Here is a 72,089-nt window from a genome sequence, read left to right as displayed (position 1 = left end):
TGGTCAGACAAACCAGAAGTGATGACAGTTAACATTACTATTGTGATCAACCTGCATCTGCAGGCTGTGTAAAGATGCCCTTGAGACAATCCAGCACATAACAGCAGGGTGCAAGATGTTAGCAGGCAGGGCATACATGGAACACCATAACCAAGTGGCCGGCATAGTATACAGGAACATCTGTGCCGAATACGGCCTGGTCAAAATGGGAGACGTCCCCAAGGGTGGTGGAGAATGACCGAGCTAAGATCTTGTGGGAATTCCAGATACAGACGGACAAAATGGTGGTGGCTAAACAAATGGATATAGTGGTGTTGGGCAAGCAAAGAAAGACGGCTGTAGTGATCGATGTAACGATACCAAATGACAGCAACATCAGGAAGAAGGAACACGAGAAGTACCAAGAGTTAAAAGAAAAACTTGAGAAGATGTGGAGGGTGAAGGTAACAGTGGTCCCAGTGGTAATCGGAGCGCTCGGTGCAGTGACTCCAGCAGATCCCAGGAACAACATCCAAGATCTCTGTCCAGAAGAGCGCAGTCCTAGGAACAGCTAAGATGTTGCGCTGGACCCTCAAAACTCCCTAATGAAATGTTATCTTTGTTTCTGCAATGTATGCTTTCCTTTTGGCCAGATCTTTCATGAGAAAAACATTTTTAATCTCAGTAAACATTTATACCTGGTTAAATGAAGGATAGAAAAAAAGGCACTTTGCCAAAACTGATTGCAGCTTCTACCTTGTGACAGAAATGTTCTTCCATCTCAAAATGACTCGATACCATTCATGACAGATATGTTTGGCAGACTATAGGACAACAAGCCATTTACAATGGTTTAAATACCCATTCAGGTCTGCAGTAGTCTTTAATCTTTTTTTATTCTTTTATTATGCATTTGTTTTTCACATTTAGCTTATGTTACAGAGCCTTTATGTGTCTGTAAACAATAAGTGTTGCTAGTCAACCCAGCATGCCACAGTAGTTGTTTTGATTCCTAATGACCACTTGGTGGTTTTAGTGTTAAACATTTTATTAGTAAATTTACATTTCAAAATGTTGTAACATTTTCATTTGTGGGCTCTGAATCTTAGACTGAAGACACAGCTGCTTAAAACACTATTTACTGCTTTTGTAGTGGAGCTGCAATCAATGAGTTGTGTGAATCATTTCTGCTATATCATCATTCTATAGAATCTGCAGAAATAATTCTACAGAATTATAATAACTAAATTAAATAATACAACATATAACAGAGTTACAAAATAAAAGAAATAGATCTAACATATACAAATAGTTCAATCATAAATATCCAGAATATCACAGAGATTAAATATATGTCATAGACATTTTGCTCTAAACTGTAAAACTTTATTTTCACTGTAGAGCTCGTGCAAAATGGTTCAGTTATTGCACTGTTTACTGTGGATTAGATGGAGGAGTCGTACACGGACAGAGCGACAGGCAGGAATAATTTCCTGTGTTGTTCAATGGTGCATTTTGGGTCATCTCAGTCTGTCACTTAACATGCTCCTTAGACTTAGTCATTATCTTGGACAACATCCGCCTCTCTGACTGTTTATTGCAGCTGATCACTAGATGTCACTGATAGGATTGTCTTTGAATCGTTTTTTGTACAATCAGGAAGAAACCTCACAAAAGCGCCACAAGGCTTCATCCGCTCATATCTCTGGAAATGTACTTGGACTCTAAGCTTGTCATAATATGTGTGGAATTTGGACCCAAAATGCTTCAAGACAGATTCTAATAAACAGAAACAAACCTTTTATCTAATGAGGCAGCAGGTACAGATGGCTAAAGATGGACCGTTTGAAGCTGAAGCTCTGATACATGTCAAAGAAACACCAAAACAGAGGCATTGTGTTGAGGTTTGGTCCGTCTGGCCAGGGTCACGTGATCAGTGACGTCCGAAGCTTTATTCAGTGTATCACAGCTTCAGCACCTGATTCAATTATTTATAAGGAAGTGAATAATTAGCAAAAAAATTTTCACAGTGATTTTGTGCAAAAAAAAACCCCAAACCAGCACGAGATGCAAGAGAGGATGCGCTGTCATTCCTAAGTAAAAACCAAATAGAATAACCATAATAACAATAAATGTGCTGTTTCTATTTTAGTAGTTCACAAGCAATTCTACCCCAAAACATAAATAAAATATACACTATATGTATAAGTTTTTATATATTATATATAAATGTACCAGTCCAACCTCACAGCACACCCCCAACTTATTATACGATTGTGTTGTATATTATTATTTATATTGTCATTTTTATTGAATGTGTTTACAAACATTAAGATGTCACAGGCAAAAGGAGACCGCGGCACATGCTTAAACAAAACGATTATTTATTCAAATAGATATACTGACACAAACAAACAAACAAACAAACAAACAAACAAACAAACAAACAAACAAACAAACAAACAAACAAACAAACAACACAAAAAATGAAAAACAAAGCACAACAACAGTGTAGCCCAATCACACAGAACTGTCAGTTGATACTATCATGGCTCAAGAGTTGGGTGTTCGTCTTGTAATCGGAAGGTTGCTGGTTTGAGCCCCGGCTCGGACATTGTGTCCTTGGGCAAGACACTTCACCCGTTGCCTACTGGCTATGCAAATACAGGCCATTTACTAAACAACTGAGCTCGGTATCGAAGCAGTGATCTACGTCAGCGGTCTCCAACCTTTTTTGTGCCACGGACCGGTTTATGCCCGACAGTATTTTCATGGACCGGCCTTTAAGGTGTCGCGGATAAATGCAAAAAAAAAAAACTAGTACCGGTACTGAAAAAAAGAAAATTTATTCATAACACACGTGAAAAGACCCAGGAAAACCGAGTTAACGATAAAAACGATAACAAAATAACGCTGAAAACCGATAAAAACCCTGAAAACTATACATTTCACACCTGAGCCTCAACTCTCGCGGCCCGGTACCAAACGACTCACGGACCGGTACCGGTCCAAGGCCCGGGGGTTGGGGACCGCTGATCTACGTCACTTAGGGACCTGATTGTGTGGTTTATAAGAAAGTGAATCACTGGTGGGATTTGTGTTGTGATAAATAGCAGACCGGTGTGCGACACAATGACAGACATTGAACCAGTGAGGAAGAGAGGAAGTTCAGACAGAATAACATAATGTGTTATGTTTTTATTTCACCAGTTCATAAGCAATTTTACCCACAGGTCCAAAACATAAATAAGAAATAGACTATACATGTAAATGTACCTGTCACTGGTCATTTACAAAGCCATGTGGAGGCAGAGACATTACAGCACAAGCATACTCCCAACCTATTATTTATTAATCAATAACATCATTTTTTCACCCCCCCCAAATGCAAGTTCAAAGCACCAAAATGGGAGCTCAGTATCACACAGAACTGTTGTGCCACTATTCTGAGCGCACGTAAAAAATTTGCAGGTGCAAGTGTTGCATTTTGAGGAGAAATTTATTTTGAGCGAAGAAAAGCTAAATTTGAGTGAAGAAAATTCATTCCTGCGTGCAAAAACTGTATTTCAGTGTTTGCTATTATCCACACACACACACACACACACACACACACACACACACTCACACCAGCAGCGCCTCTCGCTCAGTTTTTGCATTTGCGCTCGCTCACAATGTGTTGCTCGCGCTCTCAACATTTCTGCCCATGCACGTTCAACTCAACTCTCAAAAATAACGCCATACTAAACAGAAGCTATCAGTTGGCTCTGCAGACTGGGCAATCATATTGATTCAAGCTGCTCTTCATATTTTTGGCCACCAGATGTCACCAAACACATGAGAAAACATAAAGAAACCAAACCGGAAATGTGTCACAACTCAAGACTGCAAAAACGACAAAAAGAACTAATTTTAGTTCTTCTTAGAAGCATGACACAAAAACATTAAATAAGAGAAACAGAGAGTCCAAAACACCGGGTCACAGACCAAGAATCATGAAAAGCTACGTTTTACACAAGTTACTTAAACTGCCTAAAGTAAATGTACTCATTACGTAGAATGGCATTTTTCAGAATCTACATTCTATTGAATCATTGCAGATCATTATGTCTATGGTGCTGGATAGCTTTATATATAATAATGTTTACATAGACGAAACAGAGGTTTTTAACATAACTAGAATGATATACAAAGTACAATATTTTCATCCAAAATATGCCAGAAGCAACATAACACGTAACATAGAAATACTTAAAGTAGATTAAGCTTGTCCTTTAGTAAAAGTAATCTTAAATGTTCTGAGTTGTGTTCTAATCCATTTGCACTGGATACTGCAGTACTCCACCAGGAGATCCAATCATATGCTTCCTCTCAGTAGCGGTTTTTGATACGGGCGACACGGGCAGTTGCCTGGGGCGGCATCACGGGCATCGGCAAAAAAAAAATAAAAATAAAAAAAGCTTTCTGTTAGAGCGGACAAAAAGCACCACTTAGACTCTACAACTAATTAAAATGATCTTACACAAATGTAAATGGGACTGTCTACATGTGGAATGATGAATGGAATCAAATTAATGACATACCTAAGAACACATCTGTGTAATATCTATCACTCAACTTTGTGCAGCATTTAAAATAAAATAAAAACAGAACAAGAACCTAAAGATTAGTTTACAAGTTTATTTTTAGCAGTGACAATGACACTATTTTCTTTCACAGTTGCAATAAAAATAATCTTTGATGTTGTGTTGCACTTTCCAGCAGCCATGGCCATTTTGGTAATAGAAAAGCCACGCCCACTTATGAGTTGGAGGATTTCTCATAGAACAGAGTAGAAGGAAAATACAGCGTTATGCTCCCTGCCATTCCCTAACGGCCCTGACTGTTGAATGCCACGGCATCAAAGTTTGGTATGCATGTGATCTAATTATCTATATTCCATTTTACCAAAGTGATTTCAGTAATTTCCTTGGCACAGACTGAAAACAAAGACACTGGACCAGATTACACAAACACATCATGTAACATGAAATCCAGTTTTAAATGCATCTCCTTAGAAACAACTGAGGGGAAAAAAACAACTGAAAATAAACATTTATTGCACAATAACACGTGACAACATGACAAACGTATCACTTGTAACAGTCAAGATGATAATTACCTTTAGAAGTCAAGCCATAGTGGTCACTACAGTGGACAGCTATTCAAATGCTGCTGTCTTGTATTTGTGTCAGTGTTGATGGTATACTTGCACATAAATCACTACACTGATGTGTCACTCCATACTTGCCACCCACTGGTCGGCCAGTGGCCTGACTACGTGGACATTTTACATGTAAAAAACTCTTTGAAAAGTTAACAAAATGAAATTCAAAAATCGTTTTTTTCATGTCTAAAGATGAATAAAAACACTTAAGAAAAAAGTAATTAACGCATGAAAGGGTTAAAATAAAGACTCTTAAAATGCCTCAAAAACACACACAGCATAGAGTCAAGTACAAACCCTAGAAAAGAGCAGACTGTCGTGTTGGTGTAAAATCAATACTAAAATAGACTTCACAGGAGAGATATTAATGCTTAATCCAATCACATACTTTTATTTGTCACAAAGGCTGAAATCTAGCTCAGACAAAATATCATTTACACATTACAGACATTTATTTTCCATAAAGAAACTCTCCCAGTCTGTCGTCACAAACAGCATATTATCAAACTGTCAGTCCTGGGCTGTCTCCATCTCTTTGCTACTCATACAACTTCTTTCTATATCAACAGTTTTGCTTGGACTAAAAAAGAAAAGAAAAAATCAGACCTGAGTAAAATATTATGTTTCATAACGCACTGCCTGCCATAAACCTCGACCATGGAAAGACACAGACTTTATTCCTAATAAGCAAGTGTTCAGGCTTAAAATAGCACAGCACTAAAAAAGCAGGAGGGCCTGTTATGTGTGGGCCTGTTGCTATATTGAGAAGATGACATACTATACATTAATCAGCCTGTCAGATGCTCCAACACTGCATGGTACTCCTGAGACGGGAGCTGACATCTAAGAAAGTTAACGGGATCATTTTATAGTCTGTAGCGAGAAGCATGAAGGAAATAGTAGAACAGACGATTTCATCAGGTTAAGTTTTGAATCAGAATCCGGTCGTCTACAACCTGATTTCCAAAAAGGATTCAATGCAACTTCCAAAAGTAAAGATGTGGAAGGATTCAGCACTCTGTAAAAAACTGGAAGAGCAAATAGTTTCAGAATTACAGCATCGTGCAAAAGTCTTGAGTCATCCCTCTTTTTTACATATTTTTCTTCCAAGGAGCAAGACGCTGGAATTTCCAAGGTCTCAATCTACCAAACGTTTCCAAAGGCGACAGAGTATTGACTAGAATCAAATTATAATTTTATGTAAAATCTACATCAGACAAACAGTATCTGACACACAGGGCCAAACTTTGTGTCATTCACATAAGACTTTCTGATGATGCTATTTTTGTCATATGTGCTCAACAATTCAAAGTTCATTGAAAATATTTTCTTCATTTTGTTAAATAAGAATTTCATGTTAAAAAAAATATTGGACATATTTTATTCTGGATTTATGTGACATATAACTATATACCATTCAGACATTATCATTAATCTTTTGCAAAGTTAAGTTGTTTACAGGTCAGCAAGATTTTTTTTCTCCATATTTTAAATAACCAATACTTTGACCCAAATTACAGCTCCTGATTAATTCTGATGGTAAGAAACAGCAGTAAAGAGTTTTTGAGATATATATGTTCAAATATTGCCTCAAATTTCAATGTGCAGAAACCAAAAGGACTGAAAATTGCAGGATGGACCTTTGTTTGACCTTTGACAAAAAAAGATCAGGTATTTGATATATGAAGATTAAATTTCATGTCAATCTTTATATATTTTGTGCAAATTGGAGACTGTTAGAGCAGAAGGCCTATGTTCATTTCAGGTGGAATTACTCAGTGGCTCAATTTTAGCTCAGCAATGATTCAGAGCGTATGGCTGGGTCTCTCCACTGCGTTATTTATTGAAGCAGTGTGTGGTCACCTGGACAGAGAACAGAAAAAAGTCAGCCAACATCCAAAGAAGAGTTTTAAATATCCTTCGACAAACCCGAAGAACTATTTCTGATGGCTACTTTTAAAAATATTACCAAACAGCTTCTTGAAGAGAGTTCAAGCTGTGTTGGTCCTACCAAATATTGACTTTAAACCTTGTTATAATTGTGCAAACTCTACTTTTGCCTTATGGACTGTATTTTCATGTATATTGCACAGCTCAATAACACCGCACCTATTTTAGACTAGAAAAGTTTCACACAGTACTGTATATTCAAAGTGAAAAATGTACAGAAACAGGAATAAAATGTACTACACGCTGTTGCAGTACTAGTAATGTTTTATTTGCATCCCCCCCCTCCAAAGATCACTCTGAGCAGCTTTTCAGCCGACTTGTTCCTGGCACAGCTCTCCCCAAAGCAGTCCCAGCCCACTGCCTCTCGATTCTTCTGCAGCACAGCCGCAGACCACTCCTACCACATACCTCCGCCGCCCTGAGGCCGGGGAGCCATCTGGCCGAGCCTACCGAGCCAAACAGATAGGTGGCAGCACATGCAGCATGCGGACGCAGCACTTGGTCCATGAGAAGCTAGAAATTGACTGGGGCTCCAAACAAGCCGAACGGAAGTGTGACAAATTGGTACAAACCGTACTGAGTGGAGAACGCCGTATTTTTCCTTAAACTCTGGACAAAAAGAATCTGCCACTATCCCTTGGTTCAATGAGCAGTGCCTAACCGGTCCAGGAGCTTGTCGACCCAGGCCCTGGGATAAGTGACACCTCATTCACCTTACGATAGTCAGCACAGAACCACATAGACCCATCTTTGTTTTCCACACGAACTATAGGGCTACACAAAGCGCTGTAAGACTCTTCTAGTGGAGATATCATCTGAATTTCAGGAGCGGGACTACTCCTCCTTCACGCCCCCTCTGGCCTCAGGCTATAAAAGCCCCCCTTCTCCAATACCCACTGTTCTCACTTTCATGCGAACACTCGTCGTCGTCAGACGCCTCGGAAAAATCCTAAGAGCTCGATTCCTACCCACCCTTCGGCTCATCACCACGAATTCCCCGTCGCTCAGCCCATTGGACTGTTTTACGATAGTTACGGGTCAGAGTATCTGTTAAGATGTTAAGAATAACAAGTATCTCTTAAAAGGTTTCCAATAATGAAACATTTCAATATAATGTAGACAAAAACGAAAAATAAAAAGATAGTGACAGATCAGGACTCCCCGATCCTTACTGCGCATGTACAAAGTCGGACCGTACAAATCGGGTCTACCCGATCTGTACCGCGCATGTGCAGGGGTTTTCTTCTTCCTGTGTTCGTTTAATGGCAGTTTACTCCCCAGTGTACGAGGATACTGCCACCTGCTGATCGAGCGAATGAACCCTATTGTAAACTGAATTTGCGTCATTACAAACGTGTGTTAAATTTGATTTAGTGATAATCGAGTGTGTTTATGCTTGTCTGTGTGGAGAGGATTGATTGGAATAGTGATGATGATGTCCGCTATCGCTGTCAGTTGTCAGTAAACACTTCATCTGGCTGATGAATCTACACGTGACATATTACAAAGTCTGTATTATTAACTCTGTAATTAGGCGCCATTCTTCTTATTTTACGGCGCTGTTGTTCAATCGGGGAACGCTCTTTGTTGAGGAGAAAAGCATGAATTTGTTTGTATACGGATTATCCCTTGTTTAAATGTCCCGGTAGTCAAAAAGGAGGCAGAGCTGTTGAGAAATGCTAGGAGCTAACTGGGCGCTAACCGTGTCATTCAAATATATTGAATGTTGGCAAAGAGAGGAAGTGACGTAAGATTTGCGCATGCGGGGTACCGATCGGGATTCCGGTACGGATCAGGTAGTGACAAACCTCACCCAGCCAGCTACAGCCGCAGCTTGCCACCACTCCGCATGCTCCCTCCCCAGCTGCTCCTCCCACCCAGCGTGACACTCGCCTAGGGTTGCCAGTTCTGCGTGCCTCTATTCCCCCTTCGCAGCTTGCCCCACAAAACCTCTCGGCACCGAGTTGCCAAACCCTCAGCCCCGTATTCCTCCTTTGCTAAACTTTGCCTCCAACCTCGGCACCGGGATGCCAGGTTTTCAGCCACCCTTTCCTCCTCTGTTAAACACCACAGGTAACCTCAGCACCGGGATGCTAGGTTCTCAGCCATTCATTCCTCCTCCGTTAAACGCCACAGCTAACACCTGCACAGCGTTGCCGGGTCCAACATGCTACTTATTCCGTTTCTTTTAACATCTCAGCACCCCTGCGCTCATTCACTGAACTCAGTTAATTCTCTTCTGGGCACAAATGCAGCTAGCGCTTCCATGAACAACGCCTCCTTGCTCCTTTCAGCCTCACCCGACCAGCTATAGCGGCAGCTTGCCACCTCTCCGCACGCTCCCTCCTCAGCTACTCCTCCCACTCAGCGTGACATTCATCCAGGGTTGCCAGTTCTGCGTGCCCTATAAGCCCCTTCGCAGCTCGCCCCTACAAACGCTCTCAGCACAGAGTTGCCAAGCCCTCAGCCACACATTCCTCCATTGGTAAACTCTGCCACCAACCTTGGCACCGGGATGCCAGGTTTTCAGCTGCCTTCTCCTCCTCTGCTAAACACCACAGGTAACCTCAGCACCGTGATGCTAGGTTCTCAGCTACTCATTTCTCCCCCGTCAAACGCCACAGCTAACATCTGCACAGCGTTGCCGGGTCCTCTCACCTCCGCTACTTCCCACCATATTTCAGCTAACATCCCTCAAGCCAGCCGTCTGACTGCTCCTACCTCCAGTTCAGAGCTGCACCTGGCCTAGCCTTTTCGCCCAGGCCCCATTTCTCCAAGCTAACACCACCCAGTTTTTGCTGGCCACAGCAATTCTTCCTTTCAACCCACCAGCCCCAAAGCCTTCTCCTGTATCTGCTAACCTTCGCTAACTAATCACCGCCGGTAAACATGTGGATTTGACCGAGCTCATTTCTCCTCCTCTCACGCAACCTGCTCTTCCTAGGTGATCAATGGCCATGAGGGTTCCATTATTATACGTGGTGCGGCCCCTTCTCAGTTGAAAGAGCTCTCCCGGCTGAGTTTGCTCTAGCCTTCTCGTTATATAGAGACGTCCTCCGCACCGCTTTTCCCTCCCGAAGACCAGACTTCGACTCCATCTAACCATTATTCTCAACCTCGCGTTACGATTTGGCGGCACCGGATTCTGTCAGTACGTCATTCAGTTTGCTTCTCAGGCAGCTGCTCACCTTCAGCAATTTAACCAAGACACCTTCTGGGGCAGTCCCAATCAGGAAATCTACTGCTGTCTTCGCCGCCCGTCTTCTCTCTCCCGCAAGTTGTGTGGCGCTCCGTCACTTCCCGCTTCCACCTGTATAGCCTCAGCCCAAAACGATTCAGCCCTCGTGCCATCCTTCTGTTCTCTCCCGCTTGACCCCAGCTCCCATACCAGAACCTCTAAACCCGCAATCTCCACCCCAGCATGCCTTTGCCTCACGGTTCAGACAGGCGGGGCAGGCCCATCACGCACCTCGGAGGCCGCACCATTTGCCATGACTTCAACGACTCCAGCTGTTCCTTGCCTCAATGCCGCTATCTTCACTGCTGCTCCCTTTGCGGTGGCGCCCATTCCCGCCCTGCATGACCCCTCAACCCCACCAGCCTCCACCCCTGTCCACATTCTGGCACCAGAAGTTGCCTCATTTAAAAAAAAAAAAATAGGTGCTTCACCCCCTTGATGGCTCCCAGTCTTACCCCCTCCCACGTCACCACCAGCTCACGGATTATCTACTCCGAGGTCAGTCTTCTCCGAACTCGGCGCCCCTTCGTCAGAAGAGAAAATGCAGGACCTTTAACATCCCCGGAGTTCCTTGGGATAACCCTCGACACTGAACGCTTCCAGGCTCCCCTGCCCATCGAAAAGCCCAATCGCATCACCCTTCTTCCCCAAAGCTTCCTCCTTGCTCTCTCTTGCTTCAGACGACGGCTGCTCTCCCCGTTGGGATGCTTAAACTTATCCCTCACTTGCTTTCACCCGCTGCATCCAAACCGGCACTCCTCGACTCCGCCATGCTGCATAGCTCTCCCAGGGCCGAACCGCGTCTCTGGCAACTTCCCGCCAACTGGAACGGCATCACCTTCTTCTACAACGATCGGCTGCCCCGCCCCGACGACGTCCTGCTCTTCACAGATGCCGCCCCTTCTGACGGCTTTGGGGGTTATTACGGCTGGAGACATTCAGAGCCTTGGCGCCCCACGCAGAGGCAGCTCCGACCCCAGGTCCTCCATTTTCAGCCACGTCTTTCGAGATCTAAACCCCAGCATCGCAGAACTCATCAGCATCTTCCAAGAAGCGATTATAAAATAGCCTTGCAGCAAGCACATTGTCCTCCTATTGGACCGCTCGGAACACGTTCCATTCATCGCATCACAACTTCAACCTGCCCTTTCCGTCACTTGACATCACAACAGTTTCCAGCTTCATATCTCATGCCTTCCGGTTTCTGAGCATCAAAATTCCCTCCATAAAGACGTACTTCAGCGGCATCAATTTCTTCGCCGAACTGCTCACAGGTCCACCATGCCCAACCATTACGTCACCCCAGATATCACTACTCATCAACAGTCTCCAGCATCAGTCACCTGCCACGACCCTACACTGCTTACCCCTAACTTCAGATCTACAACATCGCTGCATCTCTACCCTCCAGCTGAAGCATAGCGATTACTTCCTGGCGTGCACACTCGAGGCCACGTTCCTACTCGCCTTCTTCGGCTTATGCTGTTCTGAATTCACCTCCTCATCCTCGAAGTTCCATCTCTTCACCTCTCTTCACCCGTGCATGAGTGTCATCCACCCAGCCTCCGAAGACTGCTTCATTTTCATCCTCAAACGAAGCAAACCAATCAATCGGGCAGCACCACGCCTACATACTACTTCAAAATAAACTCTCGTTTAAGACCCTTCACTAACCCTTTACCTTGACCTCAGAAAATCTCAGCACACCTTACCTTCGGATCCTCTGTTCATCACCAAATCTGGCCACGCCTCAATCAGGACATGGCTCCTCTCACACTTTCGCCAAGCGCCCTCGTCTTCCGGGATTCCTCCAAATCACATCCCTGGCCATCCCTTCCTCACCGGCGTCGCGACTTCTGCCTTCCGCAAAGGAATCCCTGACCACTTAATCAAGCTCCTGGGTCGATGGTCATCACAAGCCTACCTGGTATACATTCACAACATTCTCCAAAGCCTCTGTTATGCCCAGTCTTGCTCCTGCAGGGGATGCTGTCTTTGGGGGTTCTGCCCGGCCCGAGAGCCATCGCCAGTCCCCTTCAAGGCCTTCCCCAAACCGCAGCACTAATCACACTCCCTCATCCCTCATTGCTCATCGTTACCAAGGGAGTGGTCCCTGCTAGTGAAATACTCCCACATCGTTAGCACCTCAGCCAATTCTTTCTGAACAATTTGTCCTTCAGGTAACCTGTAGGGCTGTGAGTGCACTGTCACACCAGGACACGTTTCAAAATGGAGCTCTATCAGAGAGGTACGGCTGGGCATGGGGAGAACATCTGCAAAATGCTGTTGCAACGCAGCAACATTCACTCGCTCAGCCTGAGTGTGATCATAATGGAGGGAGGGAGGAACTGGGCACCTCTGGCCAAACTCATCTCTCTCCCTCACCAGAGAAGTGGGTTTGGCCTCTCTCCATGTTTTGAGAAGGTTAACCCTCTCGAGGCAGGCGTTGCCGATTTGCAACAGTTAAAAACTAACAACCTGATTACCTCACATACATATTTTATGAGTTTTTTTTTCACTCAGAAGTACCACTGCAGGACTTGGTTGTGCATTAGCAACAAAAAGTTTAATTTGAGCCTGAGAGTGTTAAGGTGATATACCTGTGTGGCTCCTCTCCTGTCTGACCGCACCACTGCATAGTCAACACCTATTACCCATTCACTGTGTGACCATGAAGGCTCCTTGCAACCTGCTAAGCAACTTTGAGATGAAAGAAGGGAGTAATGCAAGCACTTTGTCTCCCTCTAGCCGCTCTGCCGTACAGGCACTCCTGAAGTTCCTGAGACAACTTTCTCGTGATAACCTTCCCAGTGTGTGTCTTTGCTCTCAGGTCCAGAACATACTGAATGTCCTTCTTAGCTGGGCTTGGACCTTCCTCCCAGTTTTCCTTAATCAAGCTTCCTGCCGAACAGCAGCTCAAAGAAAGAAAATCCCATGGAGGCCTGGGGCACCTCCCGCACTGCAAGCAACAAAGGTTCTAACCAGTGATCCTGATTGCTTTCATCCCCGTGAATAAACCTATGAATCATGGGCTTCAAAGTCTTATTCCGTCGCTCCACCAGCCAGTCCAGGATTCTGGGGGAAAATCCAGAATTTTAATAAGACTTTAAATTTTCCAAGGTGGTTATGTTTGTTTGTCATGTTTGCATGTGTATGTATGTGTGTACCGTTCTGTCTGAAAATACAATAGCTAAAAAAGTGTTGAGCACATTTTGATAAAACTTTGTAGGGTCTAGAGTGGGGTCATGTTAAAGTTTGGGCTACATCCAGCCAGGTCTTCAAGGTCAACTTAATGATTTATTGGTTGAAAATTGACAAAAAAACCTCAGAACTTAGAAACCACAATGTGAAAGAGTGCATTGTCAAAAACTACCATATTTCAAATATTATGTCATATTTGACCTGTGACCTCTCCTTCAAGGTCAACAGAGTAATAACCATCAAGTGAACCACACATTTAAACTCATTACACAATAAAATGAATGGTGCATGTTTCATATCCACATAAATACAAAATAATTATACTCAAAGTTCTGTCATTTATATTAACATAGATTTTAACAAGGCAAACAAAAGCCTGCACTTTGCACTTCTTTTTACTGCACTATAAACTAAGGTTTAAAAAGAACAAAGAAAACAAATGGATACATACAAAATACAATAATATTCCTTTAAAAGTAAATATCGTCCAAAGAGTGAGCTGCTTCGGTGGAGGTTCGAGTGCATTTTCAGCTCACTGGAAGACTGATTCATTTGTCAACTAAAATATTAACATTCAACATACACAGACTGGTATTCAGCCATCATAATGATCAAAACTATAAGTGCAATAAACCAGTTTTAAATGAAATAATGTGGACAGTGAATGAAAATATCGTCTATGGTTAAGTTTTAATAAAGTAAAAAAGCAGGCACTGAGACAGAATCAGATAAAAATGGATGTGAACAGATCAATAAACAGACCAATAGAAATAGAGCCGCTCTCCTAGGAGCTGGCACAGGGAAGCAGCTTGGTGCTTCACATTCCTGCCCAGCCATTCTTACCCGCTACCATGTCACTCTGTAAAACGGTAAGGCAGCTGTTGGCTTCCATCAACTCAAAGTGCATCTCTGAACTTATCCAGCCCAACACCTGCCCATCCTCTCACACTCTCATACACAAACTGCTGAAGCACACACATATGTGATCAAATCTGTGCACAAGCTAGATCACAACAGTCTTATGAGAACTTACATGTGAGAGAAAAGGTGAGTTGTTCTTGCTGAACTGAAGTAAAAATCACTCCATGCGATACAGAGTGGGCATCAGTGCAAAGTTATCTTCTAGACAATGTATGCTTGGTGCAAAGTAAATGATGGCTAACTAACTGAACAGAAGAGCAACATAACGACTGAATGTCCGTGCTATTGTTCACTGATCATATACAAAACACATTCTTTACATCTCAGCTGGACAAGGCACAAACTTTTTATTGCAGCATTTCAAAACGTGAAAATTTACTCAGCAGTCGGACTGACTGATAAACAGGCACATACTCCAGGTTTTTATGGGCAGTCTAGATGCTAGGCCCGACACTCAAATCCACTCTGCTCCCATTGGCTCATCTCGCTGAGGGTAAAGGCCTGGTTTCCAACTAGCTACTGCCAGCTTCAGCTTTCACTGCACTCTGAAGTCACACGTCATCAACGGTCCAATCAGGCTGGACTTGGGCACCAAAGACTTTCACACAGTCCAGGGGTGGTGATGGTTTCATCTTTCTCCCTTGCCACCCCCCTCATTCCTCCATGTGTTTTTATCCTCTCCTCCACCCGGCTATTTTCAGGCCTCCGTTTTGTCTGTGTCTGCTGTCGTTTTTTAAAAAGGCCCCTCTGACTAGTCTGGATGGATCCACTGCAAGGTCACAAAAGTAGCTGTTAGAGTAAAGTCATTCAGGAGTCCGGTCACTGCTGCAGAGAACAAGTTATCAAGTTTTCTATGCAATGGATGTGAACAGATCAACAAACACACTCACTCTCCAAGGACCATAAAGAGTGTAAAGTCGCTCCTTTTTAAAAATTACATTTACCTTCAAAACACACACACATATATATGTAAATACAGTATATTAGGTTAAAAACAGAAAAAAATTCTAACAAGCTTAAAGTGACCTTTACTCAATACAGTCTGAACTCTCTGAAGCACCTTTTGTTCCAGTCTCTGTCAGTGGGATTCATAGTTTTATAATGTTGAGGTCCAGACTGTGGGGAGGCTGGATGATGTCACAGTACTTCTCTTTGCTCATAATTCCATTAATACTGACGAGATCAATGACATTAGTGACTTCAGCCCCAAACTATGGCAGAGCATCCACAATTTTTAGTTTTATAAATGTGAAACTGTTTTATATTTGGCATTTTACCAAATTTTTTCATAAATTCAACTAAAAAATTAGAAGCAAATCATGTTTGTTCCCCCCAGCAGACTGCTGGTAGCAAAGAATATTTTAAAACTGGTTCTTTGCTAAACTGTCTTATGTGTAGACACAGCACTGGTTTATACATATGTGCCTTCCTGGGTATCTCTGGACCACTTCCAGTACAAGTGCTATTTTAGATGGCTCAGAGTTCCACTGAGACCACTTTTATGTGATCTCAAATTTGTGGAAGAAGCAAATCTTCTAACGAACTGAGCATTATCACAGGAGATTCATTCACTGCAAACAACCTCTTGCATGCTCTTGTGTACACATCCATGGGACCAACACAGCCTTTGCTTACCACCCCATCGTACTCCATTCATGTTCATCCCCGTCCCCAAACAAAGTTCAAGTTAAAGTGTTGTCATCATTGTGACACACTGAATAATATACTGTTCACATCACAGTTTCATAAGCAGACAGAAAGTGGAGTGCTCTTAAAATAGCAGCAGAACCTGATGGTTAAGGTAAATCCATTATACAATAGACTCAAATGTACTTATTTTGCTTCCTGGAGCATCGACCTGCTACCAGCAAAGCTTTGTGATGTTTGTAGTTTTTATGTCTGTCTGGCTGGCGAGACAGAAGACTTCCTTCAACTGAATGCTATAATGTGTACTTGAATTAAGGTTTCCAAATGAAGCCACAAAAGAAAAGAAACCTGTCTATAAATCAGAGGGATCCCATGTCTGCTTTACAGAATCATTCTCACAACTTTCATGTGAACAATTAATTATTTCTACCAACACCTATTAGTTTATTAAAAGCACATAACAAAGCAACACCTGGTAAAGTCTCCTTTCTTTATGAACCATTTGAAAACTACAGTTTGTTTACAAACAGTTCATGAAATTAATAATATCCAAAGCTGCCCTCACAATTCTGAATACTCTAGCTGATACTAATATAGTTTGCTCTTGTGTGTCAGAAATACAGGACTGTCGGGACTTTTTACCTCACATCTTAAATTTCTCCTTAGCCTAAACCCCAAAAGGTTGATTCTGTTCATCTGGATGTAGCGTAATCACATAATTACGCTACATCCAGATGGATTTACTTACCTGGACGACTGATCGAGACCTCCTTGGCCTAAAGTTTATAGGTCATGATTGTGGGCCAAGAAGCAAGCAAAGCAGCGTAAACAGGACTGTGTCTGAACATGACAACAGATTTGGTCATCAGTAACTGTTAGACCAACTATAGAACTCATTGTTTTAAAGGAACGCCACCCAGTGGGACAGTGTTCTGTTTTATGTTCTGTAAAAACGGGAGAAAAAAGGGCTACATCACTGTTAGTAGCTGTTTATCGTCCTTTTGTAGGACAATAGTAGTAGTAACAATTAAAAAAAAAAAAGACCAGTGTTACCCTTTAAACAACCAACTAAGCTTCACTTTCCCTCAGTCTACTTAGGCACTCAGTTCCAGTTATTCACTTGGCTTTCCACAGCATCACAGTAACACTTGATGTGCAATACACTGAAACCTGAAAAAATACAATGATTAGAAAAAATTACTGAATTATTAATTTCTCTCTTCCTCGTAGTCCTTTCACCAGAGGATGAGGCAAGGATGGAGTCTCCATGGATACTCCATCGTGTCCTGTGCATCCGTCAGTGTCAAACATATATTCAAACCAGGTCCAGGGGTCAGTTTTGCTAATTGGAGCACAAACGTTCCAGGCTAACTGAAAACAGAAGAATTACCACAGCAGAACTGTAGAACCGTACCATTGTGAAGGTGCAATGCAGGGATAGAACAAAAATGTGTTAATGATACAACAGTCATGTCAGTGGAGTGAATACAGTTTTGAATGTAATCAGCAGCCATGTTTGACTCGGACTGATGACCCTTTAATCCAAAAATGTGTAAAATGCAATGCAATAATTTGCAAATATTATAAAGCCATATTTTATTCACAACAGAAAATATCATGTTTACACCAACAAATTAAAAATGTGCAAGAACTTCAGACGTCATATAGCTGGAACCACATATTAAACACTTTTAGCATTGATGATGGCGTTGCCAATTCCATAAGCACTAATGCATCCCATAGCATCAGATATGCAGACTTTTGAACTGAGCACAGGTAACAAAGCAAGATGGTCCTTCTTTAGATCGTTCGTGGAAAACATGTCTGGACTAAAGAGGGACTCATGTTCCAAAAACAAGGACCACAGTAACTCAAAGCCCCCCCACCACACTCGGATCTAATTCTGGGAACAGTTTAAAGATGTGCACCTGATGACTTGAGAGGTCTGACACTGTAGTGGAGAGGGGACAAAGCAGGGAAAAGCATTGGGACCTGTATAAAGTAATAGAAGGATTTTAAAGATAACTCCTTTTTGATTACTTGTAAAATGATAATAATTAGTATGTATTAGTAAAATGTTCCTCTTTTTAGTACCACTTACAGTTTCCAGTCTTTTATTGCCACCGTCTTAACTTTTTTATAAAGTAATATTTTCTTAAAGGGGTACATTGTCTTATTGTAAACATTTGCTACTCTTTCTGTTTTCTGTTGTGAATAAATTATAGCTTTGCAGATCACTGCACTTCTGTGTTTATATACAGTTTGTATTGAGGTTGTATTCTAAATGACCAATCTTTCCTGAGTGCATGATAAACACAACAGCAAACCAGTTTCAGTTGTGAAATACAGCTGCAAATTCTTACCCGAGCCCAGATTTGGTCAGGTGAGGAAATGGACAAAAATGATTGCTAGACCTACATTCAACAGCATCACAAGAACCACCAAGATAGAGTTAGGGCCCTGTGGAGACACACAAGAAAGCTCTTTAAGTTATTTCATTTATTTTGCAACATTATGATTACTGACGCTATCAAAATCAACAAGACAAGCAGTGGGCCTCACTGACAGCATGTCGTGTGCAACAGTGTGTAACTATTGCAGTGTTTACAGTGTATTAGGTGGAGGAGTTGTACAGGGAGATGGCAACAGAAAATAGTAGTTGTCCAAGACAGCTGTCTAGTTCAGAGTTTCCACTTTCTTCTTCTGCAGAAGGTCTTTGGTAACATTTGTTTGTCATCTTCTTATAATCCTTTTGTTGCTTAGCATTTTGATACAGCCACACACTTTACAGTATCACCTTTTGCTCTTGTAGAGACTCATATCACCCTGTGTGTGTGTGTCGTTCTTTTCTTTTTTTGCTCGTTTGCATACAACCTTTATTATACCATTTATGAATTTTGTTAATAAATCTGAACTGCTAATTTTTATTTAAATTTTGCAAGACAAATACTTGTCAAACAGGCCACCACCTACTGAAGCCAACAGAACCACATCATCTGCAAAAAGCAGAGGTGAGATTCTGAAGCCACCAAACTGGAAGCCTTCAGGCACGAGGCTATGCCTAAAATTTCTGTTCATAAAAATAATGAGCAGGATTGGTGACTGAGTCCAACACCTACTGTGAATAAGTCCAACACTGACTGCTGGCAGTGTACAACTGTAGCTCTTGCAACAGTCCTCAATCTGAGATTTGATTAACGGATAAAGTTTCCTTTCCAGTACCCTGGTACAGTCTATCTTCCCAGGGAAGCTGGGACAGCTAGTGTAGTGATACAGGCTAGCTACAGAAAGAGACGAGCAGGAATTAAATGCAATCGCATAGGGAAAAAGTGAAGAAACAAGCAGAAATGATATTAGAGACTGCAAAGCTGGGTGTCGAATCCATAAGATTAGGAGCTGCCTAAAGTGATACCCATATTTATTTGCAACCATTTTCCAGGTTTCATCATTGTCCAGGCCTTAAACCTCATGTGTGTTCTCCCCAGTAGGAGTAAATTCATTAAAAAATGAAAACACTGAATAAAAAAATGCTTCCTTGAAAAAGTCCAAAATTACAGTTCATTATTGAATATTACATAAAATATACAAAGCGTATGCAGAAATGTCTGCATGTACCAGAGAACCACGGCTCAGTTTCTGAGTGTCTAAATGAGTCTCACAGGCCTGGATGTGTTTGAAACCATTTATAATTGTTAACTTGTTTGATCTGCTGCTCACCGCAAACAAGTACAACCAGTAACTTTGGACTTTTAACTGGATTTTCACAAGTTTTACAGCATTTCCTATGGATAAAAACCTGCCGTATAGCTGTTCATACTACACAAGGTAATAAAGCAATAAACAATGAAATGACAGAAAATATGTTTTTCACTTTCTTCCATAGAAATAGGCTTTTTTACAAATACAATTAAAAAACATCTTCATCATTAAACTCGCTTGCAACTTCATGCATGTCTTTCTCCTGTAAAAACAGCCGAATTTCTTCTCTGAGCTCAAAGATTCATTATTTATCAGGATGTCCTAAAAACTCCCTGAAAAGCCTTCAGTTAATCCAAAATGCTGCAGCAAGAGTCCTGACAGGGACTAGAAAGAGAGAGCAGATTTCTCCTGTATTGGCTTCCCTTCATTGGCTCCCTGTTAAATCCAGACTCTAATTTAAAATCCATCTCATCGCACACAATATCTGGAATAATCAGATCCCACTGAAGGCTGACATGTGGGCCTCACTGCTAAACATGTCTGTCTATGTGTGTGTGCTAGGGAATGTAAATGTATAGCATTGTTATATCATTAATATCAAAATATGGCACTTTTATATGAGGTAAAAATGTATTGTGGTATTATCGTGGGCACTGTGATATGGCAACAGCCCTAATTCTGGACATATATCCATATTCAGATTATAGTTATTGTAACATTGGTGGGAAATTCTAGAAAGTATAAGTCATGTCAGTACAATCTGAACACGCACACTCACTGTGCGTTCGATTCTCCCTGATTGTTAGAATACTATATTAGAAAAATATGTGTGGCAACTCAACTCACCGATTTGTCCTCTACAATTTCAGGATCCATTTCCATACTGGCTTTCTTGGTTTCTGCAAGGCTCCTTGATTTGCTTGATTCCTTTTTTTGTGGTTCCTTGGGAGGCTCTTGTGCTTTGGTGCCATCTTTTGCTGGAACTTGTGAAGGGATAGGGGCTGGCAGGGGTTTTGGTGCTGGTGGTTGAATTTGTTTGACAGGTGATGGCAGCAAGTGTACAAGGTCAGATGGGTGAAGATCATCCACTACACCAATTGGTTCTTCAGGGGGTTGAATCTTAAGAGTTGCTTTAACATGGTAACCATGGTACTGGGAGTGAATCTGTCCATTGCTTGAGTAACTGCTGACTGTTGTGGTAACAGACTGTTTGACTGCTGGAGAAGCCTCTTGTTGCCTTACTTGCTGTCTCAGAGAAAGTTTTGACGCTGCTTTTGTTATGCCTGTACAATAAAAAAAAGACAGGAGTAATCGAGACCACAGTTAACCAAATGACTAATGCGTATACAATATACTGGTTCAGGCAACTTGAGCTCTGGAGGTAGAATTTCAAGTTTTCAGTCAAGCTTCACATCTCAGTTCAGCTTCAGAGTATCTGCGGGATGCTGTTAATTTTCAGCAAGACAATAAGCAAAAAGACCCTCCAGCTTCCTAATTGGCAAACCATGAGTCTCTATAACCTAATCCAACCTAAACCCACCAAACACAGATGGTTCAGGATGAGATGAACTACAGAGTCAAAGAACAAATAACAGCTTTCAGGAGAACTTCCTCCAGACTGTTGGGAAACCTCCTGTTGCAGTAAATATGTAGAAATTAGCTGTATTACTACTACAGCTAATATCTGATAGACAAACATTCAATAAAGTTGCTTACCTGCTGTCAAAGCCTCCGCTGCTGCATCAGAGGCAAGAGTTTTACTGCTGTAAAAAGCCTTTTTAGCAGCAGTAGGTGAAGGACTAGGGCTGGGATCTGGGCTTGCAGATGGAGACTGGGTTGGTGTTGTGCCTTTCCTGTAGAAATGTGGGCTCCCTGAAAGAGATTTCTCTTTTGTCTCCTCTCTGGGCTTCTCCGTTACATCTTGCGAGTCACTGTACTTCTGCAGTGTGTAGTCGGGTCCTAGAAACAAACACACACACAACACACACACAGAGACTTTTTGTTCTCTACACTTAGTTTGAAAGACGTGTCAGATCGGACACAGCTGCCTTAAAAAAAAACCCTAAAAAAACAAAAAATAATTACAGTTGGAACAGTTACAAATTTGGACACCATGTATTAACACCACTCTGGTGGAGGTGTGGTCTGTGGCTCTGCTGCAGAAGAGGGGTGGCACAGTGGGCTCAGAGCACAGTGCCAGAGAGGCTGGCAGTGCAGCTGGGGCCAGTCTGCTAATCAGGCTCTTCCTTTTTACTGACGCAGGGACCTGGCAGAGGGTTGTTGTTGCCAAGCTGAGACATGTCAGCTGGAAAGCTGCCACAACAAAACTCAAAGTCGTGTTTAAATAAATGCTCACTTACCTGAAAACGCTGTTTACTGGGTCTATCACAGTTGTCCCGAAAACGCAGGACGCATGTCAGATCCATAGCCTGTACAGCTGGCCCAGCTGCTGGGTCAGATGGCGGCAGAGCTCACAGCCGTGCACAAACAGTACATGGTGGTGCGTAAGGGGAAACTGAAGACACTCCTGGCCACAGCAGAGGGGTGTCAGTTGCCTATGGACGAGTGGTTGCTGCTGCTATCGAGGGAGGCTTAGATGGTGGCCCTGGGCTTGCTGCCGCCATCGCGGTGCTTTCCCAACATCTGCCGGGCCATGCTGGACCGCTGGCAATTCTGGAAAAGTGCAGTGTCGGCAGAGTATTGGCCCTTCACTCAGCAGTTCATGGGCCCAGCGGTTCTCTGATGTGGTGGCTGCAACCCGGGGCATCAGAGGGGGAAGCATGGCAGTTTGAGCTGGTGGACCTTGAACAATTCGTGGAGGGGTTCCCTGGGAAGACAGCGCAATGGGTCCACTGTCCTCGACCAGCGAGCCTGGAGGTCATGCTGGCAGAGATCCACAAGCAGCATGGCTGGAGGAGACTGAGAGACGCGGCCGCCTAGCGAGTGGGATGAGGCCAGTCTCAGCTCCGAGATGCTGGTTTCCCTTCTGTGCTGCAATCACATCTCCCTGTTCTGCCTTCCCAGGCACTGCACCAGGACCCACATGAGCTTTGGGCAGGAGTGTTGGAGGTGCAGGTGATAAGGACACATCTGCTGGGAATGTCTATGGATGGAGGTCAGACAGGTGTTCCATGTTGCAGGCCCTCCAACACCCTCTATCCATCTGAGAGGGACGTACAGCGCACCGGTAAGTTACCTAGGGGGTATACACAAGGCTATATGGTGGACTTGGGCTGCATCCAGAACCTGGTCCCCCAAACTCTGATCTAACCCAGGATTGGAGTCAGAGTGGGTGAGTATCTCTTGAAAGCGATACTGACTGACTGACTAGTGCACATCGCTCATGTCTTTCACACTGAAAGAAATGTGCAAATTATTAGAGATTCAATTTATCTGGACCAGCATCTACCACTTTCAGACAGCCAGGTTGGTGGAGCATGTGGGCTTCATAGATAATTGGCAAACCTTCTGGAGGAAACCTGGTCTTGTTAGGACAGACGGCATCCATCCCACTTTGGATGGAGCAGGTCTCATTTCTAGAAACATGGACAAATTTATTAAACCCCCCAAAATATGAGTATCCAGAGTTGGGACCAGGAAGCAGAGTTGCAGTCTAACACGCCTCTCTGCAGCTTCTCTCCTCCTGCTACCCCCCCAAAAACCCATCTCCATAGAGACTATGTCAGCTTCCAAACAGACAAAATACAAACTAAAAACCAGCAACAAACAACTTAAACATAAACAATCACAAAGAAAGAACAATACCGTATCTACATCTGAACCAAAGAGTAAAACAGTGAAATGTGGATTATTAAACATTAGGTCTCTCTCCTCCAAGTCTCTGTTAGTACATGACTTAATAATTGATCAACAAATCGATTTACTCTGCCTTACAGAAACCTGGTTGCAGCAGGATGATTATGTTAGTTTAAATGAATCAACACCCCCGAGTCATTCTAACTACCAGAAACCTCGAAGCACAGGCCGAGGGGGCGGTGTGGCAGCAATTTTTCACACCAGCCTATTAATCAACCAAAGACCCAGACAGACTTTTAATTCATTTGAAAGCCTGATGCTTAGCCTCGTCCACCCCAGCTGTAAAACTCCAGTCTTACTTGTTATCATCTATCGTCCACCTGGGCCTTACACTGAGTTTCTGTCTGATTTCTCAGACTTTTTATCTGATTTAGTTCTCAGCTCAGATAAAATAATTATTGTGTACGACTCTGGATACTGTAGCTCCTGTGAAAACTAAGGTCTCATATCAGAAGTACCTGACTCCGTGGTATAATTCTCAAACACGTAGCCTAAAGCAGATAACTTGTAAGCTGGAGAGGAAATGGCGTGTCACAAATTTAGAGGATCATCATTTAGCCTGGAGAAATAGTTTGCTGCTTTATAAGAAAGCCCTCCGCAAAGCCAGAACATCTTACTATTCATCACTGATTGAAGAAAATAAGAACAACCCCAGGTTTCTCTTCAGCACTGTAGCCAGGCTGACAAACAGTCAGAGCTCTGTTGAGCCAACCATCCCTTTAACGTTAACTAGTAATGACTTCATGAACTTCTTCACAAATAAAAGTTTAATCATTAGAGAAAAAATTACCAATAATCATCCCACAGATGTAATATTATCTACAGCTACTCTTAGTACCATTGATGTTAAGTTAGACTCTTTTTCTCCAATTGATCTTTCTGAGTTAACTTCAATAATTACTTCCTCCAAACCATCAACGTGTCTTTTAGACCCCATTCCTACAAAACTGCTCAAAGAAGTCCTGCCATTAATTAATTCTTCGATCTTAACCTCCTAGGACCTGGCGTCCACATATGTGGACATCACATTTTGGGTTATTTAGACCAAAATACTCAATTTTGCTCTACAAGGGCCTGATATCCACTTACGAGGACATTATACTGCTACTGTTCTATCAAAAATTTAAATGAATATCCTCATATGTGGCTCTCATTTTTCTCAGAAACAAAAATAAGGTAAAAAAAAAATCTGGTAAATCTTTGTTTTTACATTCATCAGGACCCAATCAGCCCAAATACCGAATATAAATTAAAAACGCATGCCGTGGAAGAGTTCGGGTCTTAGGAGGTTAAATATGATCAACCTATCTCTAATAATCAGCTATGTACCACAGGCCTTCAAGGTGGCTGTAGTTAAACATTTACTCAAAAAGCATCTCTAGACCCAGCTGTCTTAGCTAATTATAGGCCAATCTCCAACCTTCCTTTCATATCAAACATCCTTGAAAGAGTAGTTGTCAAACAGCTAACAGATCATCTGCAGAGGAATGGTTTATTTGAAGAGTTTCAGTCAGGTTTCAGAGCTCATCACAGCACAGAAACAGCTTTAGTGAAGGTTACAAATGATCTTCTTATGGCCTCTGACAGTGGACTCATCTCTGTGCTTGTCCTGCTAGACCTCAGTGCAGCGTTCGATACTGTCGACCATAATATCCTATTAGAGCGATTAGAACATGCTGTAGGTATTACAGGTACTGTGCTGCAGTGGTTTGTATCATATCTATCTAATAGACTCCAATTTGTACATGTAAATGGAGAGTCCTCTTCACACACTGAGGTTAATTATGGAGTTCCACAGGGTTCAGTGCTAGGACCAATTCAGTTTACATTATACATGCTTCCCCTAGGCAGCATCATTAGAAGACATAGCATACATTTACACTGCTATGCAGATGACACCCAGCTCTATCTGTCCATGAAGCCAGATAACACACACCAATTAGTTAAACTGCAGGAATGTCTTAAAGACATAAAGACCTGGATGGCCGCTAACTTTCTGCTTCTTAATTCAGATCAAACTGAGGTTATTGTACTCGGCCCTGAAAATCTTAGAAATATGGTATCTAACCAGATTCATACTCTGGATGGCATTACCTTGGCCTCCAGTAACACTGTGAGGAACCTTGGAGTCATTTTTGACCAGGACATGTCCTTCAACGCACATATTAAACAAATATGTAAGACTGCGTTCTTCCATTTGTGCAACATCTCTAAAGTTAGAAATATCCTGTCTCAGAGTGACGCTGAAAAACTAGTTCATGCATTTATTACTTCCAGGCTGGACGACTGTAATTCATTATTATCAGGATGTCCAAAAAACTTGCTGAAAAGCCTTCAGCTAATCCAAAATGCTGCAGCAAGAGTCCTGACAGGGACTAGAAAGAGAGAGCAGATTTCTCCTGTTTTGGCTTCCCTTCATTGACTTCCTGTTAAATCCAGAATTGAATTGAAAATCCTGCTCCTCACATACAAGGTCTTAAATAATCAGGCCCCATCTTATCTTAATGACCTTGTAGTACCATATCACCCTATTAGAGCACTTCGCTCTCGCTCTGCAGGCCTACTTGTTGTTCCTAGAGTATTTAAAAGTAGAATGGGAGGCAGAGCCTTCAGTTTTCAGGCCCCTCTTCTGTGGAACCAGCTTCCAGTTTGGATTCAGGAGACAGACACTATCTCTACTTTCAAGATTAGGCTTAAAACTTTCCTATTTGCTAAAGCATATAGTTAGGGCTGGACCAGGTGACCCTGAATCCTCCCTTAGTTATGCTGCAATAGACGTAGGCTGCCGGGGTATTCCCATGATGCATTGAGTTTTTCCTTTCCAGTCACCTTTCTCACTCACTATGTGTTAATAGACCTCTCTGCATTGAATCATATCTGTTATTAACCTCTGTCTCTCTTCCACAGCATGTCTTTTATCCTGTTTTCCTTCTCTCACCCCAACCGGTCGCAGCAGATGGCCGCCCCTCCCTGAGCCCTTTGGCGCTATACAAATAAAATTGAATTGAATTGAAATTGAATTGGAACATCTAATTAATCCATGATTCCTAAGATGGATTATTAAAAGGATGAATGCCACCGGGCTCGCTGGTTAGACCCCCTGTTGTTTGCAAGGCGGGAGGTGCCCCAGGTCTCCACAGGATTTTCTCCCTTTGATTTGCTGCTCGGCAGGAAAGGGGGTCTTGGAGCTGACTGAAGGAAATAGGGAGGAAAGTCCAAGCACAACTAGAAACTATATTCAATACATTCTGGACTTGAAAGCAAAGCTATACACATTGGGAAGGTTATCATAAGGAAAGTTCACAGCCACTCAAAGATCTCAACCCAATTTTGATGAAAATGGGCTTGCTTTGTGTAGGGCAGGGGTGTCAAGGGCCGGTGTCCTGCAGATGTTAGATCTCACCCTGTGTCAACACACCTGAATCAAATGATTAGTTCATTACCAGGCCTGTGGAGAACTTCAAGACATCTTGAGGAGGTAATTTAGACATTTAAATCAGCTGTGTTGGATCAAGGACACGTCTAAAACCTGCAGGACACTGGCCCTCGAGGCCTGGAGTTGGACACCCCTGGTGTAGGGGAAGGCTGCAGCATTCGATCATGAGTTTTAGTGTACAGCATCAACTGATTCTGCCTTCTAATCACAGACCATCACAGATGTTCATTTAACTTGTCATGAACAGGTTATGCACCTTTGGACTCGAGTGATTTTCAGACCTAATAAAAAAGACAAAGGACTCCTTGTGTAAGGGCAAATGGCGAAAAGAATTACTGCTGCTTGCAAGAGATTCAAAATAAAAGACATGTAGCCATTAACAGCACTCATGCCAAGAGACAATTTCCATGAAACACCCTTATTTAAACATCAGAGCTCTTTTTTTTTTGTTAAGAATAAGAACACCGTTATTATATAGCAATATTCAGATGTGTCAGATAAATCATTCCAACAGTTTTAATAAGCTACTGCTGACAGCCAGGGTGCTGTGGAGAGGCAGGGATTAGTGTGATGATTACATGCAACTTAAACAGGCAGGTTAAAATAATGCAAAATAATGCAGTTCACACGACCCCGAATGCACGTGTTAATAACAGGAACTTCGTGCCTCATTTTGCCAATCCGACTCTGTCAGACTTTATGTATTTAGATGACAAAATTGCATCTTTGTTATCAGATTTGCCAAGGAAAGGTTTAATTCTTGATCACTTAATTATACTCAATTATATAAATAATTATACTTAACAGACTGAGATGAGGCTCATTAAATTCTTTTAATATTATTTTGCTCCATATCTTTACTGTACTATTAGTATACGCCACACACTGGCGCACGGGGCAATCGTGGCTCAAGAGTTGGCAGTTCGTCTTGTAATCGGAAGGTTGCCGGTTCGAGCCCCGGCTCGGACAGTCTCGGTTGTTGTGTCCTTGGGCAAGACACTTCACCTACCGCCTACTGGTGTTGGCCAGAGGGGCCGATGGTGCGATATGGCAGCCTCGCTTCTGTCAGTCTGCCCCAGGGCAGCTGTGGCTACAACTGTAGCTGCCTCCACCAGTGTTTGAATGTGAGAGTGAACGAATAGTGGAATTGTAAAGCGCTTTGAGGGTCTCGAAAAGCGCTTTGAGAATATGCGATTCAATCTAAAATTATTTTAGGGGTCTATAATGGCATACCTTTGAAATGTTATATGAAACATAGACCACAGTGTTTAGGTTATTTAAGTCCACTTTTATTATTCATTATGCTGATGATTCTACTTTATTTTGTACATCACCAAAACTAGCCAAGAAAAGCCAAGAAAGAATTATATGCAGAGTAATATGCCAAATGGGTCAAAATAAACAAACTGATACTGAAGGCTGCTTAAACTAAATGAACGGTATTTGGTAATGCGGTTTGGTAATGCAGGTTCAGTGCAGTTAGCCAATCTGTAGATCTAAAAATGGGTGTTAGACAACTTGTATTTTTTCTATCTCACCTGAAAATGATACTGAATGTCTCAAAGTCTTACGTGTTGCTGAAAAACACCAAAGCAATCTTGAGCAGAAGCAGTCAGACAGTCAGATTAAGGCTGTTTTCACACCAGCAGTGTTTAGTTGGTTTAAATTGAACTCATTTCCCTCTTTGGTGCAGTTTGTTGGATGCGGACCAAAATAACTGTACCGAGACTCTTTGGAGAAGGTGGTCTTGGTTCGTTTATAATGTGAATGTGATCTGACCCTGTTCCAAACCAGCTACCAGGCGCAAGAAGCAAGTTTGAGTTAAATACCTTCCCGTGATCTTTTATATTTTATCTAATATTCCATTACAAATTCCAGATAAGTATTTCAAAGATCTAGACTTTTTGATCCGGCAGTTTCTTTGGGGTAGCTCACCGCATCGTTTAAGTATTAAGAAACTTCAAGCGAGTGCAAAACAAGGAGGTTTTTCATTGCCTAATTTCCAATGGTATTATTGGGTGATGAACGTGAAACAACTTAGAGCTTGGTTACCTACTGCACCAGTTAAACCCATCTGGTCCCATATAGAGACGGAAGTTAATGGCGGTATTTCTCCTTGGAGGGAGCTGTTTGATACCAGTCATAAAACTACCCATCCTATAATTGCAAACACGAAGACATTGTGGTGTAAATTACATAGGGCAGGTCGCTGGGACTTTATTAAATCACCTTCGGCAACCTTATGGGGGAATAAAAGAATTTTAATTGGAGGGACATCGGTTGACTGGTTACAGTGGCGTAAAGCAGACATCCTTAATGTATCAGATTTATTTGACTGTGGGACTAAATGTTTTTTAAGCTTTGATAAAATTGTGGAGTTATATAAGTTGAAGCGTAATCAATTTTGGAGATATGTCCAAATACATAGTTCATTATCGAAATGGCTGGGAACCCCCTTGAGTTGTCCTGTGGGCAGCCCTGTGGAAGTCCTGCTCTCAAGAACACCCTTGGGTAAAGGCATTACCTCTAAGATTTATCACTTATTGCAAGAACGGTCAGCTGACCCTCTCCTTAAAGTTAAGGGCTACTGGGCCCAGGACGTGGCATTGGACATGTCTTCAGTTGAATGGGATTCATGTTTTCAAAATGTTAATACTATGTATAAAGAAACAGGCAGTAGATTTATTCAACTTAAGATAATCCATAGGTGGCATCGAACACCGCAACAATTGTATAAATGGAACCTGGCCCCTACGGACGAATGTTGGAGATGTGATGGTCAAAATGCTTCGATTTTACATATCTTATGGAGCTGTTCGGCACTTCGGGATTGGTGGGAAAATATAATGGAGGTAATTTTCAGTGTTCTAAAAAGGAGATTTGGTATCTCACCAAAACTGTCCATACTTGGTATAACCACAGAACTTTCTGATGGAGATTTTTCCAGTTATACAAAAAGATGGATTATTCTAGCTCTTACTACGGCCAAACGGGTCCTGCTAAGACATTGGTGGAAAAAGAACCCCCCTCCCTATGAAGAGTGGCTAAAGACAATGGCTAAGTTGGCGTCTTACGAAAAAGTGACTTATGGTTTATTAGACAAATTGCATCAATATGATTGTATTTGGTCCCCCTTTACAAGCTGGCTTTCTTTAACTTGAAGAACAGAAGAGTAATGACAGAGTGGTGGTGTGGGGATTGGTGTGCGAAGAAAGAATAGAATAACTTTCCTTTGTTTTGTTTTTTGTTTTTTTTAATTTTTTTATTTATTTTTAATTTTTGTTGTTGTTGTTGTGTTTTGTTTTTTTGTTGTTTTGTTGTTGTTTGTTTGTTGTTTTTTAAACTATTTATTTATGTAGTTATCCTCAAGTTCTGTTATTGAAGTTTAAAATGAAATAAATAAAAATTGTGGATGACAAAAAAAAAAAAAAAACCTTCCCGTACCCATGTATGTGTTGTATAGAGTAGAGAAACCACAAACTTCAGTAACTAACCAACAATCAACAGGGTTACGTAGGCGAACAACAAGGTATGGTGCCTCACTGATATTTGGGGAAGATGTCTGCATTTGTCAGCTCCTACAAGCAATTCATAAAACAACTGAAGTGTTCGAGTTGATCAGTAAGTGGGTAAAGGAGAGGGTGTTTGACAGGCTGACTGAGCACTGACATGTCAAAGGTAAAAAACTGAGGCAACAGTACATAAAAGTAAGGGATGTGCTTTGTGAAAATAAAAGCTCACGGGAATAGACAGAAAAACTCCTGTGGTTTCACCATCTGGACCAAATACTTGGGACAAGATCAACAGTTCCTCCAGTGGACCTTGGTCAGTCCTATGACGACATCTCAGACACTGCATCCACAGCTACGGTTTCCAGTATTTTAGTAGCTACTCAACTGGATGGGGAGTGCACATTTAATGTCAGCCATGGTTGTTATTCAAATCTGATATTAATTTTTATAGGAGTAAAGTTGGTGGCTAGTATTAACTGCATATATACGATATATTTCAATGCTGCAGTAAATGGCAATGACCAAATGGTAAGGCACAGACTACAGTGAAATAGGAATGCCATGTATACAGTACGTAGCATATAACTGTTTGAATATTCAGATAACTGTTATTTTTTAGAGGAGAAACTTCCATCAGGACACCGAGTTATGGAGAAAAAAAGTGGCCCTGTTGTTGCATTTCAGCACACATCCCCGGTAAAGTCAAAACAATCCAGACTACGATGGTGAGAGTGGACGAAGCTGTGAAAGGCTGGCCATTCCTGAGGCTCATGTGAGCAAACGCGAGGCCAAAGCTAATACAACTTTGAATCTGTCGCAGTTATGAAGCGCCTTGAGGCGACTTTTGTTGTGATTTGGCGCTATATAAATAAAATTGAATTGAATTGAATACATAACAGAGAAGGAAGCTGGAGGAACTATATGAAGCTGAGCAGAAATGTCTAAAACAGGAAAATGAAGCATTTGATAGATTTTGAAAGTGCAGCAGAGGCAGAGAAAAGGAGATTCCAGTCTATGCAAGGCCAGCAACAAGCAAAACATCAAGTGTTCATGGAGATAATTGGTACTATCACCACCACTTGGTGTCCTGGTCAACAACAGCACCCACAGTCACTACACTGGATCTATCTAGTTCCTGTGGGGTCACCCACAGGTAGTACCTGGCCTATCCACTACTCTCCTGTACCACAGCAGTCCATGTCACCCGTTGCCCAAAAGACTGATGCCTGTCCCTCTATCAAAGTCTCGGCAATTCTTGACAATGCACTGAACATGAAGAGACTTCAAACCAACAAATGTCTCAGGTGCAACCCACCTGTGTAATTAAAACATTAACCAGCAGGTGATGATAGTTTCTCCAATGAGCATTTTTCCTTTTTTAGTGCAGTCAGCTAGAGAGCTGAGTGACGTGGGTGCTGAACCAAAAGCACTCTGTACACTTCAATTTAAGTCTCTTCAAGGCACTTTATTTTGTAAGGTACCCTACAATAATACAGAGAAAAGACCAACAATCAGATGAACCCTTATAAGTAAGCACTTGGCGATAGTAGGAAGAAAAAAAAAACCCTTTTAACAGGAAGAAACCTCCTGCAGCACTAAGGTCAGGGAGGGGTGGTAATCTGGCACGAGGGGTTGGGTGAGTGGAGGAAGACGGAAAGAGATTAACAATAACTAACGATTAATTAAAACCAATGATTGAATCGTTGTTGTATAAACACACTGTATAAAAAAAGACGTGAGTGAAGAAGAAGAAGTGCATCATGCAAACCCCCAGCAGCCTAGACCTATTGTAGCATAACTAAGGCTGTGTTCAGGGTCACCAGATCCAGCCCTAACTGTCTTAAGTCTTATTTAAAAATGGTAAATGGACTGATTCTTATGTAGCAGTTTCTACTCTCCCAGAGTACTCAAAGCGCTCTACACAACTGTCTTCTATACTTTGAAGTGCTTACTAACTACCTACTAACTACTATGTACCAGAGAGCAACTTGGGGTTAATATCTTGCCCAAGGATATTTGGCATGCAGACTAGGGGGAGCCAGGGATTGAACCACCAACCTTTCAGTCAGGAGATGATCTGCTCTACTTCCTGCCACCCCGGTTCTTAATTTTTTAAAGAACACACCATGCCAAGATATGCCAAGGTTTCAACTAAAAGCTCTTTGGGAATCACTTTTCGATGTAAAAATACTCTTATGCCTGTCAAACTGTGTTATATTTGGCATTTATCATACAATCAAAAGAGTTTTTTTGTGCCTGAAGATACAATTTAAAATGTGTGCAGATACAACACTGTTTCACGCCTTTTTTTGTCTGAAGTTCACAGGTTAATGTTAACAAAAAACATTCCACTGAAAATGATCAGGTACAAAGACCGGACTGAAAATTTGTGGAAAAAGCAGCCGATATCCAAACCTTTGGAAGAACCTTCAGAAGGCATGGAGAACTATTGCTAAAGACCATTTAAAAAAACACTGCAATATGATCTGGCTCCTTGGTAGCAAAATTTGAAGAAAATAGGGGAGGACCAAGACAACCTCAAAGGGTTTCAAACCCAACCTTCAAACAGTTGTTCTAAAACCTTTCATAACCTTTTAGGCATTTCAATCATACAGAAGGTCACAAATTAAACCTAACAACAGAAGTTCAACATCGCATGTTTACAAGCAGCAGCTCTACAACATGTGCAGGTGTTACAGTACCTGGCTGATGGAAAGATGGGGAGAGCTCCCTGGCCACAGCTCGGGCAATATCAGAATCCTGGCAGGCTGATTGTGAAGCCTGATCTGCACACTCTGCTTTGACCCGGGCATGGGATGTCCTGCAAGAATCCATATAGTCATTAGTAACTAACATACTCACAGCATAGTGTGCTCTGTCTGGTTTATTTGGAAGTGTTTCAATAGTTTCCATGGGGCTGCCATCTGGGGCTTCTAAAAAGCATTGATATGCAAGGCAGCTGTGAAGAAATGTGACGCACACAGCTTTTAGGGTTTTTTTTCTCCTTTGATGTTGGCTGGACATTTCTCTTAATTGTAGACTTTGACAACGATAAGCCTTCGTCTTTGTGTGTTTTTGACTTGGCTAGTAACTGAAGAGTTTTTCTCTTAATCAAGGAAAGGATTTTGTAAATATCTACTTTCGTTGCCTTGAGGGGTCTTTCAGGGCTTTTAGTGTTGCTGAATTTATTTGATTTGATTTGATTTGATATTTTTCTAAAGGAATGGACCAGACTATTTTTGTTATCTCTCCAATTGGTACATTTTATTTATTTTTCCTGCCTAATAATAGCCCTCTTCACTCATTTCTTTTGATTTCATATTAAAAGGTTCAGTGAAAATATATCAGATTTTTTGTTCAACACTTCGAATAAACTTCACTTCTTTTATCTCCTTAATGATGAAATAATGAGGAAACTAACACATATGTTTGTTTACCCCCCCAAGAGCTTCCCAGATGTCTTAGGGATGGGGTATAAACCCCTAAGAGCTTTCTTGGTGCTGTAGTGAGGAATGTGGTTTCTCTGTCAATCTAACAAAGTATTTCTGCCAAACTGGCTAAAGAGGTGAAAACCAAAGGGTGATTAAAATGGAACAGTATAGAAAAAGAAACATTAAAATTATGTAGAGGGTTACATGGGTATCACATTTGATTAGAAATATGCATCAATTTTAATGAACACTATTCAGCTCATCCAGACTTAAAATGGTGAATGGACTGATTCTTATATAGCGCACTTCTACTCTCCTGGAGCACTCACAGCACTTTAGATCACATTCACCCATTCACAGCCATGCACACAAGCACTTTCTTCTACACTTTAAGTGCATTCTATCTAAGCATTCACACACATGCATACTCTGATGGATGTATCGGAGAGCAACTTGGGGTTAGTATCTGAAGGTCAAAGTGATGCAACATTTGAATCCAACATTACATAAAATCCCTGCTGTGATCATTACTAAAACCAACCAGCTGATCTATATCACAGCAACAGTGATCCTTGAGATGCTTGGCTATAAGTTGACCAGCCACAAGTAGCAATACCCGCCATGCAGAAAGAGGCTGAGATCAAGGGAAAACTGCAGGAAGTTAGCAAAATATTTAAACTGCAGAAAGGTATGAGGAAGAATGGAGTGTAGAAGAAGTACAACAAGCTGCTAATTCTGAGGCCTTTGAAACCACCAAACAAAGATACACAGTCTTGGCTAACCGCCTTAAGAGGTATACCAGAAGTAGAAACCATAAGAATAAACCAGATGTTCTCTACTAAACCATCAAAGATGCATTAATATAAGGCAGGAAAACAATATGAGAGCAGTCCCACCAAGGCTGGAGATGGAGCAACACTGGAATAGCATATGGGAGAAGGATGCAACACAACAACAATGCTCAGTGTTTAGTGGATCTAAGAGCACCCCATAGCAACCACTCTAAACTGCATGTCATGTGATGTGACCATCACATCCAAGAAAGAGTCTCAAGCATGAGTCCGCCAGCACCAGGCCCGCACATCATTCACACCTACTGGCTAAAGAACCTAACTGTATTCAGTGAGCACCTGGCAGAACAAATGAACCAGCTGCTAATGGATGCAACTGGAACAGCTAACTGAAGGCTGGACAGTCTTGATTACCAAGGACACTCAGAAGGGACCGGTCCCATTCAGAAGGGACTGGTCCCATCTAACTAACGTCCAATAAACTGCCTAACACCACATGGAAGCCTCTGCCAATGTAATTGTAACCTCTCTGTAACCTACAGAGAAATAACATCGTGGAAGAGACAAAAAGTGAGTAAAAAACGTCCTAAATGCAGTTAGAATTTATTTAGAACTATAAATTAAATTTCTTTTAGCAACTATTGTTTTTTAATGTCACAATTCCAACCCTGCTCCTTTATCCGGGCTTGGACCGGTGTTCTGAGAATTCAATTCAATTCAATTCAATTTTATTTATATAGCGCCAAATCACAACAAAAGTCGCCTCAAGGCGCTTCATAGATACAGAGAAAAACCCAACAATCATATGACCCCCTATGAGCAAGCACTTTGGCGACAGTGGGAAGGAAAAACTCCCTTTTAACAGGAAGAAACCTCCGGCAGAACCAGGCTCAGGGAGGGGCGGCCATCTGCTGCGACTGGTTGGGGTGAGAGAAGGAAGACAGGATAAAAGACATGCTGTGGAAGAGAGACAGAGGTTAATAACAGATATGATTCAATGCAGAGAGGTCTATTAATACATAGTGAGTGAGAAAGGTGAAACCATCCTACTCTGACAAATCGTCCTACCCGTATTATAATTTGACAGTGACTTGTGACTAAACCTAACCCTACCCCTAACCATAACCCTAACCATAATGGATTGGATTTATTTAGTGCTTTTCAAGGCACCCAAAGCGCTTAAAAGCGTGCCATAACCATAACCTTAAGAAGTATTCCAGATGGGTGAGAGAAAAAGAAGTTAATTTGGCTTTGGTGTTGTGCACATGCGCCGCGTCTGCGCAGAAACATTGGGTAGGATGTTTTTTGAGGTAGGATGGATTCCCAGAACACCTGCAAAAGTGACTCGAAATTGACTATGTGCACGTTAGCATATGCTACTTCCGGTGCGGAAACTCCTGTGGGGAGCTTTGTTTCCGGTGTCCTATTCGCGCCCTGTTTACGGTCCAAAACAAGTTAAGCAAATGAATGAATCAAGCGGCGATTTACATTTCTATAGATGTCTTGGGCATTTACCCAATATATCTGTAAATGATGTTCATCGACTTGTCGATATTTTTCCCCCGCGCCTCAGGGCAAAAGAGAAAAGGGATTCAAATGTTATATTTCTCAGCTGTCCCTCGTTTATCGCGGGTGTTATGTTCTAAAAATAACCAGCGATAGGTGAAATCAAGTAGCCAATTTAATTTTTTGATGGTGCAAAACGTTTTGTGGACATACAGCACTGCACTTCAGAGTCACACTGCTAGCGATCGATGCAGCGATTCTGTACTGTAGAGGAGAGACGTCACGGAGGAGATCGTCTGCAGCGATCAGGACGCAGGACACAATGTGACGTAAAAAAAAGCATGCAAACTTGCACTAAAAAATCCGCGAAACAGCGAGGTGAAAGGTGAACCGCGTTATAGCGAGGGACCGCTGTAATTTTGAAGGTAAGTCACAACATACCCTTCGTACATACTAATGTATAGAAACCATTACCAGCAATCATTCATTTTTTGTGTGGCTTTTTTCACGGTTTGTTAACATGCTGTGTAGGTGTGTACTTGACTAGCTGATATCGACATAACGGGGAAGCATCTGGTTTGACTATTGTTCACCTGTAGTTTGAATGCTGAACAGTTGCCTGTTTAAATCATGAGACCAGTCATTATACAGAGATGTGCTTCTGAATGTGGACGATGTGTCTTCTGCTGCAGTGATGCAGTTCTGCTTGTGTTGAGTGATGTAAACAACTGATCGATCTAAACGCTTTAAACGTCAAAATTGATCATTCGATTTTTTATGACACAACAGCGGTGAGTGTTCCCACCTTCTGCTCTTTGTAACTTAACGCAATCTTTCCGTTTTCGAGTTTTGGACATGATTTTGGAGGATATCTTCGCAGTAGCGATTGACCGCAAAGTAAAGCTACCGGAAATGCACAACCCCACATCCGGTCTCAAACCAGGAAGTTAGCATTGTCTCGTGCACATAGTCAATTGGCACTCTGGTGGAGTTACTGTGTGTGTGTGTGTGTGTGTGTGTGTTTATAAGTAGTTTTAAACCTTGTGATCCACAAAACAGCATAACAGTAAAAGAAGAACTGACTGCGTTACAGTTAGTGCTGGAGCAGCGGCTTCGCTCATGCGCGATTCATTTGCCGTTTGGACGCACAGGTGTGAACGTCTCCTGCCCTGATAGCAGATGGGGGAGGACTATCATCCGCCTGTGAGCGCTTTGGCACGGGTGAGGTGCCCACGGCAGCACCGCTGCTTGTTGAGAGTAAGAGCAATATGCGTTTTCACGTCAAAAAGTCGTCATAAATAAGTCTCCAATAATACCAGAAAAAGTCGCCAGATTTGTCGCTAGTCGCTTTTTTAGAAAAAAAGTCGCTAAGGGGGTCTGAAAACTCGCTAAATATAGCGACAAAGTCGCTAAGTTGGCAACACTGGAAATAATTTAGACAGTTTATAACTCTTAGTGATGCCGCAGTGTTCATTTGACTTTGGGACCTGAAGCAGACGAATTTTTGGACCAAGATCACTCCGCGAGGCTCCTGAATACGGCAGCCGTAATGCTCCGGCAATCCATCAAGCGGTGCGGCTTCATAGCTTACCAAAGTCGTACTGAAACATTTTTGACAGATTTCTGCGCGCCATGTACCGCATAAAATCGGTTCGAGGTCAGTAAGCACAACCAGAATTCACACATAAGGCGCACTGACGATTTTTGATAAAATTAAAGGATTTTAAGTGCGCCTTATAGTGTGTAAAATACGTTATACAGAAGAAAAGAATATATCGCAATATATATCGTTACCGCACTTGCTTCAAATTATACCGTGATATGGATTTTAGGCCATATCGCCCAGCCCTACCCTGTCCCCACTGCTGTTCTGAACAACAAAAAGATGGAAAGTAGTCAGAACTGAGCAGACTGCACTATCAGAATGCAATGTTGCAGATATTGAGGATAGCTAGAATTACATGGGAATACAAGAGGTGAATTAAACAATGAAGAGGCCACTAGAGAAGCTGCCTTCACCAAAGAGCAAGGCAAATCCTGAGGAGTCTGCTGAATGGGAAGAACAAGCTCTAGGTAATCAACACCTATGCCCTGCCAGATACCCTGCTGGAATAATAAGCTAGCCAAGGGAGGAGATAGAAACCACTGACATTAAAAAAAGAAAAGCCTTTACCACGTATCGAAGGTTTCATACCAAATCCAGGCCAACAAATAGTGAGTGTAGAATTACTATCCAGGATGTAAGAACAACAACAACAATCCATCAGTACATCAGAAAGATGGCCACGAATGATCATGTGCTTGGTGATACCTCAGGCAGCAGAAACCCAAGGAAGAAAAGGAGCAAGAACAGCAAAGATCATAAATACTAGTTGGCAGATCATACATGGAACGCTATAATGAAGTGGATGGCATAGTATGCAGGAACACCGTTGCCGAGTATGGCCTGGAAGTGCCAAGGCTAACCAGCCAGACATAGTAGTTGGGTCCAAGCAGAGGAGGAAGGCTGTAGTGATAAGATGTAGCAATAGCAACATCAGGAAATAGGAACAAGATACTTGAGAAATAACAAGGGCTGAGAGAGGAGATAGAAAATATGTGGAAGCTGAAGGCAACTGTTGTCCCTGTAGTAATCAGAATACTCGGGTCACTGTGCCCAAAATTGAGTGAGTGGCTCCAGTAGATTCTAGGTATGACATCTAAAATGGGTTTCTGGGGCTGAGATGCATGCTGGCAGAGGAGATTGAGGTGGAAGTGATGCTGGTGTTGGCTTGACCGGTGGGGACTTCAGGGGTTGGTTAGGAGTACAGGTGAATATGCAGGTGTCACAGGAGGTCAGATCAGTGAGGCAGTGGGAGGAGGGCATTTAGGGGTGCTGATGATATTTGAGATGGGGGATGTGCAGTTAAAACTGTTGAAAAACAGGCTTGAAATGGTGTGTTAGTTTTACACCAGATGTAACCAGACTCAACCCTTCCAAAGGTTTTGGGGATTTAACAGTTACTTTTCCACATAGGGCAGATAGGGTTGGATAGCTTTTCTTTCTTTTAATAAACTAAATGAGCATTTACATACTGTATTTTGTATTTACTTGGGTTATCTTTGTCCAGTTTTAAAATATATTTGATCATCTGAAACACGTGTGACAAATATGAAAGAAAATCCCAAACTAACAAGCAGCAAATATTTTTTCATTCCACTTAAATACTAAGTACCATATGCTTACTATGAAGTTTCAATTACATTTGTAAGCCAGTGTGTCAAAATGAGCAATAAAATGTCTTTGTGTCAAGCCAAAATATGCAGAGTGGTATTAAGAGTATTACTAATAGTAATTAATAATGAGCAGTATATGCTCTGACAATAGTATAGATAAAATATGGATAAAATTTTGTACAGTATATACTACCCAATATACTTCCAATATAGTAAAGAAAAAGGGGGTAAAAGTAGTTGTAACTTCCTTATGGTTCTCAGGATATTTTACCTGGAGATGGCAATCTCAACTTTGGTTCTGGCGATGGCTGCTGCTCTCACTGCTCCTTCAATGGCACGATCCACTTTTTGTTTGGTCTTGGTATTCTTTAGTGGGAACAGCTGCTTCCTGATACCCCGGATCAGCATATTGTTCTTGTACTTCCCTTCTTCCTTCGTCCCATTAGGAAAGATGGTGCAGCCATAGCCATGGCGTTTATTATTCAACCACTCGCCTTCATATTTCATGCCATTAGACCGCTCAGAGATACCAAAGCCACTGCGTTTGTCATTTTTCCACTCGCCCACATACGACTCGGTGGTGGTAGCATCCACACTGTCCTCAAGAGGCAGGAAGTCATCGCCAGGGTCTCCATCTCCAAAGCTAATGGTAGAGTTGGCGTCACTTGAACTGATGCGGCTCATAGTAGTGTCACTGTGCGCTGAACTGCGCTTACTAGAAATTGATGAGCGTGAATCAGATTTGCGTAGTCGCTGAAGGCTACCAAAAAAGGAGCCACGGCGAAAAAGACCCTTTCTCTTCTCCGAACCCTCTCCATCTGATTGGAAGTTGAGCACAAAACCACCACGTGTGCCAGCAGGGCTATCGGATAGGCTGTCACGCAGTACTGTACCATTACTCTGCTCACTGCGGAGTGAAGACAGCGAAGTTCGTAGAGGTGAGCGGATGACAGAAGCCATGCCATAAGGAACACTTTGACGTACTCCATAGCCGTGACGCATGCCACCACTCCACTGACCCTGATACGTGCCTACAGCAGTAGCAGAGAGACAGACAGAGAGAAGACAGACTGTGAGTAAAGCATAAAAAATAAGCAGAGACAGAACAAAAAGCATATACAGAATAACTCAACATATTACAGGCAGTGATCAAAAGCTCACAGTGTAGAATACAAAGTGAGTGATAGAGGCTACCAAAGTAAATAAAAAAGATCAAGAATGCAAAGAAGAATGCAACTAGAGCTCCAACAATGAATCAATGAACCAACTATACATAGTCGAATGAAAGTCATTTTAATCAACCTTTTGGCCATGCATCATTATAGCAAGACAAATATCGTAACACACCACATTACTTTATGACAGCGTAGGATACTAAGCTAAAAAAAAAAAAAAAAAAAAAGTCACTGCAGAGGTAGAGTAAAAATATAATTTTATTTTATTAACAACTTAGGTGACATTCCTAGCCAACAGAAATGTTAGCAATGTGTCAGGAGACTGTACAACATTCAACTGCCATAAACGGGCAGTTAGTCGTTATCATATAATTGTGTAAATGTATCAGTGATTATAACTATATCCAAAAGTGTTCAACAGATGTGCTTAAGCATGACATATCCAGGACACGTGTGAAGTGTAAAACACTGTGAGGCAGACTCCATGTTTAAGTAAAGGGTGGGCCATTTATATTAACACGGGAATGGTTGGTGATATTAAAGTCCTGTTTGTGGCACATTAGTATATATGAGGGGGCAAACTCGTCAAGATGGGTGGTGACCATGGTGGCCATTTACAAGTCGGCCATCTTGGATACAACTTTTGTTTTTTCAATAGGAAGAGGGCCATGTGACACATCAAACTTATTGGTAATGTCACAAGAAAAACAATGGTGTGCTTGGTTTCAACGTAACTTTATTCTTTCATGAGTTATTTACAAGTTTCTCTTTGTTCACAGCCATTGACATGTCGAAGAGGTTAACATGTGAGGAGTGGATCGAAATTGTGTTGATATCTGGTGAACGCAGTAACCGGGTCATTGCAGCAGATTTCAATGCAAGACACCCTACGAGACCACCCATCCCCCATGCTACAGTCAGCAAACTGCTTGCTAAGTTTCGTGAAACTGGTTCAGTGTTGGATTTGCCAAAATGTGGACGCAAGAAAACTGTCACTAATGAAGAAACATCAGTGGCTGTCCTAGCTTCATTCAGCAAGAGCCCACAGTGTAGCACTCGCCGCATGTCACTGGAGAGTGACATTAGTCGAACATCCCTTCGGCGGATATTAGCTACTCACAAATGGCACCCTTACAAACTCCAGCTACTGCAGCATCTCAACGAGGACGACCCAGATCGGCGCACAGAATTTGCAGAATGGGCAAAACAAAAATTGGAACAGGACCCTCAGTTCACGCAGAAGATTTTGTTCAGTGATGAGGCAAACTTTTATGTGAATGGTGAAGTTAACAAACAAAACCACCGCTATTGGTCTGACACTAACCCACATTTGATGGATCCCTCCAAGACTGTTGGAACAACAAAAGTGATGGTTTGGTGTGGTATATGGGGTACAACGATAGTGGGTCCATTCTTCATCAGTGGAAACCTCAAGGCCACTGGATATTTGAAATTGCTACATGATGTGTTTCCCTCTTTATGCACTGAAGTTGGCACGTTCCCTGAGTTTTTCCAGCAAGATGGTGCACCACCACATTATGGGTGCCAGGTCCGAGCATTCCTAGATGAACAATTTCCTGGAAAGGGGATTGGTCGTTGTGGGCCAGTTGAATGGCCCCCAAGGTTTCCCGATCTGACCTCCTTAGACTTTTATCTTTGGGGTCATCTGAAGGCAATTGTCTATGGTGTGAAGATACGAGATGTGCAGCGCCTGCAACTACGGATACTGGATGCCTGTGCTGGCATTTCTCCTGCGGTGTTGCTATCAGTGTGTGGAGAGTGGGAGAAGAGGGTTGCACTGACAATCCAACACAACGGGCAGCACATTGAACACATTTTATAAGTGGTCAGAAACTTGTAAATAACTCATGAAAGAATAAAGTTACGTTGAAACCAAGCACACCATTGTCTTTCTTGTGACATTACCAATAAGTTTGATGTGTCACATGGCCCTCTTCCTAATGAAAAAACAAAAGTTGTATCCAAGATGGCCGACTTGTAAATGGCCACCATGGTCACCACCCATCTTGATGAGTTTGCCCCCTCACATATACTAATGTGCCACAAACAGGACTTTAATATCACCAACCATTCCCGTGTTATTACGCTGTATCCATATAAATGGCCCACCCTGTAGATTATTTAACAGTTTGCCTGGTAGAATCAAATGCCACCATAGATGATATAAAAGATGACGGTAGCTAGTGAGCTACTGTGAGGTCATGCATTGGCTTCTGAAGTCCATTTTGAAGCCTTCGTTTAAAAAAAAATATACACAATAAGACGTGATGAGGAGGGTCAAATATGACTGAAATGCACTCTCACTGGCTAACTACACGTGACTGACAGTTTCTCAGTGAATAGGCATCATACGGCTCTACTGTAACTTGGAAAGTAAACGAATATACAGGAAACAAAATAATTCAATTCAATTTTATTTATATAGCGCCAAATCACAACAAAAGTCGCCTCAAGGCGCTTCATAGATACAGAGAAAAACCCAACAATCATATGACCCCCTATGAGCAAGCACTTTGGCGACAGTGGGAAGGAAAAACTCCCTTTTAACAGGAAGAAACCTCCGGCAGAACCAGGCTCAGGGAGGGGCGGGGCCATCTGCTGTGATTGGTTGGGGTGAGAGAAGGAAGACAGGATAAAAGACATGCTGTGGAAGAGAGACAGAGGTTAATAACAGATATGATTCAATGCAGAGAGGTCTATTAATACATAGTGAGTGAGAAAGGTGACTGGAAAGGAAAAACTCAATGCATCATGGGAATACCCCGGCAGCCTACGTCTATTGCAGCATAACTAAGGGAGGATTCAGGGTCACCTGGTCCAGCCCTAACTATATGCTTTAGCAAATAGGAAAGTTTTAAGCCTAATCTTGAAAGTAGAGATAGTGTCTGTCTCCTGAATCCAAACTGGAAGCTGGTTCCACAGAAGAGGGGCCTGAAAACTGAAGGCTCTGCCTCCCATTCTACTTTTAAATACTCTAGGAACAACAAGTAGGCCTGCAGAGCGAGAGCGAAGTGCTCTAATAGGGTGATATGGTACTACAAGGTCATTAAGATAAGATGGGGCCTGATTATTTAAGACCTTGTATGTGAGGAGCAGGATTTTCAATTCAATTCTGGACTTAACAGGAAGCCAATGAAGGGAAGCCAAAACAGGAGAAATATGCTCTCTCTTTCTAGTCCCTGTCAGTACTCTTGCTGCAGCATTTTGGATTAGCTGAAGGCTTTTCAGTGAGTTTTTGGACTTCCTGATAATAATGAATTACAGTAGTCCAGCCTGGAAGTAATAAATGCATGAACTAGTTTTTCAGCGTCACTCTGAGACAGGATATTTCTAATTTTAGAGATGTTGCGCAAATGGAAGAAAGCAGTCTTACATATTTGTTTAATATGTGCGTTGAAGGACATGTCCTGGTCAAAAATGACTCCAAGGTTCCTCACAGCGTTACTGGAGGCCAAGGTAATGCCATCCAGAGTATGAATCTGCTTAGATACCATATTTCTAAGATTTTCAGGGCCGAGTACAATAACCTCAGTTTTATCTGAATTAAGAAGCAGAAAGTTAGCGGCCATCCAGGTCTTTATGTCTTTAAGACATTCCTGCAGTTTAACTAATTGGTGTGTGTTATCTGGCTTCATGGACAGATAGAGCTGGGTGCCATCGGCATAGCAGTGAAAATGTATGCTATGTCTTCTAATGATGCTGCCTAAGGGAAGCATGTATAATGTAAACAGAATTGGTCCTAGCACTGAACCCTGTGGAACTCCATAATTAACCTCAGTGTGTGAAGAGGACTCTCCATTTACATGCACAAATTGGAGTCTATTAGATAGATATGATACAAACCACTGCAGCGCAGTACCTGTAATACCTACAGCATGTTCTAATCGCTCTAATAGGATATTATGGTCGACAGTATCGAACGCTGCACTGAGGTCTAGCAGGACAAGCACAGAGATGAGTCCACTGTCAGAGGCCATAAGAAGATCATTTGTAACCTTCACTAAAGCTGTTTCTGTGCTGTGATGAGCTCTGAAACCTGACTGAAACTCTTCAAATAAACCATTCCTCTGCAGATGATCTGTTAGCTGTTTGACAACTACTCTTTCAAGGATTTTTGATATGAAAGGAAGGTTGGAGATTGGCCTATAATTAGCTAAGACTGCTGGGTCTAGAGATGCTTTTTGAGTAAAGGTTTAACTACAGCCAGCTTGAAGGCCTGTGGTACATAGCCGATTATTAGAGATAGGTTGATCATATTTAAGATCGAAGAATTAATTAATGGCAGGAAACACACTGACTAGACAGTTAATGAAGTTAAGCTAGCTGATGGACTGTAATGATGGTGGCTGGTGGCTAGCTACAGAGCAGTGGTTTTGCTAATATAATCACAGTAGCACAGGGAAGATGTAAGAAGAGGGTTGGTTTGATCTCAATAAAAGGTCACGGCCTGGGGGATCAGCAGGGCGCTGATCAACTGTTTCTCTCTCTCTCTCTCTCTCCGGGGTGGAACTCATTGCGGGTTCTTGCCCTCGGCCCACGCCCCTCAGAGGAGGAAGCACCTGAGGTTCATTAACGCAACCAGTATTTAAGCCAGGCGATGACTGCTGTTCTTCGCTGGATCGTTGTGTTTGACTCGCGTTAGTGTCGACAAGTTGCCAGCTAAGTTTCCCCTTTTTGTTTCTGAGCATTGAACTAACAAACATTTCCCTGTGTACAGACTCCCTTGACCTTTTCCCTGTTTCCCGTGTGGTGATAGTTGGAGAAAGAGAGCCTGATCATGTGTGTGGATTAATGGAAGAGGAGCGAGAGTCTGTTTCCCTGGATTTCCCTGGAGCCCCGTCCCCCCACTTTTGTACATAGCACTATTTCTGCACATTTGTATATACATTCAGTGAACTGTGTAAATAAATTGCTTGTGAAGCTTCCTATCTCTGAGTCTTGCGTGTGAGTCCTCACGACAAACCGTAACAGTAACGATTCAGCCAACCATGGACTCAGCAGACTCAACCCCCACCCTGCAGCCTGTCCTCACCCCGGAAGCAATTCTGGAACGCCACAAACAAATGCTACAGCACACTAACCAGCAACTGGCCACGCTCACCCAAGCCCTCGCTCAACGCCCATCCACACCTCCTCTGCATGTCTCTCCACAGTTACCGGCTTCCGAAACTCTGGCGCCCGTACCATCTACCTCTTCCGCACCGGCTCCCCCAGAACCCCCGGAGCAATCTTTACCCGCTATGGAGTCTTACTCGGGTGAGTTTCATAAGTGTGCAGGATTTTTGACCCAGATCACATTACAATTCAGACAGTTACAGAAGACATATGAGACTGATGGGGCCAGAATTGCCTATATTGTTCAGCTGTTACAGGCAGGTATTGAACTGGGCACAAGCCATGCTAAGAACTGACCCCGAGATCACTTACCAGGACTTTCTCGTTAAATTTAAAAGTAGTTTTGAAAGAGGCACCGGGGCTGAGGCGGCTGCTCTTTGATTGTTGAACTTAAAGCAGGGGAGACGGAGTATAGCGGAGTACTCAGTCGAGTTTTGGACTTTGGCTGAAGAGACCGGGTGGGGGCAGTCGACATTGATAAGTACCCCATTGAATAATGTTTGTGATGAACTGAAAAATGAACTGGTAATGAGGGATTTACCTTTGACTCTCTCTGATGTGATTACACTGTGTGTGAAGGTAGACAAGCATTTAAGAGCGCGCCGGGGAACCGGAAACTACATTACCCAGAGGCATCTGGGACACACGGAAATGGCGCTGGGCGGAGGCGTGACCAGTGGCGGAGGCAATCAGGTGTCAGACAGTATGGAAGAGGGTGAACAACCCATGCAATTGGGGCGCTCCAGACTAATGCCTGAGGAGCGACATTGACGGTGGAGGGCCGGTGAGTGTTTTTACTGCGGTTGCAAAGGCCATATCACCAACGCTTGTCCGGCTCGGCCAAAAGACCGCCCGCCAGTAGAGAGGAGAGAACGGGTGGATGAGGTCTCCTGTTCACGGTCTCCTCCACGTCTCATGATTGCAGCAAAATTAACTGTGCAACTCAAGACTCATTCTCTAAGGGCTCTGATTGACTCTGGGGCAAACAGAACTTTATTGACGCTTCGCTGGCGCATAAGCTAAAACTAAGCACTGAAACACTACCACACTCTCTTCAAGTTACAGCCCTTAGTGGTCAGCGTCTCCCAGACATCACCCACATTACAGAGCCCGTTTCTTTAACCCTTTCTGGAAATCATTCTGAAACCTTGCAGTTTTCAAAGCCCCCCTCACACCGCTAGTCTTAGGCTACCCCTGGCTGCGTCAACATAACCGAGTCCTTGATTGGAGAAAGGACAGTAACCTGGGGTGGGGGGAGGAGTGACCTCAAACTGGGTTTTTTTGCAAAGATAGAGCGCGCTCGCTGCCTCCTTACCAGCCGTACGATTGCGGGATTGACCTTCTCCCGGGCGCACCGCTCCCTACCAGCCGTTTATACAGCCTTTCACAGCCTGAACGTGAAAGCATGGAAAAGTACATTAACGAGTCACTTGCTGCAGGTTTAATTCGCCCCTCATCTTCCCCAGTAGCCACTGGCTTCTTTTTTGTGACCAAGAAAGACAAGAGTCTATGGCCCTGCATTGATTATCGAGGCCTCAACAACATTACGGTTAAAAACAAATATCCTCTCCCGCTGTTGAATTCCGCTTTTGAGCGTCTCCAGGGGGCCACAATCTTCACTAAGTTAGACCTGCGAAATGTGAATATCCTGTTCAGGAAAAGGGAGGGGGATGAGTGGAAAACGGCCTTTAACACCCATCTTGGCCATTTTAATATCTTGTAATGCCGTTTGGTCTCACCAATGCTCCAGCTGTTTTTCAGGCTCTGGTAAACGACGTGCTCCGGGACTTCATCAACCACTTTGTGTCACGGGTTGCTCTGAGGATCCACTCGCAGGACTCCGGAGTGTGTTTTAACAGAGACGGTTTATTTACAAGATCTTCACCAAGTGTATTTACAGACAGTGCGAGGACAGTGCTATATACAAGATGTGAGAGGCAGGGTTCCAGGGCTCCAGGGAAAACAAGGGAATCACACACGCGCTCACGCCAACCTCTCTCCGCTAGTGACCAGTCACTCCTTACACACTCCACACGGGGAAACACGGGGACGGGTCCGGGGAATCTAGAACAGAGAGACACACGTTAACTTTCTGAGACGGAAGCGTGGGAAACTTGGGCTCGACGTGTACTGACTAGAGTCTTCACAACAATCCAGCGTTGAACAGCTGATCTCCTCCTTCTAATATACCAGCTGGTCTGATGAGGCCCAGGTGTGCACGATCCGGGAAGGCGTGGACCGAGGGCGTGAACCCGCCATGAGTTCCGCCCCGGCAAAACAGGGGAGAGGGAGAGAGAGAGGAAAAAGAGAAGAGAAGGGGGGCTAGGAGTGGAGAGATGCTGATCAGCGCCTTGCCGATCCCGCAGGTCGTGACACTTTGTCTTTTTTACCTGGATGATATCCTCATCTTCTCACGCTCCGTCACCGAACACGAACGCCATGTCAGACAGGTCTTACAACATCTCCTTGTGAACCATCTCTTTGTTAAGGAAGAGAAGTGTGAGTTCCACGTAACTACAGTTTCCTTTCTGGGCTACATCATTGAGCAAGGTAACCTCAGAGCCGACCCAGCTAAGGTTAAAGCCGTCATTAACTGGCCAACCCCTTCTAACCGCAAGCAGCTCCAAAGTTTTCTGGGTTTTGCTAACTTTTACCTTCGTTTCATTCGTGACTACAGTAAGCTTGCTTTGCCACTAACTCGTCTCAACTCACCCAAGGTTCCTGTCTGCTGGGATGAGCCTTCTCTCATCTGAAGCAACGTTTCGCCTCGGCGCACATCCTTTTCCAACCAGATCTCAGTCTACAGTTTGTCGTGGAGGTGGACGCTTCGGACGCCGGAGTGGGGGCCGTGCTCTCCCAGCAACAAAGTGGTAAGCTTCACCCTTGTGCTTACTTCTCTCGCCGTCTCTCCCCCGCAGAAGGAAATTATGACGTGGGAGACCAAGAACTGCTAGCCATCAAGCTCGCCCTGGAGGAGTGGCGTCACTGGCTGGAGAACGCTGCCCAGCCATTCGTGGTGTGGACGGACCACAAGAATTTGGAGTATATTCGGTCAGCTAAACGGCCAAATGCCAGGCAAGCCAGGTGGGCCCTGTTTTTCACCAGATTCCAGTTCACGATCACCTACAGACCTGGCTCTCATAACGTCAAACCCGGCGCTCTCTCACACCAATTCACTGCCTCGGAAGATACAGCTCAGGACTCCCCCATTCTCCCTCTCACGTGTGTTATTGGGACCCTGACCTGGGAGATCAAATCTGCCATTAGGAAGGGTCGTTGAACAGAACTGGGCCCCGGAATGGGCCCTCCAGGTTTACTCTTTGTAGAACTCGTGACCTCTGTTAGGTCACGAGTGCTACACTGGGCTCACCTGTCACCCTGGGGTTCACCGCACCATTACCTTCCTTCAGCGCTTCGCCTGGTGGCCCTCTCTTGCCAAAGATGTCTGTGAATGCATTGCCACTTGTCCAATTTGTGCCCAAAACAACAACGTCCATCAGCCATCTTCTGGCCTACTCCAACCACTGCCTACGCCAAGCCGCCCCTGGTCGCACATTGCTATCCACTTCATCACCGTTCAGCCACCTTCATCAGGTAACTCAGTCATTCTCACAATCATCGATCGCTTTTCTAAAGCTGCTCATTTTGTCGCCCTCTCCAAGCTCCCCTCTGCTCTAGAGACCACCCAGCTCCTGACTGACCACGTTTTACACCTCCATGGAATCCCCACGGACATCGTTTCAGACAGGGGCCCACAGTTTACGTTGCGCGTCTGGAAGGAATTCTGTAACGTCGTCAGAGCTCAGGTCAGTCTCTCTTCCAGTTTCCATCCGCAGACAAATGGCCAAACGGAGTGGGCCAATCAGGAGCTCGAAGCGGCGCTCCAATGCTTGACATCCACCAACCAGACGAACAACTCCCATGGATCGAGTACGCTCACAACAGCCTCACCTCCCCTGCCACCGGAGTGTCTCCCTTCGAGGCGTCCCTAGGCTACCAACCACCTCTGTTTCCTGCCGTTGAAGGTGAGCACTTTGTGCCCTCTTTCCAGCAGCATCTCCAGAGGTGTCGGCGCGCCAGGAGAGCCACCCAAGCCGCCCTTCTCTGCACGGCCGAGCGCTTGGCGGACTGTCACTGGACCCCGGCACCACCTTACGCGCCCGCACAGAAGGTTTGGCTGTCTGCCAGGTTCATCCTACTCAGGTCTGAATCAAAAAACTATCTCCCACCTTCATCTGCCCGTTTGAAATTGACACCCTGATTAACCCTGTTTCTGTCCATCTAAGACTGCCCCGGAATACGCGGATTCACAATGTCTTCCATGTGTCACAAGTGTAACCTGGTCTCTCTAACCTGATTGTGTTTGTGGATTATTGAAAGAGGAGCGAGAGTCTGTTTCCCTGGAGCCCTGTCCCCCCACTTTTATACATAGCAATATTTCTGCACATTTGTATATACATTCGGTGAACTGTGTAAATAAATTGCTTGTGAAGCTTCCTATCTCGGAGTCCTGCGTGTGATTCCTCATGACAAACCATAACAAAAAGTTAATCACAATGCCTCAGTTAGCACAGCAGAGGCTTGGACCTGAAAATTCAGATTCAGATTCAGATTCAGAAGACTTTATTTATTCCCAAGGGGCAATTACGAGACTGACCTTGCCGACCGTACATACAATACACAAACATCACATTGGAGAGACCGGTCAGGCTAGGTAGCTGGCCGGTCAGCCGCACGAGCAGCGACCTGGAACCGAAAAACAATGGAAAATGCACAACATGGGGAAAGACGAGGAGAAAAAAAGAACTCACCCCAGACTGAGCTCAGACTTATCTGAGTTGATAAGTCATCACTTAACAACAAGACTGCCTATTTATAACCACAAATATTGTCATCTTTAGTAATCAAGTAATCTATCGATTATTCCATGACTTAATCAAGTAAAATACCACGGATAATAAATACTTTTGTCTTATTAATGAATAGTAATGAATATTCAAAAGAGAAAAAACACGCGTTTTTCAAAATGAACTGCTCACTAGTTTCCATTTTAGAAATTACAACATTTTAAAGTTTAACTGCAAAAAACATCTACTAACAAAACAAAACCCCTGTGATTGTATTTATGTGCCGTGCTAAAATGTCATGTTTTCTTAAATGCAAAAAATATATAAATAATCTTAGTCAAAGTGAAATAACTAAGGCATGAAAAAAAAATGTACCTTTACTCTTTTTCTTGGAAGATTTTTCGCTGTGTAAAACAAACGGTGGTGGATTGAGCAGCTACAAAGTCTTCATGTCCGAGTTTGTTGATGGTTGCTATGATGAAAGACGGCCAACAGCTTTTTCACAGTAAAGGTTTTAATGGTGATTACAGAAACAGTGCTGCTGTCTTGGACGCTAGAAACATGTTGTGTTTTTTTACTGAACTTGAGCTCGCCGTGTCACTAATGGCTCCACATTAAACTGTGCCAGCGTCATCATCAGTACAGCTGTTGTGTTAGCGATGTTTAAAACTGGGTGCTGGGCTTAATGTTGTTGAGTTTTTATTCAAACACATGGTTGTATTGTAGGTCTCTTTTTACTCCGAAATGAAAATATTTTTTCACCCACAAGACAATAAAAATATCCAAATTTTTGGGAAATAACAAAAATATTTGAAATGGATGGTTTTATTAATGCAACAGTCAATTAGAAATTTGTGTATCTCTATGTTAAGCTTTATTTTAAGTTCAGAATCACTGGGGCAAATGGTGATAGAGATTTCTGGGGTGTGGGTGTGAGTATTAACAGTATATAAACTGGGGATGTTCCTGGAAACAAATTTCTTAGTTGACTGAATGAGGGGAAAAATGAGACTAGCTGAGTAGTCTAAAACTAAGAAACACTCAGACATCAAGTTAAATTTGACAACTGTTTAGTGGACAATGTCAAAGACTGTAAGGCATTTGAAACCATTAATCACATTTTTCCAGTCGCTTAACTGTGCAGCATCACGCATCATCAATATTACAGGTTATACTCCAGACAAAGAAGAAGAAAAACACTTAAACTGAATATGATGTGATAAACATGTAAATGAAAACATGTTGCTACAAAAGACGTTCACATATTACTAAAATATGACAAATCAACATCCAAAAAACTGAACAGCAAGTAAAAGGTGTAGCACATTGAGCCATGCTTTATGAATGATGTACGAAACTTCATTAAAACCACTTCAGTAAAAGTTAAAATCTGAAATAACAGATCAATAAATCATTCAGGGTTTTCTTCCACTTATCTGATGTCAGGCTGCTGGGAAGCAGCCGAAGGAGGAAAGTTCAGGCCTCCCTCTCACCCACCTCCTTCAGCTTATCCGAGGAAATCCTGAGCCTTTCCCAGGTCAGTTGATTGATGCAATCTCTTCAGTGTGTTCTGGGTCCAACTGGCATGCCCGGCTGAAACACCGTGGCCACGAGGCGACAGCCTTAGCTGGATCGTTTGGGTGTGGAGGAGTACGGGCTCCACTCTGAACCTCTCCCGAATGACTGAACTCCTCACTGTGTCGCTGAGGGACAGCCCATCCACCCTTCAGAGAAAGCTAAATTGCTCTTTCATTCTAATAGTGTTCATGTCTAAATTAGCAGATTTATGTTTTTAAACAACAGTGCTCCATCTGAAGGCAAATGGCCCCATAACATTTAGGATGCAACAATTTATCAGTATTGGACATCAATTTAAATTCCCTAATCTACACTATATTCTGCAGAAGAATTTCCTTGTTGGCCTTCACACACATATGAACCTGAGCGACAACCCATTCTTAATCCAGATGATTTAATAGGATGTCGGCCCACCCTCTGCAGGTAGAACAGCTTTCATGTGACCTAACACTTTATGGCTGAGTTGCTGTTGTTGCCAGTCGCTTCCACTTTGTTTGTTAACCTTTGCTTTGAATGATGGTGGCAAAACAGAAAAAAACTGAACCAAAAAAGAAAAAACACACACCAATCTGTATTCTTGAAAAAGTCTTCTCCAGAAAAAAACAAAGGTGAAGCACAAAGAAAATGTTCAAGTCAATTAAAAATCTAATAAAACAAAACTACACAGTTTGCAAACAATAACTAAACTGACTGTTTGTGTAGGTTCACAGTCACCCAGGTCGTGGTGGTCCGAGGAGTGAATGAAAGAAATATATTTATATTATAACATATTTTTATGTTCATTGTTAAGTGCAACCTAATTCCATTTTAGATTTCTTTACAATCATAATAAAGAAAAAAGTTAACCACTGTGCTGCCCTGCATTTACCGAGTATAGTGTGCTATTGTGCTGCATGTATTAACTGTCTATGAGTTCCAATACATGCTGATTTTCAATCCTCTGCTCAGTTTCCAAATCCTACACCCTGTGCACCTGTGCAATCTTTGGAGCTTGTCTTGAAGTCAAAAAATGAACAATAAGCGCAACTGGAGACAAATAACTGTATGTGTCTCTTAACATGTTTGAGTCTAAGAAAAGATTTTGACAGCTGGGAGTTTTTGCGATTCTACGACCAGTGTCTGACATTAAGTGAAAAAACTGTTAGCTTTGTAGCCTGATTAGGAGAGCTGTGGCACTGGTACTTTCAGCTGTAGAATGTCAGGATGTTCTATTTTAAAAGACTGAAGTAACTTGAGACACTGAGAAGTCTGTTGGATGGCCAAACATAACTCCAAGCAGCTACTTTGCAATGAGGCATAAGCCTCCAGAGTCCGACTGAAAACACCAGACTAGACTGGTTTCTGTAAGATCTATGAATAACTGTATACATAACTGTAAAACTGTTATGATTTCTGTCATTTAGCGCTATTCAGCCAGTCTTTCATTATATTCATAATACCACCTACATCCGCTTTACAGAAAAAAACTATCATAATCTAGAAGCAGAAGGCTTTCTGAAATATCAAAGTGCCATATAAGAATTACAAATTGAGCTGACAAATTATACTGATTTGATTTCAGTTGCATATGTAGGCGATTTATCACCAATGCCCATTCAAGCAATAAAATTAAGCAACAACATTAATGGATTTCCAACTCTCGTTTTGTGGCATGATGGTGTCAGAAGTGGACACAAAAATCAAGCTTTTTAATTTTATCAGGTTTAACACAGAGCATTAGCATTAAACAGCAACACCAAGATTGCAGCAAGCACTTAATCAATTTAATCTTTCTGTGCAGCTGTGATGATTACACACACATATACATTATATATGCACAATATATGTACATATGTACATATATACTAATTACATCAAATATATCAAGCAACATATATGGAATTATGTAGCAAAAAAAGAAAAGATAAATAACTCGAAATATGTTTTATAATTTCGATTCAAGAAAGAAGCCACCCTACTGCAAACCCTCGGCCTTCTCTCAGTGAGCTTCATGATGTCGTCACCTGAAATGGTTTCACCTCACAGGTGTGCCTGTCAGGGTTCATTGGTGGTGTTGGGACCATCATCTGTGTTGTGCAGAAGTCAAGTTGGTGCACAGCTGACAGCCCTATTTGACAGCTGTTAGAGTTCATATTATGGCAAGAACCAATCAGCTAAGTAAAGGCCATATCGCACCATTGGCCAGAGGGGCCGATGGCGCGATATGGCAGCCTCGCTTCTGTCAGTCTGCCCCAGGGCAGCTGTGGCTACAACTGTAGCTGCCTCCACCAGTGTGTGAATGTGAGAGTGAATGAATAATGGAATTGTAAAGCGCTTTGAGTGCCTTGAAAAGTGCTATATAAATCCAATCCATTATTATTATTATTAATAAAGAGAAATAACAGCCCATCATTACTTTAAGAACTGAAGGTCAGTCAGTCGGAAACTTTGAATGTGTCCCCAAGTGCAGTCAGAAAAACCATCAAGACTACGATGAAACTGTCTGACATGAGGACGCCCCAGGAAAGGAAGACCAGGAGTCCCTCTGCTGCTGAGGATACAATCATCCGAGTCACCAGCCTCAGAAATCACAAGTTAACAGCAGCTCAGATTAGAGCCCAGATAAATGTCACACAGAGCTCCAGTAGCAGACACATCTCTGCATGTTCAGAGCAGACTGTGGGAATCAGGCCTTTATGGTCAAATAGCTGCTAAGAAACCACGACTAAGGAAAAGCAACAAGAAGAGATTTGTTTGGGCCAAGAAACACAAGGAGTGGACATTAGACCATCTGTGCTTTGGTCTGATGAGTCCAAATCTGAGACCTTTGGTTCCACTTTGTGTGTGGATGGTCTCTACATGCATGGTTCCCACCGTGAAGCATGGAGTTGATGGTTTGCTGGTGTGGGGGTCTTTACTGGTGACACTGTTGGAGATTTATTTAAACTGAAGGCACACTGACCCAGCATGGCTACCACAGCATCCTGCAGCAACATCCCATCATGTATTGTTCAACAGGACAATGACCCCAAACACACCTGCAGGCTGTGTGAGGGCTGTTTGACCAAGAAGGAGAGTGATGGAGTGCTGCACCAGATGGTCTGGCCTCCACAGTCACCTGACATAAACCCAATGGAGATGGTTTGGGATGAGATGGAGCGCAGAGTGAAGGCAAAGGACCAACAAGTGCTCAGCATCTCTGAACTCCTTCAAGACTGTTGGAAACCATTTCAGGTGACGACCTCATGAAGCTCATGGAGAGAACGCCAAGAGTGAGCAAAGCAGGAATCAAAGAAAAGGGCGGCTGTTAGGAAGGATCTAAAATATAAAACGTGTTTTGAGTTGTTTCACACTTTTGTTTACTACATAATTTCAGTGAGAATCTACAATGTAAATAGTCATGAAACAGAAGCCAAGCCATGTATTTAGGCTGGTAGACTAAATAATGCAAGGGTGACTAGAAACTAGGGCTGGGTATCGTCACTGATTTCTTGAATCGATTCCGTTTCACAAGGTCCCGAATCGATTCGATCCACGATTCGATTCAATTTGGGGAAATTTTGCCTCAGACAGTCAGAAATAGTATAATTCAGATCATGCATCAGTACATTTCCATATTTTTATATCTATAAAAAGAAAACTGACACTTGCGAGACTTTACCAAAGGTGTGAGCATCACAGCAGATGCCTTTGTGTCAAAGTAACTGAGGATAAAACAGAAAAACATGAAGGTGATTTTCCTGGCCTGGGATTTTATAAAAATATTCAGCAGTAGATCAAAAACGAAAGAAAACCATTAATCAACATATGAACATTACCTGATGCTGCTGAAGTGAAGCAGAGCAAAGTTACAGAGGTTTTATTAGAGACACAGTTGAGAGTTTTTCCAATTTTAAAAAGTTTAAATTTGTTCAGTGTTGAGCAGCAGAAATGAGGCTTTCTTGTTGGAAGTAAGTAAAAGGAAAAAAAACAGCGGCCAACAGCGCTGTAAACAACTGTAGACTTGTGCGTAATAAGCAAGCGAATAATGCAGAAAACAGATTTTTAGACGGGAAACTGTTCTTGAAGTACAGAGAGAGAGAGAGAGAGAGAGAGCTGTGCATGAAGTGTGATTTTATTGTGGTGGAAGCAAAACAGGAAAAGTCAGAGGGAATTCATGACGATGTTTATCAAATGTGAAGCGTAGTTTGGATAAACTTCTTTTGCTGGTTCAGTCAATTTTGGCTGGAGAGAGATAAAGCCTGCAGCTCTAGAATCTAGCACGTGAACACAAAGCGCACCCACGAAACATCAGAATCAGCGAGCTGTCGGCTTCCAGCCCCGACCGTGTCATCTTAGTGCAGAATCCGTGTACCTGCTCTCATTAGCTGTTTGGTGGTTGTTGAAAATTTGTGAGGTTTAACCTGAGATTCTGGCATTTCGGGTAAAATAAATTTATATTAAAAAAATCGATTCAGGATTTTAATGAATCGATATCCAAGCTAGAAGTGATTTTAATCGATAAATCGATAATCAAAACCCACCCCTACTAGAAACCTAAATTGGGACTCAGCAGTAGAAACCTGGAACACTAGGAACCAGAAGACACAGGGGTAGGTGACAGGGTTTAAACATAAATAAAACCAGGAAGCATAGGGGCCAAAGAACAAATGACAGTCTTGGTAGTCCATCTGGCCACAGGGTGACGGTAGAGCAGTTCAGGAGGCCAGCTGTGGGGCCAGCACCGGAGACCCATGGGGGGGGGGGTTTGGCAGGTTTTTGTTTACTACATAAATCTATATGTGTTCATTCACAGTTTTGAAGCCTTCAGTGAGAATCTACAATGTAAATAGACATGAAAGTAAAAAAAAACCATTAAATGAGAAGGTGTGGTATAGGGATAATTTTCTTCAGATAAGCAGAAGAAAATGGCTGAATGATTTATTGCGTTGTTATTTTTGATTTTTAGCAAAACAGTTGTCATGGATTTTCAAACATCGTCCATCATTCATAATGCATGGCACACTTTTCCGTCACAATTCATGAGTTTTTCAGTGGTTAATTTGTCATATTTTAGTAATACGTGAGCATCTTTTGTAGTAACATGTTTTCATATTTAACATCTGTTTGTTTTAAGTGTTTTTCTTCTTCGTTGTCTGGAGTATAACATGTAACCTAAGGAGCTTGGAAAGAAAAGCATCTGGACTTCTTTAAGTTGCTTGAAGACATTTCACCTCTCATCCGAGAAGCTTCTTCAGATCTAGGGTCAAATGGTGGAGAGTCTCAGATATAAGCCCTGTGGGAGGGACAATGGACCCCCTAACGTCTTCAAGCAACTTAAAGAAGTCCAGATGCTTTTCTCTCCAAGCTCCTTAGACTACGATGACCTGGATGACTGAGAACCTTCACAGAAATATAACATGTAACGTTGATAAGGCACGGTGTAGGTGCCACATAGTTAACCGGCATGATTCATTATTGAAGAACGTGATCAATGATTTAAAACGGCTTTGTTATTAGTTTTTGACATATTCTATTAAACAGCTTTCACATTTAACTCACTGAGTGTTCCTTAGTTTTACACTGGTAGGTTAGTCAACGAAGAAATTAGTGGCTAGGAACATCACTAGTAAGCACAAGCATTTTAGTTGATGGTGACAAAAACATTATGTGTGACCTGATGTCCCCTTGCAATCCTTTAATCGCCCTTTGATTTGGGTGCCACCATTTAAAATCCCCATTTTCAGAGCAGTCACAAAACATCCATGATGGGCTCAGGGACACATGGGCCATTTCTGTTTTACATGCATCTGAGTAGTTCTATCACAGAGGACACATTATGGCCACATAAACAATTAAATATTAGCATTTTAGTTGTTTTTTTATGTTTAACGTGAGGGCTGGTTGGTGTATCTTTGATCAGGCCAGGTGGGGATTTCCAGAGTGTGCTGTCACATCACACACACACACACACACACACACACACACACACACTAATTCGTTATCATAGTGTGTAAGATAAACTACTGTACAGAAGAAAAGGGTGCTTTTGTTATTCTGGGAGTTTGGTTGAAGAACAGTCAACACCTGTGCACTGTTTTATCTTACCTCCATCACCATACGTCTCCACGCCATACCCGTCCTGCAGGCCGTTACTCCAGGTACCCTCGTACCTGGCCGGCGTGTTTACGCTTTGCCTGACTCCGTAACGGCCCTTTAACCCATGAGTCCACTCTCCTCGGTAAATCCACCTCCCTTTGGTTTCAATCCCGAGCCCGTGTCTCTTCCCCTGCGCCCAGTAACCCTGATACGTGTTCCCACTGGGCCAGGTGTAGACGCCAACTACCTCGAAACCGTTCGACCAGGAGCCAGAGTACTCGCCCTGGCCCTTGGGTCCGGTGCACACACCGTGGCCGTGGGCTTTGCCATCCTCCCACCCTCCGCAGTAGGTCCCCCCATCATCAAAGTCGAATCGACCGCCCGTCATTCAGAACTTGAGGGTAAGTGTTACTCTGTAGCTTGCAGTGACGTTCCGATTTTGCCAATTGCTGTTAAAAGTGATGTAAGACTGACAGTGTAGTCCAGGTCAGAATAGGAGTTCTAGGCGGAGATATGAAGGAGCAGCGTGTACCGGCAGCGGGACTCATTGGCAGCGGTGTGCCGGTATTTGAAAGAGGGACGTGGAAGGATGGGAAGCAATCGCCACTGCTGCCACAGCCGCTTCCATACCGCGTACTGGAAACTCCCCCACTCGTCTCTCACAAGTCATTCAGTTCTAAGCTGTCAGTGATCAAATAGTACTTTGCTTCCTGTTTGACTTTTCAAAATAATACCACAACCTGTTGCGTGGGTCGAATCTGATTACATGAGGTAAAATTAATTGGGACGCTTCAATATTCATAAACATTCAGGAATGCCTTCATAGTTTTCAAGTTGTACATCGTTACATTATTAAAGTCTAGTTACATATAATTTTAGTAACATAACTTAAGCTATAAACAATGTGAAACAAAAGGCAGCATATTCCCTAAATATCGTATTTTGTTTCTTCCCAAGTCAAAAACAGTATTCGTTTTCATTCCTCAGTTTTATTTTTGTGCCACATGGTTCAGATAGTTTGTGATCTAGTAAAGGGCTAACACGAAAGCATGAAATCCTGGTAAGTAACAAAGGCTGCAGTAAAATTACAAATGAACACTGATCATACAGAACCTTAAGCATACAGTTAATATAGATGATAATCTTGAGCTGATGTAGTGCTCTGCATTCTTCTGCTCAGAGGGAGCTGAGAAGCTACTCAAATGGATGGATAGATGCATGTGTTTGTGGACCTGGAGTTTCTCACGTGACTAAATAGAGTACTGTGACAAACTATTACATTCCATGACTCAGTAACTTGTAGAACCAGCAATAACTTGAAGTAATTGTTTGCTGTCTGACTTCATCTTTCACACTGTTGTTGAGGAATTTTAAGTATTTTTCAGTACATTGTAGTCTGGGGGGCATTCCTTTATGCACAGCTTTTCAAGGTCCTGCAACAACACTTCAGTTAGGTTGAGGTATGGACTTTGACTGGGCCATTGTGACACCATGATTATTTTTCAGCTAATCTGGTTGAGATAAGCTGGTTTTCTTGGGATCATTGTCCCGTTGGCCCAATCTTCAGCTGTCAGACAGGCCTCACATTCATGGATACTTTTGTCCAAATAGAATTCATACTCAACTAAATAAGAAGGTGCCCAAGCCCTGTGACAGTAAATCAAACCAAATGATCACCCCTCCACCACCATGCTTGAGAGATGCTATGACGTGTTTAAGTTAATGTGCTCCAAGTGTGGTGCTGTGCATTATGACCAAACTATGACCAAATCACTTTGGATTCATCCATCCAAATGACATTGTCCCAGAAGTGGTTGCTGTTTCTCCACATGCAACTTTAGAGAAATGTAAGCTGTGCTGTCATGTTCTTTTTCAAAAGATGAGGCTTTCTTCTCACAACACTTCCAAGCAAGCCATACTTATTCAGTGTTTTTCTGATTGCACTGTCATAACTCTGCACATTTATCATGGTAACTAAAACCCGTAGAGTCTGAGATTTAGCTGTCCCCCCCTTCTTTTTTATGTATTTTTTTCTAAGCATTGCTTGATCTGAACTTGGGGTAAACTTTCTAGGATGTCCACTCCTGGAGAAAATCTGGCACTGCATTGAAAACACATACCTGAATGCACCAGACCAGCAAGAAAGTCTGCTTTTGTAAAGGTGGTCACACTTGCAGAGGATACATGAATCAAGTCTATTTAATTATCATTCGGCACCTGGCTGCTACTTTCCCTTTTAATTCCTAAAGCACTGACTTTGGAATACATTTTTCACAGAACTTTGGTCCTGAACTACTTGAATGCTAACTTCATGTTCCTCCTTCTTCATTGAAAATGATTGATGTGTGTGACTGTATTACTAGTACAGTCACACACATCAATGTGACTGTGATGTCTTGATTGTTCAAGGCCAATTAACTCTTTGCTATCTCGTTTAAAACAAAACTGTTGCAAAAATAAAGTGTTGTCCCAGGTTATTTCAGAATAAAAGTCGGTAAACAATTTGCATTTATAAACTCAAACATGTGCGATAAAGCAGCAACACTATGCTTCATTTTACCTGTTGTGTATCCAAAGTCATCTCAGTGAACTCCCATATTCATGCTCTGTCAAACAGCGCCATCTTCTGGAAAACATAGTTGTTACAGTTCAGCTACCACAAACAGAAAACACACACACAGAAGCAAAGTAGCACTTTCAGACTTTCTCTCTTTCATATATACATACAAAAATTAAGCACATGTGATTCAACTCAATTTTATTTTATTTATACAGCACCAAATTACAACAGCAGTCGCCTCAAGGTGCTTTATATTGTACAGATGACCCTACAATTTTGGCAAATAATAATACATACAGACCCCCTATGAGCAAGCACTTTGGCGACAGTGGGAAGGAAAAACTCCCTTTTAACAGGAAGAAACCTCCGACAGAACCAGGCTCAGGGAGGGGCGGGGCCATCTGCTGTGATTGGTTGGGGTGAGAGAAGGAAGACAGGATAAAGACATGCTGTGGAAGAGAGACAGAGATTAATAAGTATGATTCAGTGCAGTGTGATGTTTAAACACAACACGTCTTGGGTATCCCGCAGCAGGCTACACCAGCGGTCCCAAACCTTTTTTGTGCCATGGACCAGTGTCGCAGACAAATACAACAAAATAAAACTAGTGCCAGTACCCAAAAAAAGTATTTATTCATAACACATGGGAAAAGACTCAGAGAAACAGAGTTAACGATAAAAAAGACAAAAACAATAATGATAAAAAAATGATTGAAAACCCTGAAACCCATAAATTTCACCCCTGAGCCTCAACTCTTGCGGCCTCCTACCAAACGACTCACAGACCGGTACCAGTCCGTGGCCCAGGGATTGGGGACTGCTGTTCTACACCTATTGCAGCATAACTAAGGGAGGATTCAGGGTCACCTGGTCCAGCCCTAACTATATGCTTTAGCAAAAAGGAAAGTTTGAAGCCTAATCTTAAAAGTAGAGATAGTGTCTGTCTCCTGAATCCAAACTGGAAGCTGGTTCCACAGAAGAGGGGCCTGAAAACTGAAACTTTACATTGGCTCCCAATAGAGTTTAGAATTCGCTTTAAAATTCATGTTTTAACATACAGAGCACCAAATGGCCCCAGATTATTTATCCCAGCTTCTTATAAAATACTCTGCTGCTCGCCGTCTCCGCTCACAGACTCAGAGTCTGTTGGTTGTTCCCCGTACACGACTGAAGACAAAAGGGGCGGAGCCTTTCAGTCTGTTGCACCAAGGCTGTGGAATAGTTTATCACTACAATTACGTTTTCTTGACTCTGTGGATTCTTTTAAAAAGCAGTTAAAAACTTTTCTGTTCAAACAAGCCTTTTGCTGATCTATGTATTTTATATTCTTTACATTCTTTACATTTGATCCTTTACATTGTGTATAATGTCTATTGATTGTATTGTTTATTTTAATATTTGTGTACAGCGCTTTGTGACTGCCTGTCTGTGAAAAGCGCTTAATAAATAAACTTTACTTACTTACTTACTTACCTTGTATGTGAGGAGCAGGATTTTGAATTCTGGATTTAACAGGAAGCCAATGAAGGGAAGCCAAAACAGGAGAAATCTGCTCTCTCTTTCTAGTCCCTGTCAGGACTCTTGCTGCAGCATTTTGGATTAGCTGAAGGCTTTTCAGGGAGTTTTTAGGACTTCCTGATAATAATGAATTACAGTAGTCCAGCCTGGAAGTAATAAATGCATGAACTAGTTTTTCAGCGTCACTCTGAGACAGGATATTTCTAATTTAGAGATGTTGCACAAATGGAAGAAAGCAGTCTTACGTATTTGTTTAATATGTGCGTTGAAGGACATGTCCTGGTCAAAAATGACTCCAAGGTTCCTCACAGCGTTACTGGAGGCCAAGGTAATGCCATCCAGAGGAAGAATCTGCTTAGATACCATATTTCTAAGATTTTCAGGGCCGAGTACAATAACCTCAGTTTTATCTGAATTAAGAAGCAGAAAGTTAGCGGCCATCCAGGTCTTTATGTCTTTAAGACATTCCTGCAGTTTAACTCATTCCAGACTATCCAGAGTCGTACGTAGTGAGGAGGTAAAATTATTAACAAGATGATCAACCTCTGTTGGAGTAGCGTTCAGATAGCTGCTCTGCTCTGTGTTGGTACAGGGCATTGAAGATGACAACAGTGGGTGGATTATATTCTTAAACTTAGTTACAGCGCTTTCAGAAAGACATCTACTGTGATGAACTCTACTCCCCACTGCTGTGTAATCCATCCATCCGCTTCCGCTGATCCTTTTCAGGGCAGAGTACACCCTGGACAGGTCGCTTGTTGCAGGGCTAACACACAGGGACAGACAACTATTCGCACTCACATTCACTCCCGCATACAATTTAGATTTTTCAATTAACCCTATCCGCAAGTGCACATCTTTGGGAGGAAGCTGGAGTACCCGGGCAAACCATGCAAACTCAACACAGGAAGACCCCGGCCTGATGGTGGAATTGAACTCAGGACCTTCTTGCCGTGAGGCAACAGTGCTAACCACCGTGTCACCGTGCTGCCCGTTCCCTGTCCAGTGTAATCAATTATTGTAAATGTAAACCTTTGATTACCTTTGATTACCTTTGATTACACTTTGAGATTACCTCTCCTGTCTGATCATTTCCTGATCAGACAGGAGAGGGTTTTCAGGAAACACTGTTAAATGTTCAGTTTCTTTGCCATATGTTAAAACAAGATCTAGAGTGTGATTAAAGTGGTGGGTGGGTTCTTTCACGTTTTGACAGAAGCCAATTGAGTCTAATAACAGATTAAATGCCATGTTGAGGCTGTCATTTTTAGCATCTACATGGATGTTAAAATCACCCACAATAATTATTTTATCTGAGCTGAGAACTAAATCAGACAGAAACTCTGTTTGATTTAGGCTTAATAAGATTTAGGCTTAATAAGAGGCTGACAATGAACACTTGTTAATTTAAGGGGCTTGTTAATCGTCTGTCCTGTTTTGTTTCAGCAGCTATGTTTTCCTGAACAAAAAATGCAACACTAAGCAATTGCAAACCTGTTCATGCTCTTGGTCACTGGACTTGAATTAACCCAGACAGCGGTTTCTCCGAGGTCTGTGCTATACTTATTTTCATTGATCTAATGCTGTCGGGATTCCACAAGGAAAATCAGAATATTAAAAATTGTTTGGATTCAACCACATTCAGAGATATATGAGAAACAATATCAGATTTATAATCACTTTGAGATGACCTAATCTTCTGTGGGACTGCAGAATCCAAACCAAATAACTTTCCACTGTATCTACTGTTTTTTTAATTTGACATTTTTATGTACATGTAACCTTTTGTATTGTTTATATTGTTGATTTTGTTACTTAACATTCTGTTTATGTTACCCTTTCTGTGCAGACTGCCTGTCTATGAAAAGCACTTATTAAATAGACTTTACTTACTGTCTGAGCTCAATAACAAAGAACTAGCGAAAAAAAACTAACAAAAAACAAAAGAAATGAACTGGGAGGATCAATTTTCACTGGAAATGCTGGAAAGACACAAACGCCTGCTCCCCATAACAAACTCCTATTTTTTTCCTTTTTCCTGCTACGTTTTCTATTTACTGTTATCTATCGTACTGTTTTGCTGCTCCTTTCTCCTCCTCCAGTGCACATTAATGGTAAACTTAATCACTCAACACGTGTCTGGGCACAAACATGCATATCAGACTTTCATCAAATGTTCCTGTCTGTTACATTTTTGAGCCAGAATATCTACAGGGTTGGAAAGTTGGCAAAAACCCCAAAACAAAACATTCAAGTGAATATAATTCTGTAACAACAAACACATTTGAATGACTCCAAGAGCACAGGTGAATACAGAGACTCTGTGTTCAGACTAAGTCTACTGCGCTACTTTCAAGCACTTTGCAACCTGTCCTCTAATGTGTGCCTTACTGTATTGTGCCTTCCTCTTCCCATCAGTGGGCTTACTGAGTGTATCAGTGACTACATAGCCTTCTGCACCGACTCCATTGTCCCAACTCAGACTGTCCATTGTTACTCAAAAAACAAGCTGTGGGTGAGTGACATCAAAGCTCCTCTGAATGACAAGAAGAAGGCCTTCAGAGTGGGCAATAAAGAGGAGGCGAGAATGATTTAGGTGTTATTGAAGGGCAAGATCAGAGAGGCTAAGGACAATTACAGGAGAATAACCTCTCTCTTCCCCTGGAGTGGAAACTCCAGCAAAAGAGAGAGTGGTGTGGAGTGGCATGAAGACAATCAGTGGATTCAGGTCATCCATCAGCAGAGGAGCTGGGGGTGTTGAGGACAGAGTTAATAAGTTGAATGTGTTTTTCAACAGCTTCGACACTGCAGTGAATGCTCACCCCCGTGCAGACTGACCTGTAGTCAGCCTGCAGTCCACAGCCACACCACTCTCTCTCTCTCTCCCCACATTGCACCCTTGAATCCTGTAAAAGTCCTGCCACCCCTCCCCCACCTGTCACTTTCACTCATGACAAGGTTCAAAGACAAATGAGGAGACTCCACTCAGGTAAGTCTACCGGACCAGACGGAGTGAGTCCCCGCGTCCTCAAGACCTGTGCCCCCCAGCTTTGTGGAGTCTTTCATAAACTGTTCATGCTGAGTCTGAGTCTGCAGAGGGTCCCAGTGCTGTGGAAGACATTATGCCTCGTCCCTGTACCAAAGACCCCATGTCCCAGTGGCCCCCAGGATTACAGTTCTGTGGCACAGACATCCCACATCATGAAGACCCTGGAAAGACATCCTGGACCAGCTCGGACCCATAGTCAGACCACATCAGGATCCCCTTCAATTTGCTTACCAACCACATCTTGGAGCTGAGGATGCCATCATCTATCTGCTCAATCATGCCTACACCCATCTGGACCAGATTACTGAGGGTCATGTTTTTGAAGTTTCCAGTGAATTCAGCACCATCAGGCCGACCCTCCTGGGTGATAAGCTAACAGCGATGCAGGTGGATGCTTCTCTGGTGTCCTGGATTGTTGATTACCTGACAAGAAGACCACAGTATGTGCGTCTTCAACATTGTGCGTCTGAAAAGGTGATCAGCAACCAGTGATGTGAATAAAGGCGTTACAAATAACGGCGTTACTAACAGTGTTATTTTTTTCAGTAACAAGTAATCTAACTAATTACTATTCCTAGCGTTACAACGCCGTTACCGTTACTAACAGGAAAATGCGGTGTGGTCGCGTTACTATTTTTCAACAAACAAATGGTTGAAGCTGTGTTCAGCTTACCGCACCTTACATCAGTTGCATGGAAGTAGCTGTAAGTAATCTGGGCACTACAGCTTTAAGCACCTGCACACGCTCCCACGGGCGGTAAACACTTTCTGGTAGACGATCACTTTTTGGCACAACACCTGGAGCTCAGGGGGCAAAACAATCGCATGAGTGCTGCTGTTTGACTGAGGAAGAATAAAGTAGTCAGGGTAACCCAATCACATGACCACTTTAAAATGACAAAGCAACAAGGTGATATATACCAGTTTTTAAACTAGGCCATGTAAACCCAGAGTCATGATAAACAATATATACGTGTGTTTTTCCTGAATAGTTTCATCACGTTTGCTGTCTAAGGACAGCGCAGCAAGCACTCTCTGCTTATGAGCAAAAAACAAAACAAAACACCCCACCCCTTTCGTGTTGGTGGAAAAATGCACCATGTCGACCAATCAGAACTGATATGGCAACATGACATTTGGATGTTTAGGAAGAGGGGGAAATTTTAGGAGTGACGGCGAGAGAGAGAGAGAGAGAGAGCGTTTTGAGATGTGAGAGATTTGTGATGTTTAGCGTGTTTGGAGTGTGTAGTTAATGTGTTGTCTTGTGTAGTTAGTGTGTAGTGCTGTGGATAGTTTTGTGTTGTGTGTCAGAACAATGAGGCGACTGCTGTCTCCAGGTAGAAACAGGAGGAGTGATACACCTGCTGCTGTCAGACCTGCAGGTATCAGGCAGTGATGTTCTCCTTTATTGTGGACAGAAATATTTGGAGTGGCACAAATAATTTGTGTTGCATCTTATTGAATGCAGAACAGCTGATTGTTATGTAAATAGTTTGAAATGGTTATAAAAAAAAGGGTAAAAGGTAAATGGCTGCTAATAACTTTGTTGTTTCCAAAACTTGTGCATAGGATTTTAAAATTGACTATTTATATTTGCATTTAAACTTATGAAATATGATTCAATAAACATGTTTGTGGTTGTTACAGTAAAAAATTTAACTTTTTCTACTCTGATTTTATGTTTTTTATCTGATTTTAGATCAATTGTGTTAATACAGTCTGTCAAAATGAAAACATAACTGTAAATTCAGACACGTGAGGTTGTGCTGAAAAGAATGATACAAAACAAGGCAAAGTAAATCGTTTTTAAAGGTGAAATGTAGAGGAAACATCAGAAGTGATAATAAACTTTATTTATAAAGCACGCTTAAAAACCAAGGGTATGCCAAGGTGCTTAACAAGTAAGATAGAGAATAGGAGGAGGATAATAGAAATAGGACCAAAGCAAGTACTAAGTATGCAAGCAGATAACTGTCACTGATACATAGGAAAGCAACAGGTACAGAGCAAACAAGAATTTAAATGAGCATAAAAGTGCATGATATAAAATCATAAAAGAAATATTAACTAGAGGGGAAGGCAAGATTGAATAAGTGGGTTTTTAATCGTGATTTGAACAGTGCAATGGAATCAGATGCGCGGAGGTCGAGAGGAAGGGTATTCCACAGTACCGGGGCAGCCAGAGCAAACGCACGGTCACCCCGGGACTTCAGCCGAGATCTGGGTTGGGTCAGAAGTAGTTGAGTGGCAGATCTGAGTGTTCTAGCCGGAGTATGTGTGTAGCCGTCGCATTGAAATGTAATTATTATGTGATTGCAATGTTCAAAATTTGGTGTTTAATCTGGATTCATGTTGTGTTGTCGCCACCTACTGGTGGGCCTGAGTGTGGCGCTCTGTGGTGCGCATGCTTTGGGGTGATGCTCAATTAAGCGCACATGTCACCAGAGACTGAAGGCTCGAGCCAGAAAGAGAATGCTGGCTTGTGTAAAAGGTGGAAATATAGAAGATATGGACTACAATTGCTCATGAATGTTCAGTAGAAAGGCGCACACGGTATGTTGGTGCATTTACTTTGTGTGTATGTTTTATTTGAGTTGTAATTTTTCTTCTGCTGATGTAATATCCGTATTTTCATTGATCATTTCACCATAGTTTTTCACGGTGTTTGCTGGTGAAAAGAAGATTAAAATACTGGCTGAACATCAGTTGGAGCATGGCCCTTTATTCTACTTCGAACATGAAAAACCTTCAGGAGCAGTTACAGTGAAAAACGTGGCCTGTTTTGGAGCGAGCAGCCAGAGCCCTGCACGCCATTCTTCCAAGACGGCAGCCCACGTGGAAGAGTAGACTGTGAGTTCTTACATCAGCGAAACGTTTGAACTGCATAAAGAGATCTAAGAAAAAGCCAAAAAGAAAATTGTATGGTGTAGATATTGTACATTTGTTCATTTATTGAAAGTTTATTACTGTGCTGTTTGATATTTAAGGTAGTGTACTCTGGGTAAGTTTCCTTTTATTGTTCTAAGTTGTTGGTTCAAAACATTGTAATGGAGCAGAGTACACAAGAAACTCATATCCTTGAGCAAATACTTATAGCCTTAGAAGATGAAAAGGCACAGTTAGAAAAGAAATTAGAAACTGAACTTAAAGATGCAGAAAGAGAAGAAGTTGAAGCACGCATAGGAGAAATTCATGGAGACCTTGAAATACACAAAATAGGGCTGCCTCAGCCATCATCTAAACCTGATGCAGAGGTGAGACGGACAGACCGTCAAAGGCAACTAACAGAAAAAATGCGTGAGTTTAAACAGACAGAGATAACAAGCAAAGAAAGAAAGTTTATGTCAACATATTTAAACTTTAAGGCAGAAATTCAGCTCACTAGGTCCAAACTTAAAGAAGAATGTTCTAAAGCAGAATTAGCTGAAATGATCAAGTCAGTAGAAAAATGTGAGTTAGGCCTACAGCAAGATTATGTGGCTTTACGTGCACTGACTACACCATCTCAAGATATGAGAAGAAAGATGGATAGCTGTACTTCAGTTTCTGCTGAGATGATGATACTTCTGAAAAGACGTTACGCAGATGTTGACAAAGAGTTTGATGCAGGAGCTGTAAAAGAATCACTCCTTCAGTTACTCCAAAGAGAAGGTGCAGAATCAATTTATGGCTCAACTGTGTCTAGAGCTGGAAGAAATAGCCAGCACAGCCATAGTCAGCAAGGAAGTCATGTATCTGCAAGGAAAGCAGAGGCAGCAGCACGACTGGCATCGAAGCAAGCTGAAATAAACAGAGAAATGGAAATATCTGCCCGGAGAAAGGAGATATTAGCTCAACAAGAGCAATTGAAAATGTTGGAAAATCAAAGAGATCTTGAGGTCATTCAGGCAGAATACAATGTATATGCTGAAGAGGAATCAAAAATGAATGCTGAAATAAGAAATTGTGAAGTAAGGAGTACTTTGTCTTTCAGTCAGCTTCCTAAACCACTTAGCAGTCCCCCAGGCACCCAAGTTCCTCAGAGCACTGCACCTCCTCACTCTGAAGGTAAATTCATACGGACCTCACAAAGTGTTCACGCCCCTCACTATGATACTCAAGTGGTGCCAAAAGAAAGTGAGCTCTCTCTGGTGCAGGCATTAAAAGAGTCCTTAGTAATGTCTAGACTTCCAGTACCAGAGCCGTTTACATTTACAGGAGACCCACTGAAATTTGTTGAGTGGAGCACTTGCTTTAAGGCGCTTATCGAGACTAGCTGCGCAGATTCAGCGCATAAGCTGTTCTACTTGAAGAAGTACATTGGTGGAGAAGCTCTCTGTGTTTTAGAAGGGACATTTTATCGAAGTGACGAGGAAGCTTACAAGCAAGCTTGGGATGCTCTGAACAAACGCTATGGACACCCATTTGTAGTTCAAAGAGCCTTTAGGGGAAAACTAAGCAGTTGGCCAAAGATTGGTCCAAAGGAGTCACTTAAATTAAGAGAGTTTAGTGATTTCCTCATTTCTTGTAAGAATGCAATGCCCCACGTCCAAGGCCTCAAGGTTTTAGATGATTGTGAAGAAAATCAAAAAATATTGCTGAAACTTCCTGACTGGGCCACAACCCGCTGGAATCGTTTTGTCACAAAATTACTGGATGAAGAAAGGGCATATCCAGGGTTTGCAGAATTTGCAGACTTTGTGGCTGAAGAGGCGCGTATAGCATGTAATCCAGTTTCTTCTCTGTTTGCCTTAAAAAACACATTTGAAAAACCTGAGAAAGAACAAAAACGTCTGAAGGCCAGTGTCCTGGTGACATCAGCAAATGGGTCTAAAGATGTGAAGAACACAACTACAGTTCAGAGCAACAGAAAATCAAAACCCAACCCTTCCTCAAATCAGAACAAACGGCAACTTCAATGTATCTGCTGCAAGCAAAATCATTTTATCTATAAATGTGCAAAGTTTACAGCAATGCCGCTTGAAGAAAAGAAACAGTTTATTAGGGACAACAATATGTGCTTTGCTTGTCTGCGAGTCGGCCACATTTCCAAAAACTGTCGACAGAGAGCAACATGTAATGTCTGCAGACGAAGCCATCCTTCTCCTCTCCATGAAGATCCTCCACTGGGAGACGAACCTGAACCACCATCAGAAGAGGAGAATGCAGCCACCGTATCGTGCAGTGTGAGAGTAGGCAACAATGATTGCACTTCAATGATCGTTCCAGTGTGGCTTTCTTCATCAGCGAAGAATCAAGAGACATTGGTTTATGCTCTGCTAGACACCCAAAGCAGCAACACATTTATTGACCAAGATATTTGTGAAAAGATACAGGCAAGCAGGGAACCAGTGAAGCTAAAGCTGACAACAATGACTGACAGGTGTTCGATTGTACCTAGTCAAAGAGTGGATGGACTGAGGGTAAGAGGGTACAACTCAGAAAAGTACATTGACTTGCCACCAACTTACACTCAAGAGTACATTCCATTGGAGAAACACAGTATTCCAACTCGAGAGACAGCAAAAAAGTGGCCCCATCTACTCAGCATTGCAAATGAAATGCCAGATCTCTTGGACTGTCCTATAGCTCTTCTCATTGGTTACGACTGTGCAAGAGCTTTAAAACCAAGGGAAGTCATACCAGGAAACGATTATGATCCCTATGCAATAAAAACAGATTTAGGGTGGAGTATCGTGGGAGCCATTAAGCCATGGAAAAGTTCGATGGAAGCTGCAGGGATCTGTCATCGTGTCACAGTAAAGGAGCTGCCATCTGTCACACCTGCTTCTGTGATTAAAGCACTTGAAAATGACTTTCTGGACACAAACCATAAAGAAGGGAGTGTATCTCAAGAGGACATTCAGTTTCTAGAGATGCTGAATGAGAACATTCACTACAATGAGGAAGGCCATTTAGAAATGCCTCTGCCTTTTAGAGAACGCCCACAGCTTCCAAATAACAAGCAGCTTGCAATGTTTCGCTTGAAACGTTTAAAAGGAAAAATGGATAAGAACCCAAAGTACAAGGAAGACTACATCAAGTTCATGATTAATGTCTTTAAAGATGGTGATGCAGAGGAAGCAGATGGCACATCAGGTAGTAACACATGGTACATTCCGCACCATGGCGTGTATCATCCCAGGAAGCCAGAGAAAATTCGAGTTGTTTTCGACTGCTCTGCTAAACACGAAGGCATCTCTTTAAATGACTACCTACTCACAGGCCCAGACTTGATTAATGCTCTGGCAGGGGTTTTGTGCAGATTTCGAGAGCATCAAATAGCAATTATGTGTGATGTGGAAAAAATGTTTCATCGCTTCCATGTCAACCCAGAGGATCGAGACTTCTTAAGGTTTCTGTGGTGGAAGGACGGGAATACAGATACTGAGCCTAAGGAGTATCGCATGCGAGTGCACATTTTTGGAGCGGCATCATCACCGGGATGTGCTAACTATGGCATGAAGTATCTCGCCAGGGAACAAGAAAAGGACTACCCACTGGCAGCCAGATTCATTCACAAAAACTTTTATGTGGATGACGGGCTAATCAGCATTGATTCAGTCAGGGAAGCCAAGCAGCTGGTCTGTGAAGCACAAGAGGTCTGTGCAAAAGGGAAACTGCGCTTGCACAAATTTGCATGC

General features: G+C 42.5%; 1 protein-coding gene across 2 annotated transcripts; it reads right to left on the bottom strand.

Moving 5' to 3' along the window:
* Nucleotides 1-13,645: 13,645 nt before the first annotated feature.
* LOC146366453 (junctophilin-1-like) lies at nucleotides 13,646-59,003 on the bottom strand. Of its 2 annotated transcripts, XM_084912125.1 has the most exons (7): nucleotides 58,349-59,003; nucleotides 39,818-40,577; nucleotides 33,305-33,423; nucleotides 21,555-21,797; nucleotides 20,685-21,121; nucleotides 18,503-18,599; nucleotides 13,646-15,261 (listed from the first exon to the last, which is right to left on the bottom strand). In XM_084912125.1, the coding sequence occupies exons 1-6, from the start codon at nucleotides 58,725-58,727 to the stop codon at nucleotides 18,519-18,521; spliced, it is 2,019 nt and encodes a 672-aa protein (XP_084768251.1). In that variant the 5' UTR covers nucleotides 58,728-59,003; the 3' UTR covers nucleotides 13,646-15,261; nucleotides 18,503-18,518. The 2 variants fall into 2 exon arrangements, with proteins under 2 accessions (XP_084768251.1, XP_084768250.1); XM_084912124.1 differs by having other exon boundaries at nucleotides 13,646-18,599.
* Nucleotides 59,004-72,089: the final 13,086 nt, after the last annotated feature.

Source organism: Perissodus microlepis, chromosome 18, assembly GCF_051167445.1.
Source record: "Perissodus microlepis isolate ML-2025 ecotype Zambia chromosome 18, ASM5116744v1, whole genome shotgun sequence".
NCBI classification, from domain to species: Eukaryota; Metazoa; Chordata; class Actinopteri; order Cichliformes; family Cichlidae; genus Perissodus; species Perissodus microlepis.
Note: the sequence above shows the minus strand (reverse complement) of the source record. Positions and strands in the feature narration are given on the sequence as shown.

Excerpts from the sequence above, each read along its gene's own strand:
- LOC146366453 (XM_084912124.1), bottom strand. The coding sequence starts at position 58,727 with ATGACGGGCGGTCGATTCGACTTTGATGATGGGGGGACCTACTGCGGA. Across the intron at positions 40,578-58,348 it reads GGAGACGTATGGTGATGGAG|GCACGTATCAGGGTCAGTGG; the intron begins GTAAGATAAAAC and ends CTACTGCTGTAG. Across the intron at positions 33,424-39,817 it reads GTTGAGATTGCCATCTCCAG|GACATCCCATGCCCGGGTCA; the intron begins GTAAAATATCCT and ends GGATTCTTGCAG.